At 39.9% G+C, this 60,948-nt stretch overlaps 2 protein-coding genes across 4 annotated transcripts; one reads left to right on the top strand and one right to left on the bottom strand.

Annotated features, from left to right (window-relative positions):
* Positions 1-23,844: 23,844 nt before the first annotated feature.
* On the top strand, positions 23,845-36,926 carry LMOD3 (leiomodin 3). 3 transcript variants are annotated; one of them, XM_046676652.1, is made up of 4 exons: positions 23,845-24,019; positions 24,467-24,789; positions 26,956-28,335; positions 36,534-36,926. In XM_046676652.1, the coding sequence occupies exons 2-4, from the start codon at positions 24,496-24,498 to the stop codon at positions 36,558-36,560; spliced, it is 1,701 nt and encodes a 566-aa protein (XP_046532608.1). In that variant the 5' UTR covers positions 23,845-24,019; positions 24,467-24,495; the 3' UTR covers positions 36,561-36,926. The 3 variants fall into 3 exon arrangements, with proteins under 3 accessions (XP_046532608.1, XP_046532618.1, XP_046532599.1); XM_046676643.1 differs by lacking the exon at positions 23,845-24,019 and adding an exon at positions 24,345-24,382; XM_046676662.1 differs by lacking the exon at positions 23,845-24,019 and having other exon boundaries at positions 24,299-24,789.
* Positions 36,927-41,040: 4,114 nt separating this feature from the next.
* Positions 41,041-60,726, bottom strand: ARL6IP5 (ADP ribosylation factor like GTPase 6 interacting protein 5). Its single transcript, XM_046661079.1, has 3 exons — positions 60,438-60,726; positions 45,040-45,257; positions 41,041-42,689 (listed from the first exon to the last, which is right to left on the bottom strand). Exons 1-3 carry the CDS (start codon positions 60,611-60,613, stop codon positions 42,517-42,519), a joined length of 567 nt encoding a protein of 188 aa, XP_046517035.1. The 5' UTR covers positions 60,614-60,726; the 3' UTR covers positions 41,041-42,516.
* Between the last annotated feature and the right edge of the window lie 222 nt (positions 60,727-60,948).

Consider the following 60,948-nt stretch of genomic DNA (forward strand, 5'->3'; position numbering starts at 1 on the left):
TCGTTTGAATTTTTTAAAATAATAATTGTAACGATATCACAGAATTGTAAGGATTCAATAAAACTATGCGCTCAAGGAGCTTAGCACAGTGCCTGCGACACAGTAAGCCCTTATAAATATTTGTTGTCATTATTGTTTCTAATGTGACACTGAAAGGACATGGAATTTAAAAGAGTTGATAGTATTTAACATTATTATTAAATTTAAATATTAATAAAATTAAAATATTAAATATTAATAATAATTAACATTCATTGAATGCTAGGGCTGGGATTAGGGTGAAATGAGTGAGGTACTTGCTCAGGTGCAAAATTTAAGGGGGCACCAGAAAATCCAGTTGATGAGATAAAATATATGTTAATGTAGTCTTTTAAAAAATTCAAAACCTCCCAAAAAATCCATGATGAAGAAAATATCAAAATTTCAAATAAAGACAGGTTCAGCATTAGTGATTTTTACTTTTGTCTCTGACTCCAATGCGGCTTGGCCCTGCATGGCACTGTGCTGACAGTCCTAACAACCAGGTGAGGCAAGTACCTTATATACACCCATTTTACAGAGAGAAAGGAACCAAGGGAACTGCTCAAATACACTGCCCAGGGCCACATAATTGAGCATCGGGGCCAGGGGCCAGCCCTGTGGCTGAGTAGTTAAGTTCTCGCACTCTGCTTTGGTGGCCTGGGGTTCGTCAGTTTGGATCCTGGGTATGGACATACTCACTGCCCATCAAGCCATGCTGTGATGGCATCCCAAATAGAAGAACTGGAATGACTTGCAACTAGGATATACATCTATGTACTGGGGCTTTGGGGAGAAAAAAAAAAAAGAGGAAGATTGGCAACAGGTGTTAGCTCAGGGCCAATCTTCCTCAAAAAAAAAAAAGTATAGGGGCAGAAATCTACCCCAGACTGGAATGATTCTAAAGTTCATGTCTTGCCATTTCTATCATGTTCATACCTCCCATTTACAAAGTGAGGCAGGTTAATGTGTTTCTACCCTAGAGTGTAATTTCACTTGTGCTGCCAGATTTAGCAAATATTAGTAAATGATACCCAGGGGCCAGCTCTGTGGGGTAGTGGTTAAGTTCACCCTTTCCATTTTGATGGCCTGGGGTTCGCAGGTTCTGATCCCAGACACAGACCTATCACTGCTTGTCAAGCCACGCTGTGGTGGCATCCTATATAAAATAGAGCAAGATTGGCAACAGATGTTAGCTCAGGGCCAATCTTCCTCACACACACACACAAAAAGTAAATGGTGCCCAGTTAAATTTGAAGTTGAGAGTCAGGCAGTGTGGGTTCAAAGCCCAGCTCTGACCCCTGCTAGCCATGTGACCTTGGAAAAGTCACTTGGCTTCTCTAAGCCTCCATTTTCTCCCCTCACTTCAAAGGGTCCATGTACAGATTAAAGGACATAACATGTATAAAACGCATAGCACAGCGACAGGCTCAGAGGAAATACTCAATACATGCTAGTGGTGGTGGTGGTGACTTTGCTACTTCATGACCTGACTCCCTTAGGTGTAGCTGATGGATCCAGGGGTGCATGCCTGACCCAAGCTAAGGCAGTCACATCCCCTCTTAGGAATCTGGAATTGGGAAGTGAAAGCCTCAGAGACTGGATGGTGTCAAAATAGCAGCTTTGGATCTTTCTACTCAAAAACCTGTCAGAGGACCAGCAGCATCAACATCACCTGGGAGCTTGTTAAATGATACACAATCTCAGGCTGCATCCCAGACCTACTGAGTAAGGATGCATTTTTAATAGGGTGCACATTACAGCTCGAGACACACTTAGAGGAAAGTCTACTATCTTCTTGGAAGGTACCTGTTGTGACCCTTCCATCTTCATACCTGCATATACAAATGCAGATTTTAAAAAAATACCTTCAACTAATGTCATCTCTTGTTTTAAGCTGGAGCCAGCTCTAGTGAGTTTCTGCTACTTGCAATCCCAAAATCTCAATAGCACTGCAGACCATATTCAAGAAATCTTGCAGGATACTATAACTTGTCCATGAAATCCTATAACGGAGACGAATCTAGAATCAGAGGAGGGGTGAGGTTCTAAAGTCAACCCAACCCATAAAGTGAAAATTGTGTCTGGTCAAAATGATGCCAGAAAATTTATTAGAGATGTGCCACATTAAAAAGTGGTACACCCTCTTGGGGCCGGCCCCATGACCTAGTGGTTAAGTTTGGCTCACTCCACTTCAGTGGCCTGGGTTGGTGGGTTTGGATCCCAAGAGCAGACTTACACCACTCATCAGCCATGCTGTGGCAGTGACCCACGTATAAAGTGGAGGAAGATTGGCACGGATGTTACCTTAGGGCTAATCTTCCCCGGGGAAAAACAAAGTGATACACCATCTTTCAGTCAGTCCAACCTGGCTGACTCTACAATGCAGTGATCCTCCTTCATTTGAGCCCCAGATGAAGTAGTAGCTTCTCTCTCATGACCACGTTGTACGAAAAGTACTTATTTTTAAACCCTAGATGTATGTTCTTGCACAAGAAGATCACGCTATGGAAACTGAGAAAACAAATGTATATCTCCCAGCTCGCATCCACTCTGGGGTACACGCTCATTGAGTGAAATGGTAATCAGAATCACTTGCACAATTTAAAGTTATTTTTCCTTTCTTTTTCTCTCTGTCTCTCTCTAACTCTCTTTCTGTCTCTGTCTCTCTGGCTCTCTCTGGCATGTAGGGTTGACTTTTCACATATTAAAATGGGAGCATGTTATGACTCTAGGTATGTTGGTTATCAAATCTCTTGTATACATAGTATACTCTCCAATTCTAGCATTTTTGGCAGCCACTAGAAAGTGTTAAGGGCCCCACGAGATGTAAAAGGCCAGCAATAACGACCACACGACCACTACTGCAGCACAATGATGCTCATCTCTGAAAGCAACCGCTGTTAGCACCCTCTTCACTTGCCTTCCAACCGGTCGTTCACGGCTCCTCTTCTTCCTCCCAGCAATTGTATCCCCCATCTGGCCATGTCATTGCAACACGGATCACCGTCTGCAGGTTTCACTGTAAACCATGTGTGCCTTCAGTCCCAGCAAATATTAGTTCTACATATTGATCAAAATTAGGTGACACACTTGTGAAATGTTTAGGTTTCTAGCCACTAAAAGTATTAAAGGCTCTACACAATGATAAATCCATGCCTCACTACTATGCAGCTTCTAACACTATCTTTACAAGATATCACGGTCTCCAGTCAACTCCTCTGCTTAAAAATGGTTCTCATGCTACACAGCATGTGTAAACCTTGAAAACGCTATGCTAGGTGAAATAAACCAGACACAAAACAACAAATACTGTATGATTCCACTTGCTTGAAATGACTAGAATAGGCAAATTCATCAAGACAGAAAGTAGACTAGAGGTTACATGGAGCTGGGGAGAGGTGGAGAATGGGCAGTTATTGCTTAACATTCACAGAGTTTCTGTTTGGGGTGATGAAAAAGTTTTGGAAATAAATAGTGCTGATGATTGTACTACATTGTGAATGTAATTAATGCCACTTAATGGCAAATTTTATGCAATATGTATTTTACCACGATAAAAAAAAAATATGGGGAAAAATGGTTCTCAACGGTCCACGTCACCAGGTCTGAATACTTCAGGTCGACGTAAGCTAGCTCACCTTACTGCTTAATTGATCTCCAAAGACCACCACCCATCCATTCAAAACTCCCCCCATTCTCTCCAATGCCTCCCTGCAAGGGTGTGCAAATGCACTATGTATTCAGTCTTATTTCCTTGGTTTTTCATGTGCTCTTCATTTATTTACTAAATAATATATTTGGAAATAATTATTTATAAATTATTAGCTATCTTATTAAATTATTACCAATAATGTGCTAGGCAATGGGAATATCACAGTCTCAGGCATGGGCTCCGACCCTAGAAGTTTGCAGTCTAATCAGGGAGTCAGCCAAGTTCATAAGTAATTGTAATATAATGCAAAGTGATATGATCAGGGAACTGGATGTGGGCAGTGAACCCAGCTGTGGGCAGGGTGGCATCAAGGAAGTCTTCCTGAAGTAAGTGACCTCTGACTTGGGTGTTTGTGTGTGTGTTCAAGATTGCTGTTATCTTGTTAAATTTTTTTTTAAAAAGGGATGTATTTTGTAATCATCATCATCATCAAGCATCAGGCAATATTGGGTGGTGGGCGGCCAAGAGCAGCGTCAACAGTGAGCAGTTTGTCGTATTATCGTTGCCGGGCACCAGCCAATTAATGGGTTCCTGTCCAGGACCCGTAGCCACAGAATCATCCTTACTATAATGAGTCCTTTATCTTGCTGTAATCCAAGCACACCAGACTAAAATAATCATGATTTTCTTAAAATCTGAAGGAAAGGATACCTTGAGACTAGGGAGCAGCATGCACAAGTTGCTGTCTAGGTTTTTTCCCTCTTCTTTAGGAACTATAAGGAGGAGTTCTGGAAATTAAATAATACGTTAAACTTGGGGGACAGAAAAAGGTCAATGTGTATGGTCCATCTGAGCCATCCCTAAGATTACATGTAAATAAAACTAAAAAAATTGTGACTCCTATTATTTGGAGGTCATGTGGTATAGTGGAAAGAACAAAGGCTTTTGGGTCATTTTCTCATATTCTTATTAGTAGAATAATGATAATGAGACCCAACAGTGGTTAAGCTCCTGTCATATAGTTAGGGTCTGCATGTGTTGGCCCATTTAATCCTCACAACGTACACATGAGGTAGCTACTCATTACTCCCATTTTATAGATAAACGAACTAATGCCTTACTAGCTTACATGCCCAAGGTCATTTTTCTTATCCCTCAAGTGAAAATGAGGAAGCTGATTTGTTGTTGTGGATAGGAAATATACATGTCCAGTACTTAACAGAGAAAGTGACCTACACACGCTGGTTCCTCTCCCTGGGATTAATACCATTGGACCACTTTAGAAATGAGCCCTCTCTGCAACCATCCTCTTTGGTTACTTGAGTAACCAATACCCTTTGGCTAGAGGCCCATTTGGAAAAGCCTGACGGAATTCATATCTTTAATAGATTTAAAATTTTGGTTCTAGCTAACACAAGCACCTCAAAAATCAAATGGTGACGTATAGATTTGATGCATAAACAATACTAGACTAGCAATGAAGGTCCAATCTATCCTTCCAAAGCTGTTGGCTTGACATATACTGTAGGACTGGCATGGTCTCAACAGAGCAAGAAGGTTTGGGCTGGAGATCTACCAAGAATCTCAAGGGATATAGGCGTCTTTAGCCCAGTGTCTATGTCGGGGCAGTATCAAAAGTCACCATGCCATAAGGCTAGCAAGGTAATCAGATAAACCCTGGAGGAGAAAGAAAATAGTTCCAAACTCAGAGTGCCTAGATTCTGATCAACAATATATTTTTAACAAGTAGAACAATGGCCCTATCCAGCTCTCTGCCCTCAGTCATCCATTAGTGACACTAATAAAGCAACTGTTATCCCTTCTTTGAAGACAATCTGTGAAAAGGGATATATATGTCAATTTAAATAGATGGATCTATGATTCAACACTTATCAATAGTCATTCTTTGACATTGGCTGTTCTAGGATGAAAAGCAAAGCCAGTCTGGGAAGATCAAATTTGCGTGCACCCTAATCCTCTAGATTCATTCCCAACATAGAAGATAGCAGTAGTGCAGGTGATCCAAAAGAACCTAAACAGAATCTCTATTTGGTCTTATAAATCTGATTTTAAGTAGCATATTTACTGCTACTTATGCTTGGCTTTAGCTAAGAATTAAATGATGTCAAATTTCATGGTTACATACTGCAATTTGTTTTAAACAAATAGGTCTATAACGGTGTTAATAACCGTTATAAATTCTAAAATCCTTGGTCTCTCTGGTTGTACAACATCTTCTCCTGGCATATTCTTCACTTTTACTCTTGTGTTGTAGGGAAAGTTAAATCTAATAAGGAAAATAGCATGTGCTCAGTTCTCTAAGACAGATGTTAGGAGATATCTTTGTCTTTGTCCAAGTCCCTCTTTGTACGGGGGCTACCTACTGATGGGAGCTCTTCCTCACTTCTCTACTCATCCTTTCCTCTAGGGTAGGATTTCCCAAACTCAGCACTATTGACCTTTTGGGACAGATACTTCTTTGTTGTGGGAGGCTGTCTTGTGCACTGTAAGACGTTTAGCAGAATCCTTGGCCTCTAGCCTCTAGATGCCAGTAGCGCCCCCTCCCCACTTGTGACAACTGAAAATATCTCTAGACATTACCACGTGTCCCTTGAGGGGACAACCGTCCCCCAGTAGAGAACCATTGCTCTAAGAGGAGGGGTTGCTAATCTGATTGGTGACGACCTGACCTCCATGATGATCTGACCTCCACTGGGCCACATGTCACTGGTGGGGACATCACTGTATTAAAAAGCTCTTAACTTGACCTCTCTTTTGCTTTCTGAAGCTTCTTAAGTTATGGAGGCTGATAACGTAATGGCTAAGAGACACTGGGTTCAGCCTAAATGGAATCTAATCCAGCTTTGACACTGATTAACTATTTAAACTTATTCTTCCCTTTCTCTAAACCTTAGCGTCTGAATCTGTAAAATGGGAATAATAATAGTACTCGTCTATGGCAGCTATACCTCAACCTGTAGCCAGTATTTTTACCACCCTTCTCTATACTAAAACTCTTTTTTTTTTTTACATTTTATTTTTTTCCTTTTTTCTCCCCAAAGCCCCCCAGTACATAGTTGTATATTCTTCGTTGTGGGTCCTTCTAGTTGTGGCATGTGGGACGCTGCCTCAGTGTGGTTTGATGAGCAGTGCCGTGTCAGTGCCCAGGATTTGAACCAACGAAACACTGGGCCGCCTGCAGCAGAGCTCGTGAACTTAACCACTCGGCCACGGGGCCAGCCCCATCTACTAAAACTCTTAATTTTATTGGGGTGGCAGTGTGTCCAAGTTAGGATTGTCAGATTTAGCAAGTAAAAAATAAGATGTTCAATTAAATTTTAATTTTAGATAAATGGCAGACAACTTTTTTAGTAAAAGTAAATCTCATTTACTAAAAATGTTGTACGCATGCCTGGGCTGCGTATTCTGTGTGATCCTCCAGATCGAGCTCTATGTGTGCCCTGTGCTTTCCCCAGAGGAGGCTAACTTTCATGAAATATAATAAAAGGCTAGAGGCCTCTAGCTTCCAAAGGGGTTCAATCAAGAGGATGCATTAGCAGGAAATTGGAGAGAAGGAGGGAAAGAGAGAGGCTGGAGAATTTATTCCCCCAGGTCCTTCTCTCCAAGCTATGGGGCAGTGGCTGTGTTCCTCCATCAAAAGCCACACCCCGTGCTAGATGGTCCTCTCCTTCAGCTCCTTCTCCATCCACTGATGGAGTTCCACTGACTTCCATCCCCCTGTCCCTCTGGTCTAGAAGTGTAAGAACCTCTCCATGCCCACCCACCATATCTCCTGGACAGTTTCCTTTATTCCTACCCCCAATTCTGGCTTGAGAGTGCCACTGGTTTCCCAGGGGCCTTGGATTGGTACACTGTCACCCATACAATTTCTAACTGATAAACTTTCTCAGAGGGGTATTGGGATTATCAAATGAGATGATGATGTCAAGTTTAGCACAGTGCCTGCCACATAGTAAGGACTCAGGAAATTTATTATTATTTGTGAGGAAATGTGGTAAAATCAGTGAGCTAATTTGGGGCCCCTCTTAGAGCTTCATCCTTTGCTTCTCTTTCGGAGGCATAAAGTTGGATTGTTTATTTGAGGGGTTTTTCCCCCTTAATGTAGGCATTTATTGTTATCAATTTCCCTCTTAGAACTGTTTTTGCTGCATCTCGTAAGTTTTGATATGTTGTATTTTCATTTTCATTTGTCTGAAGATACTTTCTGATTTCCCTTTTGATTTCTTCTTTGACCCATTGGTTGTTCAGGAGAGTGTTTTTTAATTTTCATGTATTGTGAATTTTTCAGTTTTTCTCTTGCTATTGATTTCTAATTTCATATCATTGTGGTCAGAAAAGATGTTTGATATGATTTTGGTCTTCTTAAATTTGTTAAGACTTGTTTTGTGGTCCAACATGTGATCTATCCTGGAGAACTTTCCATGTGTGCTTGAGAAAAGCATGTATTCTGGTGCTGTGGGATGGAATATTCTATATATGTCTGTTAGATCCCATTGGTCTATTGTGTTATTCAGGGTCTGCTGTTTTCTTAATAATTTTCTGTCTGGAAGATCTACCCAATATTGAAAGTGGGGTATTGAAGTCCTCTGCTACTATTGTATTGCTATTTCTCTCTTCAGTTCTTTTAATATTTGCTTTAAATATTCAGGTACTCTAATGTTGGGTGCATTTATATTTACAATTGTTATATTCTCTCGATGCATTAACCCCTTTATCACTATTTAGTGACCTTCTTTGTCTCTCGTGACCAATTTTGACTGCTGGCAGACTGTATCTGTGAGGGGGCTGGATCTGAGTATAGGGGTCTTTCACGACCTCCAGTGGCACAGATAGGAATGCTCCTGCTGGGTCCCTGTGCCAGCAGGCCTGCTCACAGACTGTGGCTGGGACAGGCTGAAGCCCTGTTTCAGAGCCCTTTGAGAATCTACAGTCAATCTGAGTTTGGCGGGGTTAACTCCAGGGGCTCCCAGACTGCAGCCAAGAAGGGCTGGAGCTCGTTCATGGTCCACTTCAGAGTCCACGACTGGTATTGATGTCTGTATGCCTATTACTCGATGTATGGGTCAGCTTTACTCCTCCTGGATCCCTTGGCATAAGGTGCTGGTGACAGAACAAAAGCCAAATGGGGTTTTAGCTAAGTTCTCAGGGTATAGAGCTGTTTCTGGGTCTGTAGCCAAGACCATGATCTGCAAGGCAACCATCTGGGTGTGAGCCCGCCTTCTCAAAACAGCTCTCCTCGCTCTTGGTCTGCACAGGAGTTTCATAGTCTCCTACCTGGATCCCAAACCTCCTACAAAGGTACTTTTGTCTGTGGATGGATGCCAAATTATTGTTATCGAAGGCAGATATAAGTGAGGAACAACCTGTTAGTCCATCTTGCTCAATATCTGGTTTTAATTAGGGGTTGAATATAGGTTTCATGTCAGACACCTACTTGATGGATAGTGGTTGCCTGGTGTGGGGCTCTGTGAATGATTCTTAGGTTGCTCCTGGGCACAGAGAGAGCGCCATGATCAATTAGTGGTGTCTGCTGTGGACATGACAAGGGGAAGTAGGGATACAAGTGCCACACATTTGTCATCCCTGTAATATAAGCCTCAGTCAGTGGTAGTAGTTGTAATTTTCTGCTGGGTCATGCCCTGACATGGCCTTGGCAAGTTATTCAGACGCCTTGGGAGCAATTGGGTAGTTTTTCTGTTTACCTATCTTGCCTGATGTACATGAACTAATTTTGCACTAATTAAAGTAGTATTTCAATTTGAATACCTGATTAATGAACATATTATACACACATATTTGAGCTCTCAAGAGATGTTTAAGCTTTTAAAATATATTCTGATGCCCAGAAAGACAGAAAATCTATTAGGATGAATGCAAGAAATAAATATACTTTAGATTGAAACATGCTAGGGATTCCCTTAATTTTTATTTTTTCATGAAACTTTGGAATTTTATTTCTCTTCATTCCTGAAATATACATTTTGAAAAAAGGGGAAGATCATGTTAATAAAAATTATACATGCCATGACATATAAGAAGCCTCCAAAATTATTTTAGTAGAAACTACAGCAGAATAATTTCTCCCCCAAAATTGGCGCCTACACTAACCATTAACATTTATATACTGTGCCCCTACAGCTTTGCCTCTTTCGCAGAGCTTCGTTCTTTTATTCCTCTAGTTGCTGGGTGGTTGCTATTGTAAAGGCACCATCTGACCCTCTATAATCCCCAGATTGCATTTCAGTGGATGGCAGTTGGACAGAGGCAGATAAATATTTTTTTCAATTTTAGAAACCTCGATCATGCCTACAAGTATTTTTTAAAGTGATGCTAGTTTGTGTTACATGGAAACATTTGCTGAGTAAAGTCAGGAGATGTCTGGCAACCAAAGACAGAGAGCAATCATTAAATCAATCACTTTGTGATGTTTATCAGGGGGAAAAATTGAAGCCAATAGTGTGAAATTTGTTTTGAAGTATTTAGCACATGACATTTTCATTAATTTAAAAATAGAACCCAGGAAATACGTGAAGTACGTAAGGAATGATGTGGGTCACAGGATTAGGGAAACAACCGCATTTCGACTAAAAAAAATTATGGTGGTGGAGTGACCACACATCAGCCTCCAGTTCTAATTCTCCTAATAGTTTAGTGGTGGTTTCTCCTTTCTGGATGGTTAAATTTCTGAACTCCTGGAAGAAAACATGTGTTTTCAAATAGGAAATTCCAAAGTTGGTAAGAACCATATTGCTAAAAATGGCCCAATGAAATGGTTTACTGAGAAATGTAATATGGATCAGTGAACCCAAAAAGTTCTCAAATAGTCATGCACATTGGCTGTGGCTTCAAAACTACAGAAACGATGACTCTGATTCACTTCTGCTCATCTGTGGCTGTTCTCATCTCTAATTGCACAATTTAATCTAGAATAACAAGAGTTCATAAGGTGAACTGACTGTGACTTTCAATTGCAACTTGAAGACCAGCCGTAGTGTGGTTGGCTATTTTGGACTACGATTAGTTATTTTTGGTTCAAGTTGTTTTAAAAGTTGTCATACAACCTCCAACAGCCTCGCTATGTAAGCTGACACTCTAATTGCTCTCCAGGCTCACACAATTGCAAGATGATGACATCTGTGTCCTGATGGGGTGGGAGGCGAAATCCCCTTGTGTAAGCTCTGTTGCACAGTGCAGACTCTGATGTGAGGGCCTAGTTCCAAATGTTAGGGTAGAGAAGGGGCCACATGAGTTGTGGCTTTCTTTGTGTTCCTATTGACCTCATACACTTATCAAATTATTTCTGATGAGTGCCATACATATCTTCCTTTGCTCCCCAGCCACCTAAGTGGCTCATTCATTCACTCAACCAAAATGCTTGATAAGCTTTTATGTGCACTGAACTGTGTGAAGACGTAAAGAACAGATATGGCCCTTGTACTTATAAAGCTTTTTGATGCTTGAGACATTGGCAAATGTTTCACTATAAAGAATGCAAGGACTAACCAAGGAAACTTTAGATCATTTTACTAACAGTTATCTTTTATCTTTTATACAATTGAATGTCATCTCTCCTCTCTTTTACACAGAAGAAAAGAAAAAAATATGTTAATTGAAAACATTACCATTTGGAGAACTAACTACTGGCTTATCCTGTTCAACAGCATGCCCAGCCCTTATTTGTAATCACTGTAGTCAGGCTGCAGTTGCAGATATTAGCATTCATGACAGGCTTACAGTTCATCTCAAATGAGAAAGTGAACATACATACAAAAATCATCAAACAGATGAGAAAACTAACATCACGAGAGGAAGACAACAAAATCCTGAAATGGAAGATATAATGCACAAGGAAACAGAATTAACGAGAGAGCCTTGAAGCCATGAACTAGTACCAGGTGCTGCCTGTTCTGATAGACGTAACACAGGTGGTTGAGGGTCAAAAGAGGAAACTTCTAACAGGAGAAGAGAGAAGGGTTCTTGGAGGAGGTGATATTTAAGCTGTTTTTTGAAACAGATTGAGGTCAGCAAGGAAGATAGGATACAGATAATTTTCCAAGTCAAATGTATAAACAAGGAGGGTGAGACAGACGACTTGACAGGAAATACAAAGAGATCAGGATCCCTAATGCTGCAATAGTCTACATTAGTGATCATAACTTGCATTTGCATAGTTCTTCACAAATGTCTGAGTGCTTTCACAGACATTCTCAGTCTGTTCCAACAACCACCTGCCAGGTATCCACATTGATAACATTTCACGCATGGGGAAACTTCACTTAGAGGGGTCAGTGATTTGCTCACGGGAAAGAGCTTGTAAGAGACAGGCTCTAGCCTTCTGATATCCAACTAAGTGGTTTTCCGACTACTTCACAGCTTTACTTTATAGCTGGCGCAATACCAAGTGCTGTGCATTATGCCGGCTAAGGGAGCAGCAAACAGAAAGAGAATGAGACGGAGAAAGCAACTCCTGGGACACTCTAAAGACAACATGATTTTATCACTGAAACTGGAGTTTTCACCTGAGTTCCAGAAAGCCAATTAGAATTAAAAATGCAACAAAAGGGACTCAAAATTTTAAAAATTAACATAGCAAATTTTGCCAATTTGAACTTGATTTTGGAGGCAGCTTAGATATGGGAGAAAATTTTAGGAATTATCTTAATTTCTTTGCACTGCTATTTTACTTGTGTGTTGCACTAATGCTTTCTTTATTAACTAGTATTAACGTGTTCCATAATATGCTATGCTATGATATTTTTTTCTAAAAAGCATCAATGATGTGGTTATAAACTTAGCACACATGTAGGGGATATCTATTGTAGTTTTGCCAATCCAGCAACCATTCCTTCTTCTCCTGAGAAGAGCACTCCAGTAATTTTGGGGGCACCATCCTTTTCCTCATTGGTTGGGAGTATTTGTGGCGTGGCCAGTCAAGGTGCCCCACCCTCCCCAGGGCATCCAAGCTAAAATAATCAGATGCCCATTCTCTGGAATTTGAATCTTCAACTGAGAAATCTGAAGACTGAAATGGTAGGGATTAGTTTGTCTCTATAAGGCATGTGGAAAACACCCCCCCCCCCCCTTAGTTCCTGCTAACTAGATTCCTGGAGTCCTGTCTCTCCTACCACCAAAATACATTCCGAACAATCCACTTTTCACCATTGCCATTATGACCTCTCTAGCTCACACGGCAGCAGATTCCTAAAGGCTCCCTGCTTCCACTTTTGCACCTGTGAAATCTGTTCTCATGCAGTCAGAGGAATCTTTAAGATGAAAATCATTTTATTCCCTTGCAATTCTCTTGCAGTTGCTTCCAATTGCATTTAGAATAAAATAGGGACCTCTTACCATGTCATAGCCCCTGCCTACCTCCACAGATCTGCTCCTTATCACCCTCACCCTCACTCATTAACCCCCAACCACACTGGAAAGAGAAAGGGGAGGGCGAGGGAGGGAGAAAGAGGAAGAGTCATCTTGGGAGACTATAAATTAATTCAACAATCAATTGACCCTCCATAACTGAAAATTTATTACCATTCATTCATTGATTTAACATGTCACTTTGAGCCCCTGCTTATCTCTTCTAGGCACTGGGGATAAAACAAATGAGACAAACACAGTCTGATCTTACATCATTTGTGTTCTAATGGAGAATAGTCGAATTGAGAATATTTAACAGAATGCACCACAGGCTAAAGGCAGCTCTCAAAGAGGCATTGCAAAGATGCCTTGAATGACAGACCCTTTGGATAAGTACACATCCTACCGAAAAGACTATGGAAGAGAAAAGGCTCATTTGGACATGTGAACTCCAATGTACTCATTTTTAAAAATCATGTTTTACAACCATTTGTAGTCACATTTCCTACACAAGCATAGGTAATGGTGTTTTTATATTTGTAGGAAGAAATCACTCATGGAGAAATACTACTACCTTGAAATTACAAAACATTCCTAGTCAGAAATGGTAACATTTGGAAGACAAATTTAATTTCTCTTAGACAACAATAGACCCATCTTTAGAGAAAGAGAAACTGAGGAAAACATTTTCAGATCACACCATGAGCTTATGGGCAAATATGCATAATTTCATGATCTAACTGTTGGATCCTTGCCAACAAAAACAGCCACAGGTTTCTGCAAAGTGAGATTTGCAGAATCTCACGCAATCAAAAAGGTAGGAAAGAATCTTGAAAGAAAAAGTTACAACATTAAAAAAAAAAAGCCACATGTAACCACATGTTAAGAGTGGTTATCTGTTAACTGCTGATTTCATTTTTTCTTTCTACTTATCTATATTTTCTATTTTTTCTATAACGATTAAGTACAGCTTATCTAATTAAAATCAAGTTAATTTAAAGAGAGAGAAAGAATTAACTTATTCTCGATGACCATATTTTCCAGCCCTTTCTTTGGAAAGGGACCAAAGAGGAGGCTTGTTTGTACCTTAGTAAGATTTGATAAAATTCTTGAGACACTGAACATGGTTTCAGGTTGTGCTTCTCCGCTTTCTTGAAGCTCTGGCCTTTTCTCCAGTGTCCTGAAGGCTTCTTGAGTAACAGAATTGTGATATCCGAATTTCTCCTTGCATTTCAATCAGCTGAAGTGCCCTTTGCCTGGATCCTCAGGCATTTGGTGCCACTTGTGTTGTGGTTCTTTATTCCACTTGTGAACGGCCTACTTTTTTTTTCAGTTTCAGCTTTTGTTTAAAATTTTATTTATATATTGAGTTAAAACGTGCATTGAGCGAAATGCCCAAATCTCAGGTGAACAAATAGATGAGTTGTGACAAACATATTCATGTACGTAAGCAACACCCTAATCAAGATATGGCTGTCCCCCCAGAAAGTTCCTTAGTGCCAACTTTCCAGTCAATCCCCATCCTCCCCAAGCAACTGCTCCTTTGGTTTCTATCTCCATGGTTTCACTTTGCCTGCTCTTGATCTTCATACAAATGGAATCTTACTGCATGTATTCTTTTGTGTCTGGCTTCTTTCACTCAACCTAATGTTCTTGAAACTCAGTTACATTGCGTGTATATCAGTAGTTCATTTTTATTGTTGAGTGGTCTCCTCTTGCATGCATGTACAATATTTGTTTATTTATTCTTCCGTTAGTGGACTCGATACCATCAACTCTTTAAAAAGTGACTTTTGGGGCCGGCCCTGTGGCCAAGTGGTTAACTTCGCGCACTCCGCTGCGGTGGCCCAGGGATTTGCCAGTTTGGATCCTGGGCGCGGACATGGCACCACTCGTCAGGCTGCGTTGAGGTGGCATTCCATATGCCACAACTAGATGGATCTGCAACTAAGATATACAACTATGTATGGGGCGGGGGAAGATACAGCAGGAAAAAAAAAAAGATTGACAACAGTTGTTAGCTCAGGTGCTAATCTTTAAAAAAAAAAGAAAGTGGCTTTTATGTTGTGAAATAATTCAGAAAAAATGAATAGAATCTTTTTTTAAGATTGACACCTGAACTCATAACTGTTGCCAATCTTTTTTTTTTTTATTCTCCCCAAAAGCCCCCCAGGACATAGTTGCAGATGCTAGTTGTGAGTGTCTCTGGTTGTGCTATGTGATGGCCTGATGAACAGTGCCACGTCCTCGCCCAGGATCCAAACCCATGAAACCCCGGGCCACCGAAGCAGAGCACCCAAACTTAACCACTTGGCCACGGAGCTGGCCCCTGTATAGAATCTTATATAATAAATGCTAGTGGACACATCATTCAGCTTTATCATCTAATTATTTGCTTCAAATATTTTTTTAATTCAACATTTTTTCAAGCATTTTTAAAATGCAGTCATGCATCGTTTAAGGATGGGGACACATTCTGAGAAATGTGTTAGGTGATTTTGTTTTTGCGCGAACGTCATAGAGTGTACTTATACAAACCTAATGGTATAGCCTACTACATACCTAGGCCACATGGTACTAATATTTCGGGACCACTGTGGTATATATGGTCTATCATTGACTGAAACGTCCTTACGCAGCACATGACTGTAGTGGTAAAAAAGTACCTAGCATAAAATTTATCATGTAAACCGTTTTTAAGTTTACAATTCAGTAGTGTTAAGTATGTTAACGCTGTTGGGAAATGGATCTCCAGAACTTTTGCATCTTGCAAAACTGAAACTCTATAACCATTTAAAATAAAGTCCCACCTCCCCTCCCCCCAATCCCTGACAACCACCATTTTATTTTCTAACTATAAATTTGACTACTCTAGGTATCTCATATAAGTGGAGGAATACAGTGTTTCTCTTTTGTGGCTGGCTTATTTCATTTAGTATAATGTCCTCATGGTTCATCCATGTTTAGCATGTGACAGAATTTCCTGCTTTTTTAAGGCTGAATAATATTCCATTGGATGTATATACCACACTTTGCTTATCCATTTGTCCACTGATGGACATTTGGGTTGCTTCCACCTCTTGGCTGTCATGAATAATGCTGAGATGAACATGGATGTGCAAATATCTTCTTGAGACTCTGCTTTCAATTCTTTTGGATATATATCCAGAAGTGGGGTTGATGAATCACATGGAAGTTCTATTTTTACCATTTTGCCATCTTGTTTTCCATAGTGGCTGCACCATTTTACGTTACCACCAACAGTGTTTCAGATATTTTTCAAAGGCATCAAATATTGTAGTTAGAGTTGAAGTCCTAGTCTCTCTTTTCTTTTCACTCGCCTCTTTCTCTGCCCAGAGAGAGCCACTCTCCTGGGTTTTGTGCTTGTGTTGCCCATGCATGTTTTCATACTACTCTTTTGACTTTTTGACTCTTTTATTTTGGATATCTTCTGTTGTTCTGATTTTTATTATTCTGTAAAGTTTTTTCTCTCTGGTGTTTTTTTTTTGAAGTTCTGCAATTTTACTGCAAGTTGTCTAAGTGTGGCCAGGTATAGATGTTTTAAGATTGCAGATGGTTTAAAATGTCTTACAATTTATTTTGCTCAGTATTCAGGAAACACTTTCGCTCTGAGGACCTAGGTCTTTCTTCAATTCTGGAAAATTAGCAATAACTTCTCTTCAAATATTGCTTCTTCGCCATTCTCTCCACTCTCTTTATTCTGGATTTCCTATTACATGAATGTGGGAGCCTAAAAATCATTCCCCATACCTCAATTGCTTTTTCAACCTTTTGGCTCCTCACCGCATTCTGAACATTTCAGCTCTATGTTCCAATTAAAAGATGTACTCTTTGTCCAGCTAGAGTTTATCCCACTCGTTACATGATTTATTTCAATAACTATATTGCTTATTTCCAAGATTTCTCACTTATTTTCTCACATTTACCTATTACATAATAATCTATCTAAAATATAATCTATTTTAAAACTAAAAGTTATACTTTATTTTTCTGAACATTTTAGGTATGATTATTTTAAAGTCTATAAATTCATTTCATCTGAAGGGAAGAAATGTTCAAAATACTGATTTTACTGGTTATGGTTTTTCACTGTCCCCCACATAATTTGACTCCCTGACCCATTTTCTTATTGTCTTCTCCTTGAAAAAAAATTGTCTCTATTCCTAAGTTTTCATTTAAAGACAATAAAACAGAGGGTCATGCTAGCCTTTCCATGATAATGCCAGTATACAATGGCCTACATTTTAATGATGCAAAATGATCCTTACAAGGATATTATCTATATATTAACATGCACTTAAAATATGGTTTAAAGTTTTTCTCATATCACAATCTTATATGCATTTGCAAAATATTCAAATGACTTGGAAATGTTTAAAGCAGAAAATAAAGATCATTGTTTTATATTGATATAGATTCCGTCAGACTCTTTTCTGAGCTTATATATGAAATAAATATATATGGATTACATTTATGTTTCTAAATTTTTTAACAAAGTAGGCCATTTAATAATAGGCATTTTTCACTTAATAAATTATAGATGTCATTCTGTAATAATAAATATAACTACATCCATTTTTAAAACAAGTTTTGTGGTATCAGGCGGTAGGAGTAGAATATGGTTTATTTGATCAGCCCACGTTGTTGGGAATTTGTTGTTTCCAGGTCACGGTAATAAACAATGCTATGAAGACACTTTTTTAAATATCTAAGGTTGTAAGGATCTTTCAGAATAAAATATGCTACCTAAATATATTTCATTACTTTTGCTTTCTGTTATTGCGAAGTTGACCAGATTAATCATTTTTAAATATCCAGTTCAGTGGCATTAAGTACAGTCACATTGTTATGCAATCACTCTTGCTTTTAACTGAATGTGAATTCACGGCTTGATTGAAGAAATCTCTTTATGATGAAATGTATTGCAGACAACCCTCAAGAAATCTTAGGTTTGCTCTTGGTTTTTAAATATTTTAATATCTCTGCCTTTGAAAATGTGGACTTGTGTCAAAGTAATTGGTAAAAGTCATATCTGTGAGGCATCCAAGAAGAAAGACTTGACGTTTGCCTGCTGTAATCACAAATCTCATAGAAAACTAGGAGTGGGTTGTTTTAAAAGATATTGAAGATTTAAGGGTTAAAGTGTTTTGTTCTGCAGATCTGATCACACCTGCATTTATTTTTCACCTGTTTTAGCAGAATCCTCTTAAGCCCAAATTAGTAAGAAAATTAAAGCAGTTATTCTGAAATTGACTTAAAAATGATCTAGGGTTATTTTCTATGTTTTAAAAAGAAACCAGCATTTACTTGTTTTTCTGGAAATAGAAAGAAGGCTGGATCAAAAAATAAAATGAAATAAAATAAAAGTCATTGGTAATCCCTCCACGTGGAGTTGTAACATTTTAGAGTATTTCCTTCCAGTCTTTTTTCCTATGTAAACACAAAAGATATATTGCTTGCTTTATTTTATTTTACTTCCTTAGATCAGCATTTCACAAAATATGTTCTTAGGAACATTAGTCTTATAATACGTCCTGTGGTAAAAAGCTTTTTGTGGTCAATTCAGAAAAGAATGACTATTTTCTGGATTCAGAAATTCACAATTCTTGTTGGCATGTTCAAAGTTTTTTGGTTAAGAAAATCTCTAGCTTTCTTTAACCCAGCATTCTCCAGGTAAATTTTGATCCAAGAATCCTTCTGGGAATGTCTTAACCTTCTCAATAGGTGTTGGATGATAACAGCACTGCTCTTGATGATTATATTACTCGCAATCTGCCAGTTTTCACTACTTTTTATTTGCACCAACAAGCAGAGCAATTGCATTCTGTGCTGTGCGATTCCAACCTTGTAGGTATGTGAGATGCCATTTCTGCTGGACTGATGGGAAGAAGTAGAGGACACTGATTAAGAGGCCTGACTTTAGAGGCACTCAGTCGTTAGCTCAAATGCCTGTGCCTCAGTTTTAATATCTGAAAAAGGAGGTTGACAAAAGTATTCATCTTTCCAGATTGTCACGTGAAGAAATTGACAAATCATAAATAAAGCACTTATCACAGGCTTAGCAGTGTTAAGTGCTCCAAAAATGTTAGCAGTGTGGCTGCAAAATTAATAGCAGTAGTAGCAGCAGGCTGTCATATTAATAGTAATAAAAGTACCAACAGTAGTAGCAGTTATCGCATCAATAGTAGCAGTAATAGTAACATTATTACTACTAATAATAGTAGCAACAGTACTAGTAGTGGTGGTGGTAATAGCAGTAATGGTAGTACCAGCAATATTTAGTGTAAGAGCAGTATTAGTAGTGTGTAATAACATCCTCACACCCTTCAGTAGTTGTAGAATTAATTTAATTTTGAAATTAAACCAAAATCAAATCTATTTAAGAATTTTAAGATGGCTAATAAAACACTTAAGACAAAATAGTAAATTCCCTCTTGTAATTCAAACTACTCTGCAGTCTGGTAAAAGCAAGACAGACTGGTTATTTTGGCTCTGGAGAAGCGCTTGCCTCATAAATTTAAGAGCCCGTCTTGAGGCAATGCGGTCATGGGTTAGGGAAATTTGAGGAGAGAGGTAGGCATTTATTTCACACTCAAAAAATCTTCAGGCAGTTTGTACCCAGTGAGCAGAGTCTTGGTGATCCAAACGGAATTGCATAAGAAAATAGCGTGTGAAAATAGAAGTTGTGTCCATTACACTTAGTGCTTGGGGCTGAAGAAAGAGATGGCTTATCCAGAGTCTTCCCCCTCCTGAATGAATGTGGGATGGAAAAATAGATGGATTCAAGAAAGAAGTGCTTCCTCTTACCATCAGGACTTTTCTTAAATGCATCAAGCTTTACACGTTTCTTTTACATGTATTCTATATGCTATTTCGGAAAGAATAAAACTGAACATTGAATAAATTTTGAGAATAAAATTGCAAAATAAAATTCGTTTTTCAGTCTTGAACAATATTTGTTAGGTATCAGGTACTTTCCAAGCAGAAAAGCGTCACACAATTAATTTGTGAAAGTATAATAATAAGTAATGTTAAATAAGTGTTTACTAATGATTATGTCATTTAGATTTTTCAAAAATCCTATGAAGTAGATACATTTATTATCCCACTATTACAGATGAAGTAACTGAGGCATGGAGGCTGACTTGCCCAGTGTAGGGGAGGAAAAAATTCTTTTTCTTACTAGCCTCCTAGGTTCTCCAGCTGGGGCCCTGTAGATTGGACTGGCAAAAGACAGATTAACAAGAGAAAAGCATACAAATTTACTTAATGTAAGTTTTGCATGATACATGGGCCTTCATAAGGAAATGAAGACCCCATGAAACATTAAACTTGAGCGTCTTTGTACTAGGTTTGATGAAGACTGGAAAGTCATGGAAAAATGTGACAGGACAAAAGGGAATGTGCAAAAGGTAGTAAATGGGAGGAAACTTAGCAAGTCTTGTTCATTCAGATTCTTCTCGGCATCACGCTGTCTGGAGATAAAGATGCTCCTTCCTTCTGGGATGGGAAAGGCACCTCTCACGGGAGGGTTTTATGACCTCCTTCAGGGGAGAGGGCTAGGGCAGAGCGTCCATCCTGCATCTGCCATTTCTCATATTCCTTCAGCTTAAAATATGCAAAATGCCAAGGTGCCACATTTTTGGGTAGCATGTTCTGAACCACATCAAATGCAAAGTTTCTTAAGCTGTCTCAGCCTGATCTATACAAGGACTGGCTTGCAATAGTTCTGTGATTACACATCAGAATTATCTGGAGAGCTTTCAAGAAATACAGATTCCTGGACCCAAAGCTCCTGGACCCGTTCAGTAGCTTCTGGGTGGGGCCCAGTGCGTCCATGTACTTAATAACCTCTACCAGAGATTCGGATCTGTGATGCCCTGTGTGGCTATAAAATTCGATCGACTATGCTACAGCTAGCTACTTTCTTTGAGTATCAGAGCTGGATTCTGATGTGAGAAACTGCTGAGGTGGCAGCAGCAGCAGCACATCATTAAGAGAAAATGCAGCTAAATCATCTGTGTGTCAAATGAAGCTAATTACACCAGCAAAACCCTCCCAGTCAGCATGTAGATAAAATGCACAGTGGAAGCAGCTGGGAGAAATGTACCCTCTTCCTAAACTCATTCAGCAACATGGAAGTTAGCCGAAGGAGCGCCTCTTACAGAAATTCTTAAATCTGCTCATCATCAGAAACATTCGGTCACATTAAAACAAGAGGCAGTCATCAGAAGAGAATTTGAATTTGAAAGCTTACAAGCAACGATTCAGATGATTTTCTCAGGAGAGCTTCATATTTACATGAAAATGGTGGCTTTCTATTTTCTTTATGTGCAATTCCATCTACAAGTCTTTTACTTGCTTTCTGTAAAAGCAACAAGATTTTTTTTTAAGTCCTTTTGTTTATTGCCATTAATATAGTGTTTCTATCATGGAAGTGGTTTATAAAATGTATTGTGTTTTACAATGGCCTTTGTTTTTCTTTAAATGTTTCTGTGGTTATCCATGAAATATGAGAACAGTAATATTTAACTTTTATTGAAGGCTTACTCTCTGTCATGGACCATCCTACCTAATTTATCTTTCTGTCTATAACCTCATTTAGTTCTCTCAATAATTGCATATAGTAAATATGATTCTCAGAGCCCTTTTATGTGATGAGGAAACCGAGCTAAGTTGCCCAATGTCACATGGTTATAAGGAGTAGGGCTGCGAATTGAATCCAGCAGACTGAGTTCAGACCCTCCTCTTTTAGATTTAGATGGGTATTTCCCAAACTATGAATTGTGGAAAGTTATTTGTACAGGATATTATTAAGTGATTTTTGAAAGAAAAAAAAGCATGATTTTTGAAAGAAAAAAAAAGCATGAATTAACTAGATAAGGCTGGGGAATATTGGGTTAAAAACCGGGTTTTTTTCGTGCATAGTTTCTCAGAGTCTCTAAAAGCTCGTGAGTTTTACAAATCTCTAAAGGACAGAAGCAGAATATAACATTTCCCAAACCTCCTTGAACACAAACTCTTTTTGGTTGAGGCTCATTCTTCTGCAAACTAAGTTGACGAAATGACAAATATCAGTCATCTGCAAAGTGGTTTAGCTCCCTGCCCACAGACGCCAACCGCTTACTCCCTTATACAGGGAGGAACGGAGGACCCGACAGGTGAGAGCCAGTGGTAGGTTGCTGCTGCGTACCTGTGTTCTTTACTTTACAAATGACCAATCAAGTAAATTGGTAATGTCTTTCTGGGGAATAATTTAGCCGTGTATATGAAAAGCCTCTTAACCTTGGGGTATTTGAGATAAACCACTAGGGTAGGAAGAAAATATTAGAATGCCAATTTAAAACTTCTCACATTTAATTTTTTCACATGTGTATATATAATGTATATATGTATATATAATGTTTATATGCATACATCCGTATAACAAAACATATGCCAAAAAGTTAACATTTATTTATAAATATTATAAATATAACATATTTAAGAACATATTATTTGATAATATACAAAATATAATGAATATATTTATAAATTATAAATATAATATTTGAACAGTAACATGTTTATAATTTGTAAATAATATATATATATGTATTGAGGATGGGTTGCAGCAATATTGAGGGAATCAGCCATATGCATGAAAAGCCTTTAATTCCTTTATATTCTTTGACCCAGCAGTTTCACTTCTTGGAATGTATTCAATTTATCCTCAGGAAATAACCTTGCATGTATGTAAACATTTAGCTACAGTGATGTTTCTTAAAGAGCTGCTTGTGCTTGTGAGAATTGAAAACAGTCCAAATATCCAACAACTGGGGATTGCTCACATAAATTAGGTACATCTATATAAAGAATCTTAATAGGGAGCTATTAAAATGTATGTAGTAGTAGCATATACAATAACCTAAAAAAAAAATCCTAACATTGTAAGTCAGAGAAAACAGATGACAAAAGATTGAGTTCATATACCTAGAAGAAAGGACTGGAATGATAAACCAAAATGTTAGTAGCAGTAGCTCTTAGTGGTGAAATAAGGGGAAAATTTTATTTTCTTTATGCTTACTTGCATTATCTTAACTTTCATATGGTAAACGTGTGTTTTTTAATATGCATTACATTCACAAAGTTCGAAATTTGGCAATTAGAAAAGGGTACACAGTAACAGTCTTTTTCCCAGCCCTCTCATAAAACCCCTTCTTCTCTCCAAAAGTGTCTGAGATTATCTGTTTCTTGTGCATCTTTCCAAGGATCTGTTATGTCAATAAAATTTGGATATATACATATATTATTTTTACACTTTATCACACAAATAATGACACATAATACACTGTTTTGCACTCTGTTATATTGAATAATCTTGTACACCTGTCATTTCACCCATGTGGGATTATATCTGTAGGATTAAAAAAATGGATAAAAACTTCTTAAAAAATCCTAAAAAGAGTAGGATAAAAAATTCTAAAAGTGGAATTGCTGTGTCACAGGAAATGTATGTTTGTCATTTGGATAACTATTGCCATTTGGATAAATATTGCCATATGCTCTCTGAAGTTATGAAAAAAATCTCCTGCTTCCGGTACCTTAATGGTTTGGGGTTTTCTTACATTTCAATTTAGATCCATTTAAATTTATCCTGAATTAATGGATACTTAATAAGAAAAACATTATCTAAAATATTAAACTCCTTACTCATAGTGGAAATTCAAGTGCTGGTTGTCTCCATCTGTTAGATCACAGGATCTAGATGCAAATAAGGACATCTTGCAAGGGGTTCAGTTTACACAGCAGATGAGTAACACAGCCAGCCCTCTGCTCTTCCGTGAGCTGGTTTATCAGCTTACAGAGTCACACTGTGATGAAAAAGCAAGCCCTGAGAGCTTGAATGAATTTTTCACTTCACTAGAACTCAGGTCCCTGGTTGGATTTTCTTTCCGAAGTATTGTAAGTTGTTTTAATCATTTAAATAAAAAGAAGTGGTGTCCCCTGTAGCATCGAGGTATGCATGTATGGGCTGCGTGGATTTGTGTATGATGATGTGAGAACCTATAGGAAGAGAACTCATTTTATTCCTGCAGAGGTTCCGTAGCCCTGTTACTCACTGGCAAACCTAAGCAGCTGTACTGAAATGTCAGACGGATTTGCACAGCTGACTCAAGTTGCCGAAAAGAGAGCAGCATAGTCGTTCCATAAATTGACCCCATCCAACGAAGCCCTGCTTAATATAGATACGGCGTGAGCTTAGCTGCAGTCACTCCCAGCTGCTCAGCAAGCACCACTGGGGTTCTTGGGGAAAAATCTCTCAAGGTGGTGTTGACCTGGGACGCTTGTTAACTTGGGGATCTTCTTGAGTTTTTTTTTAATTACCTTTGATTATTTCTCCTTTTCTAGTAAGATAGAAAAATACACAAAAAAAAATCATGTCAGAACACGGCAGGAATTCAGATCAAGAAGAACTTTTTGATGAAGAGATGGATGAGGACAAAATCTTGGCCAACTTGTCTCCCGAAGAACTAAAAGAATTGCAATCGGAAATGGAAGTCATGGCCCCTGACCCCAGGCTTCCCGTGGGAATGATTCAGAAAGATCAAACCGATAAGCCACCGACAGGAAACTTCGACCATAAATCTCTTGTTGATTATATGTATTGGCAAAAGGCATCCAGACGCATGCTGGAAGATGAACGCGTTCCCGTCACCTTTGTGCCGTCTGAGGTAACCAGGGATTTCTGTACAACAGAGGAATGGCTGCCTGGGCCTGGGATGGCAGGTGTCCATGTTGTAACTGTCGTTTCTCAAGACTCCATGTTTTAAGTTGTTTTGTTGCCGGGTAAAGATTAAATCATAATATTTAACCCTACTTCAGATTGGAACTTTCTGAAACACATGGTATAATTGCGGGAGAAAAGTTGATAATTTCTTGCAAATGCCTCTGTTAAAAAAATCGCTATTGGGTTTGCTGTGTAGGAAAGCCTGTATTCTATAAACATGATACTTAATGAATTAGCTCCCAACCCAGAAACAGTTATCCTTAACTCTTTTTCTTGGCTCACAGGCCCCTTTAAGAAGCTGATGAAGCTCTGTAGCCACTCCTTCTGGCACATGCATACATATGCAGTGTTTCACATACAATTTCAAGGGTCTCACAGTCCCCCTGAAGTCCAGCCACACATCCGGCAATTAAATCAGGTCAAATAACCAAAAATATTCAATATTCCCACCGTGCATTTGGTATCAGTGATCAATTTAGAAATTGACAGCTATTAAGTTTTTTAAAAGAGAATTCTTTCTTAAATATGTTTTTTACATGAAAATTAGAATTGTGGTTGAATCTACAAACTTATTGTACATCAGCATAATTTTTTTAATGTTCCACTTAAAAATGACTTAGCAAAAAGAAGACAGAGATCCCTCCAGGTAAAGTCTCTTTTAGTTGTGCCTGCTGATATAGATATATCTTGTCACATTACTGTCACACTGGCTGTAGTGAAGGAAAGTTATAAAGTGGTCTCATGGTCAGGAGAGTTTAAACTCATTCCAACCTCAAGAAAATGAGTTGCCGGATTAATCAGGTTAGAGGTTAAGGTACAATGTGCAGACATTATACAAGTGGAGTAAAAGCCAATTCTATATAAACGCCAATTTCAGGCGGAAAAAAATTGGGTACTTTTAACACTTTGTCTCCCCTTGGTGTAATTTAAACCGCTTAATGGTTGGCTCCCCCTGCTGGGACAGATGAGAAATCAGTGGTGAAGGCTTTAGGTGGTTAAGACATTACCTGTCAATTCCAACCTATACTATGCTATGAGCAATAAAATCAAGTTCTTGCTTGGATCAACCCGTGTCTCAAACTGCTCCACCAGCTTTCTAAGTGATGCCTATGAAGTACAGATATTGCATAGGAAAGTATAATTGATGAGCAAGAATCTAATAAACATTATTAATCAAAGACTACCATTTTCCTTCTCAGACTGAGGAATTGTTTCTAAATCTCTTCATAATCCTGTCCCCTTTTGTAGCTGGTTCTGCCTCCTAGACACTTTCTTTTAAAAAAAACCAGCCTAGTGAGCCTGTTCTTGGAGTAGGTGCATCCAAAATATCAAACTGCTCTCATTTTCCCCGCAATATAATATGTTTTCAGGGAAACTTCATATACACATTATACTAGACTAGCATACATATTAGGAATGTAAATTTTGGTTAGGGCAATAAGCAAATTATTGTGTAACCCAGGGCTATTGAATACAAAGATGCCCATTCAGCTACATACAAAACAAAGACTTCAGTGTATTGATAGATAACTCCGTAAGGTTTTCAAAACAAATAATTTTTAACAGCTTCTGGAATTGAACACCATTTTTAAAAACAATACAGAACCTAAAAAAAAAATTTAACTAGGTTTCATTTTAATATATGGGATGAGATAAACACAGCCCAAAAATACATATGTCTATAAAAATTTATCTTTGGTTTGGTTGTATTTGCTTACAAATATGTGTAAACTAATATGTGTACAAACTAATATGTGTACTTTCTTAAAAAACAAAAACACTCTAGAATTATATAACATAAAAAGTGATAATACTCCAAATATTTCCCCTCCTCATTTATCTTAATGGTTACCTCTCTTCTTCAGAGTTAACTACTAATTTGATAAACATTATAACACTTTTTTTGATACACTTATAAACTTTTATATATTATATTTTAAATATTCATGTATTTTATATATTGTATATTACACAAATGGAATACTACGCATACAGTTTATTTGCCTACTTTTTTCACTTAATAATAAATCTTTTTATCACCAGTAGATATTGCTCTACTTCATATTTCTTCACTGTTATGCATTCTAACCCTCACAAACTTCTCTTTTAGGAAAATGCTCAAAAGCAGCATGAAGAAATAGACAAAGGTAATAAAAGTATGTCCCAGTATTTAAAAGAGAAGCTCAATAATGAAATCATTGCAAATAAAAGAGAATCAAAGAGCAGCAACAATGTCCAAGAAACAGATAATGATGATAATGAAGATGATGATAATGATGAAGAAGATGAAGATGATGAAGATGATGAAGGAGAAGATGAAAGTGAAGAGAGCGATGAGAAAACAAAAAGAGACGACGGAGGCGAAGGAAAGGAACAAATCAGAAATGGTGAGAACAACTGCCAGCAGGTGACGAAGAAAGCATCTGAAGGACAGAAAGACAGACCGGAGGCCCAAGAAAAAAGTGAGAAAAAAATATCAAAATTAGATCCTAAGAAGTTAGCTCTAGATACCAGTTTTTTGAAGGTAAGTGCAAGGCCTTCAGGAAACCAAACGGACCTGGATGCGAGCTTGAGGCGAGTTAGACAAAATGACCCTGACATGAAAGAACTCAACCTGAACAACATTGAAAATATCCCCAAGGAAATGTTACTGGACTTTGTCAATGCCATGAAGAAAAACAAACACATCAAAACCTTCAGTTTAGCAAATGTGGGTGCAGACGAGAATGTAGCGTTTGCCTTGGCTAACATGTTGCGTGAAAACAGGAGTATCACCACTCTCAACATTGAGTCCAATTTCATCACCGGTAAAGGAATTGTGGCCATCATGAGGTGTCTCCAGTTTAATGAGACACTAACCGAACTTCGGTTTCATAATCAAAGGCACATGCTGGGCCACCATGCTGAAATGGAAATATCCAGGCTTTTGAAGGCAAACAACACTCTCCTGAAGATGGGCTACCATTTTGAGCTTCCGGGTCCCAGAATGGTGGTAACCAATCTGCTCACCAGGAATCAGGATAAACAAAGGCAAAAAAGACAGGAAGAACAAAAACAGCAGCAACTCAAAGAGCAGAGAAGGTTAATAGCCATGTTGGAGAACGGATTGGGGTTGCCACCTGGGATGTGGGAGATGTTGGGGGGACCAGTGCCTGATTCCAGAATGCAGGAGTTCCTCCAACCTCCTCCTCGACCTCCCAACCCCCAAGCAGTCCCCTTCAGTCGACGAAATGAAATGACGAAAAAGCCATCGCAGCCGCCTCAGCACAGGACGGAACCTGACTCCTTCCGCGTGGTGAAGCTGAAGAGGATCCAGCGCAAATCTCGGATGCCGGAAGCCAGAGAACCACCCGAGAAAACCAACCTCAAAGATGTGATCAAAACGCTCAAGCCAGTGCCCAGAAATAGGCCACCGCCATTGGTGGAAATGACCCCCAGAGATCAGCTCTTGAATGACATTCGTCACAGCAACATCGCCTATCTTAAACCTGTAAGTAGAAGGAAAGAGAAATGGTGAACAGTACCACAATAAGTGCATCCCAACTCTGTTCCCTATTCGTTTTAACACAAGGAGATTCTCATTAATTGTGACTAACGAGAGGAAGCCCATCAGCATTACCAGTAGATCTAAATTACTGGTTATCCCCCAAAACATACATCTATGTAACTTTTGTAACAATAATATTGAAAGCTAACATTTACTGAGCACTTATTATAGGCCAGATTCATTAAATGAATTAACTCATATAGTCATCTTAACAACCCATAAGGTAGGTATTGTTATTCTCCCTGCTTCACTGAGGCTTCGAGAAGTTAAATAACATGTCTAGGAGATATAGCTAGGAAGCAATAGAGTTAACATTGAAACGCTGTTATAGGGGGCCGGCCCCGTGGCCGAGTGGTCAAGTTTACGCGCTCCGCTACGGCGGCCCAGGGTTTCGCTGGTTCGAATCGTGAGCGTGGACACGGCACCACTCATCAGGCCATGTTGAGGCAGCATCCCATGTGTCACAACTAAAAGGACCCACAACTAAAATATACAACTGTGCTGGGGGGATTTTGGGAGAAAAAGCAGAAAGAAAAAAGATTGCCAACAGTTTTTAGCTCAGGTGCCAATCTTTAAGAAAAAAAAGAAGATTGGCAACAGTTGTTAGCTCAAGGTGCCAATCTTTAAAAAAAAAAACAAAAAAACTCTGTTACAGTTCTGAGTCCAGGGTCAAGCTTCTATTCACCAGCTATCCTCACACCATCCCAGCCATGCAGAGCTGACACACAGATCTTGAGGAAGCCGCTGTAGGAATAAGTAAGAATAAAGAGTAAACGGGCAAGTCATTTGTAGACAACTGAGTGCTTCCAAAATGCTTACAGACAGTTGGTTCTCTTTTAGTAGATGAAGAGCGACCACCTACAATTGCATTTCTGTGCTTCACTTTTTAGGCCAGCAGACAGATGGTAAACTTCAGGTTAGTGTCTCCATGAGTTAATGGACTTTTAAAATATTTTACTATTGTTTTGGTTTTAATATTTACTACGATTCACTGTTACTACTGCTGATAAATGAAAATGTTTTATTCCTTGCAGGTTAAGTTGCAGAAATAAATTTTTTTTTTGTCGTTACTATGATAGCATTTACGGAGGCTGAAAGGTGTGTGTCCAAAGGTAGTTGATAACTAACTTTACTGTTTTAAAATCTAGCATACAATGTAGCCAAGAGATTACATTGACAAAATAGTTAATATATTATTTCATCATAGAGATTCACAATTTTTTCAAGCTGTTTTAAACAAGTTTCCATATAAACTTGTTCCTTTTCTGCTTTAAAGAGCTATATACAGTCATGCGCCACAGAACAATGCTTTGGCCAACAACAGACTGCATATATGACGGTGGTCCTGTAAGATCAGTACCATATAGCCAAGGTGTGTAGCAGGCTATACCATCTAGGTTAGTGTAGCTATGCTCTATGATGTTCACACAATGACAAAATTGCCTAAGGACTTATTTCTCAGGACATGTCCCTGTCATTAAGTGCCACATGACCGTATTGTAAAATAAGATAGTTGTTACTTATTCACATATACACATATGTATGTCCCTTATTCCCATCTCCTAGTGATGCAGAATTGACAACTTTCCATTCTTCTAAATCAAAGATGACTTTCATCTATGACTTAGAGAGACTCTGATTCTTCCTGGGGCAGGAGCCAGGGTGAGAACACTAGAGGTCATATGAGTTCAGGCAGAAGTTCTTTGCCTGCGCCTGGGCCCCACATCAAGACTTTCTGCACCCAATCTCCAGGCAGCCAGACTTCTCTAGGGGGTGGAGCAGGGTGTTGTTTTGAGAGAAACTAGCTCTATCTGGAACTACTCATTGGTGAAGTATATCCAAGCTGCCTTGGCAGCTATACAGTCAGAAAATAACATTAGTCTGAAAAGAATGAAGTCTTTTAAAAATCTACATTAAAGATAACAGGTGGATTCAGAGTAGAGGAGATAATGAAGTTCAAATGATGGTCTGACCCAACTCCGTGCCTTCGGAACAAATGTTCCACTGAGCAAATTGGCTTTCCCTGGAGTCTGTTTCATTCCATCGATTCACTTTCGTTAATGCAGCAAATGTTTACATAGTTCTCCTATGTGTCAGGCACCATCAGAAAGGCCAGGGATAGAGCAGCGAATAAGACAGGTACAGTCTAACCTCATGAAGCTTCCAGTGTTTTATCGTTTTTATGGTCAAGACACTCTGCATTTTAGTCAACTGAGAACACTTCAGCTTTGAGTCGAGATCCTAGAGCAAAAGACATTAACATAAATTCATGATGATAATTACAAAATCACTAAACCCTATTAAGTACTACATTTTTCCATTTTCAATCAATTCTCAAATGCTATAAATTTTAAGTTGTATTTTGTTTGTTTTTAATGTCCACTAAGAAAGAAATACATGGTACAAAGTAAACGCTGATACAGTTTTTGAATGATGATCTTGCATCTCAGCCTCTGCTTTGAAAAATGTGTTTTATCTATGCCAAGGGATTGGCAATTTCTCCTGCATTCGGTTGCCTGGCTTGGCCTGCAGTAGACATCTCTTTGCATGGATCTCAGATACAAAATGTCACACAAGTTCATGTACATGGTCCTGTAGAACCCTCTGTGAGAAAAATGTGAAAATGCATTGTTCCACTGACAAAAATTCATTTCACTAAGCAAATTTACTAATTTGCTCCCCTCTGTTCCATTTTTGTGCCTTGCTGCACACACAATAAATTTCTGCTTTAATGCCAAACCATAGTGTAATCTTTTAAAAGACATTTATTATCTTTTTATTTTGAAACCATTTTATACTTGCAAAAGTTCAAAAATAGTTCAAAGAATTCTTACATACCTATCACATTTTGCACATTTGATTTATCGTTCTTTAAAAGATCTTTTAAATGTCCATACATCTTCATGTGTGTAGGACCAACAGGACATAGAGCTCAAGGGAAGTGCTAACAGTGTGAAAATCTATGATGCGTTCGTGCCTATACCTGCAGCCAGCCATTGTCAAACATCATTGATTGTAAGATGCTTTCTGATTTCAGGGCTGTGGAATCATCCCAAAATGTGCGTTTTAGACTCAGTGAAATACAGTAAATGCCATCAGTGGTAATATCACAAAATCCCAGCAGAAAGGGACACTTTTGTCCAGTCAAGTAAGACACAACAACACTCATTTTAGAGAAATGAAACTAAAGGTTTTTGAGGTTTTACCCTCTCTTGCATTGGAAAACAGATACCCTCCAAACCCTGGATTTCCCAGTATGTGGTTGAAATTAAAATATAATTTTGAAGTCTTGTGATGTTTTTAACTCATGCGCCTAATTAGAAAATTGAATGTCCAAAAACATACTTAGAAATTATTTATTCTTAGAAATATTTAAAAGACAAAAAGACTTTTTCTCTCATAGTCTTTGAAATATTATTTTTGCATTTTCTAGAGCATATCTTAAGTAGTCAGTTTCTATTTTAAAATTGTGTTTTTTCATTTTAAAGCTTATTCTCTCCCCATCCCATGCTTCTGGCCTGGGATCCCTGAAATGAAGTTGCTAGCAAAGAATAAAGGGAAATCTGTGTCCTTGCTTGACCCAAATGCTACTTCCTCCAAGAAGCTGCCCATTTAATTCAGTTTAAGAGAGGTGTTTTCTGTGGGCCAGGTATTGGAGATGAGTAGACTATAAGCCAGATCTGCAGGGCTGTTTCGTTTGGCCTGAGAATTATTGAACAAATTTTATTTTATGCTTTTTAAAGGTTTTTATTTTTCCTTTTTCTCCCAAAGCCCCTCGGTACATAGTTATGTATTTTTAGTTGTGGATCCTTCTAGTTGTGGCATGTGGGATGCCACCTCAGCATAGCTTGACAAGCAGTACCATGTCTGCGCTCAGGATTCGAACTGGTGAAACTCAGGGCCGCTGAAGCAGAGTGCGCGAACTTAACCATTCAGCCATGGGGCCAGCCCCAAACAAATTTTAAACTATCACATAATAACATCTCGATATCTGGCACCACTTGAACCATCAAATCCAGCCACACTGGGCTTGCATTTGCATGGCACAAATCAGCTGGGTCTGTGTATTGACTTCTCCCTTGGGATAGGAATGGGCTCCAGTTTTTCTCAGTCTCCACCATGCCCTACTGCCTAATACCCCTTGCAGGACGTTTGGCCTATACCAAAAGGTCCTTGACATTTGGTCCTTTCCAAAATGTCCATGATCACATTTGGTCCATGTCAAATGGTTTTAGAACCAAATGTCTGCTAGTCCCTAACACCTGGCCTGTTTCACTCATTTACATTACTTATTTGGCTCCTGTAGAATTTTTTCAGTTTGTTTTGCTGCTCTTGTTGTTTTTAGCTATGTTTTTAAAGTCTTTGTCATGTCTAACAAACTGACATTCTTAGATAATCACTAATTTATTTCCCTGTGAGTTAATAACTCTGAGTCAATATGATGCCAGCCCAAAACAAAGACATTAGGTTTGTCCAGGCTTATCCCGCCCTGGAAAATGTATGATTTCCTTTCATCTTTAAAAATTGCCTACCATCCCAGATGAGTATTTGTACTTTTCAATGAAATAAAATCACACCTGCAGCAACTGTTTAATTCTCTGAGGCCACCTGCGTTCATATCATATGCAAGGTTCCGTGCCAATCAAACACAATAACTACTTTGACATTCACTCAGTATCACTTTGGGCTCCCCAGTGCATATCTGGACTGCTTCCAGCCAGTTGCCTAAAGACATGGCTAAATTTCTCCTTCGGAAAGACTTCAGTGTAACCGTATCACAAGGAGCCTTAGCTAGCCGAGGGACTCCACAACACATTAGCAGTTGTTATGATTACAGAATGTAAGTTTATAGCTTCCTGAATCTTCATCTTCTTCTTTAGCCATTTCTTCTTTGCCTCATTTATAGGATCTTTTAAACTAGGTTCTGTAGATTATATCCTTTTGCAATTTTCTCCTCTTTCCCATCTTATCATCTCCCTTTGTTTCAGTTATCACATAATCGAGGACAACCCCCAAATCTCCCTTCCCCTTTAGATCACTCAGGGTTTTCTTCACACCTTCATTCATTCTGTCCTCAAACCAAGCTCTTTCTCTTTAGGCCTACTTGCTGTTTCTGGTTCCCAATTTTCCATGCTACCTCCATTCTCCTACACAGTCAGGTCTAAAGCCCCAGAGTTGTCATCAACTCCCTCTTCTTTCCTGCCCCTTTTTCTTTGCCTCTAAAAAAGGCACAGGAGAATCTACAAGAGCCAAAGCCAAACCTAGATCATAGCTTTGGAAATGTTATGCTCCTTAGAAAGAAAGTCTCCATGGGAGAAAGCAATGTAACATTCAAACTTGTCACAAAAGTGCGTTTGTTGACCAGGAATTAGATAGGCCAGGAACTGCCTCTCCCTAATACCTAGTGGGAAAAGAGTTTTTGATGTACAATTTTGCTAAAGTCTATGATAGTAATTCTCAAGTTTTGGCAAGCATCAAAATCACCTAGAAGGCTAAATACAGATTATTGGGCCCACTTCTACAGTTTCTCATCCAATAGGTCTTGGAAAGGGCCTGAGAATTTGCATTTCTGACAAGTACCTTGGTGATGCTGATGCTGCTTGCTTGGAGACCACACTTTGACAACCATGACTCCATGACATCCATGGCAAACCACATCTCCTGAAACTTTCCCTGAAGGGCCTTCTTTTCCTGCCTCCATACCACTCTCTGCTCAAATTACGTTTTATTCTATCTCTATCTGTTGAAATCTCTCCACCAGGCTTGGTTCAAATATGACTTCTTACACACAAGAAAAGAAAACAAACAAAACATCAGTAGCGAATACTCTTCATGTTTCCGCTACCTTTATCTGTACCTCTCTTACAGCATCTTCCACGTTCTGCTTCAGGTTGAGAACCTCTGTAAACACAACGTAAGTCTCCTCATAGACTCTTCCTCCAGGCAGTTCTTCCTCATCTCTGTCCTGGACACCTACTGACGTGGTGACCCAGAGCAGGAACTCAGTTCAGGTGTGCCAAATTAAATAACCCCTGCTGCAATGCATCTTCCCACCCTGCCCAACCCCCTCCCAGTCTCTAGGAGTGTATGTATGTGTGTGCATTGTGTAACACTGTATGCACACATTTGTGTAAGCATAGCTCACACCCTTTTTTAAAAGAACTAATTTTGGGGGCCAACTCTTGGCATAGTGGTTTACTTTGGCACACTCTGCTTTGGGAGGGCTGGTTCACGGGTTTGGATCCTGGGTGCAGACCTGTACCACTCGTCAGCCATGCTGAGGCAGCGACCCATATAGAAAGTGGAGGAAGATTGGCACAGAGTTAGCTCAGGGCAAATCTTCCTCACCAAAAAGCAAACAAAACAAAACAACTAATTTTGACCAAGAAGAGAAGGGAGAACAGGGCTCCCTAATCAATACAAGTTGATTCTCACCTGTTTGTAAGTTTTGTATTTTTATAACATCAGATCTACCTGTCTTTTCCTTTATGACTACTGTCTTCTGTGTTCTGCTTAGAAATGACTTCTTTTGAAGATTATTAAAATATTTGCCTATTTTTTCTTGCTGCTTTTATAGTTTTTGGTTTTCAAAAAATCTTACATTTTACAGATGAATTAAAGAGTTACATTTTAGAAGTCAGTAGGAACTGAGACAGCTGCTTCATTTCTTTTCCTGGTAGCTAACGAATGATCATTTAGTGACTCATTCCTCTTTTCCCCAGTGATCTGAGCTGCCAGCTTGGTCATACTTTAAACATGTCAAAATGTCTCTGGATTTACTATGTTGGATCAGTGCCACATTTTGCTTTTTAAAATATTTTTACATTATTTTGGAATTCTTCCATGCATATAAACATATATGGGGAATAACATTATATAAAGTGTTTTCTTCCATTCAACAATATAAAGAACACACTTTTTAAATGATTTATTGTGGCTTTGCAGTTGTTTTAAATACTTGGCATTATATTTGTTGCTCATCGGTGTTCTTCACTTTTGGTGTTCTCCCTGGATGAGCCTACCAAGGTGCCGTCCCCACTCCCCACCAAAGTCTGGCACTGGGAACAGAGAGAGTCAGAAGCACTTGGAGCATCCATTGGTTTGAAGGTTGTACAGGCAGCAGCATATCAAAGGTCCTCTCTGGTGGGCAGGATGTTGGGAAACCTTTCTAGCTAAAGGTCATGGGCAGAGAACTGGCTGTAAGAGGGGCCATAGCAGATGGCCAAAATGGTTCATCACATTGACAGGTGGACATAGGCAATAGAAGGAGAAACATTCTCAGTCAAACTCTGAGTGTCCTCCGGAAGGTACGTGCGTGATGGATGAGTCACCCTCCTAAGATACACCACCACTTGGAACGCTTTGAGAACTTGCCTTATCTTTAAGTTGTTCCTAGGAAACAAAGCTAAAAGTTGATTTGCAGTCAGACTTACGCTACTGTGTTGTAATTGTTTTGCCCTTGGGGGTTCTCCAAATAATATTTTATTTTTAAATTTTAGTGAGCATCAGATTAGAAACATGCTTCAAAGAGGAAATCCGGCTTTTAAAAGAACGTATATTTTATGTTCTTTTGGTAGTATTTTTTGGTGGTTAAGGCATGAGTACTGAAATCGGGCAGATCCGGGTTCAAATCCTCCTCTGCCACTTCCTCCCTGTGTGGACTTAAGCAAATTACTTATCTTGTCTGAGCCTGTTCCCTCTTTATAAGGCTGTTGTAGGATGAAATGAGAAAATGTTTTAAAACTGTGTTAACATTGATTATTAACTTATATTGCTTAATCCTTATAATACCATTGTGAATTAGATACTCTTATTGTCATTTTATAGCTGAGAAAATTAATGCCCAACACCACACAACTAGGATTTGAATCCAGGCTGACTGCAGCCCCTCCTCCTTGGTTCTGTGATAGGCTTCACCAGGTGCTCAAAGCCCTGGGCTCGGTCCCTCGCGTCAGTAAATGCCCAGGGAATGGTGGCTGTGGTTGTTATTGTTGTTTTATCATGAATTGGGGGGCTCTCTGGCCAGAATTTTTAATCCATTCTGCATCCTTTGAGGCATGTAACTTTCGTCTTTTTGGCTGTAAAGCTCTTGAATTTCCAGGATTAATTTTTCCCCTTTTCTTCAAATGCTTAAATCACAGGTGCAGCTGCCAAAAGAACTGGCATAAGAAGCAACAGAAGAATCTAGAAGAAGAAGGAATTGAAATAATGACTCTTGGATTAGACCTTGGAGATATTTCAGCAGCATGCTTCTGGATCCAGGTGGTAGAACTGGGAACAATGCTAACATCCCATAGGAGTATTTTGTAAAAGGCAAAATGTTTGGCCCATGAAAAAAAAAGGGGCTGAAAAGGAAGAGGGAAGGAGATAAAATACTAATATTCAGGGGCAACATTTTCTACTTCCCATCAGTCTGAGTGACTTTGGTGAAATTTAGTCATGCTTCCAGGAGCAGAAGTTAAAAAAATGTTTTTTGGTAAACTTTACTATCGCTTTCTTCTGGTAAATAACAATAAATACTACGGAAGTGTTAACTATTATATTCCCATTTTTTCTCCTTCCATCTCTTCTGCTGTAATTCATCACACGGTATCTTAAAGGGAACAAATCGCGTCTCACTCTATGGAAATGTGCAAGGTGAATTGAGCTGCAGGCCCTTCTGATGCTTTGAAGTGGAAGAATTGTTAATTAGCTCTTCTCTGGAGAATCAGCTGAGATTTCCAGTCTTGAACCCTGCCTGCCTTTCTTTCTTTGCCATTCCCCTGGTGTGGTGAGTGTACTTCTGAAAGGGGTATCTGTGAGCAGCAGAACACTTAAGCCACAGGACATGGAGAAAACAAAGTGTTTCCAGAAAAAGTAATGGGAAAAACAAACCCTGCATATATAAAAAAACTTCCATGTTTCCATACATATAGGGACAATGGGAGACAGCATGCTAGTTTTGTAAAAAAGAAATTTTTTTATAAATAATATAGTTTTTGAAAAGCTTTTGGTTTTAGCTAACTATATTTTCTGTTTGGCTTTTTTTTTTTTTAATTTAGTCTGTGAATCTAATTTGTTCATATTGCTATCCTCAAAAATCTTCTTTGTTTTTTTTTTTGAGGAAGATAAGCCCTGAGCTAACTACTGCCAATCCTCCTCTTTTTGCTGAGGAGGACTGGCCCTGAGCTAACACCCATGCCCATCTTCCTCCACTTTATAGGTGGGATGCCCACCACAGCACAGCTTTTGCCAACCGGTGCCATGTCCGCACCCAGGATCCGAACCGGCAAACCCCAGGCTGCCGAGAAGCAGAATGTGTGCACTTAACCGCTGTGCCACTGGGCCGGCCCCTCAAAAATCTTCTAAAGGAAATTTGCTATAAGATTAAACTTCAATTCCTTCTCCTATCATTCAAGGCTGTCTAGTGCCTGTTCCCAATTTAGTAATCCGGTCTTATTTGCGACAAATTCTTTGTCCTCCTCTTGATAAACCATCCTCATGCTTTTGCTTTCATTGACCCTTCTACAGAATACTGTAGAACCTCCTCATCCAAGGTTTCACTTTCCGTGGCTTCAGTCACCCATGGTCAACCATGGTCTGAAAATATTAAATAGAAAATTCCAGAAATAAGCAATTCCTAAGTTGAATTCTGCACTGAATAGTGTGATGAAAACTCTTGCTGTCCCGCTCTGTCCCTCTCGGGAGGTAAATCGTCCCTTTGTCCAGGGTATCCACACTATATATGCTATCTGCCTGTTAGTCATTTAGTTTCTGTCTCAGTTAGCAGACTGTTGCAGTATCACAGTGCTTGTGTTCAAGTAACCCTTATTTTACTTACTAAGGGCCCCAAAGTGAAAGAGTAGTAATGCTGGCAGTTCGGAAATACCAAAGAAGCTGTAAAGTGCTTCCTTTAAGTGAAAAGTGAAAGTTCTGGACTTAATAAGGAAAGAAAAAAATTATATGCTGAAGTTGCTAAGATCTACGGTAACTTTATTACAGTACATTGTTATAATTGTTCTCTTCTTAGTTGTTAATCTCTTACTGTGCCTAATTTATAAATTAGGCTTTATGATAGCTATCTATGTATAGGAAAAAACAGCACAGTCTGGCGTCACTTAATGACGAGGATACGTTCTGAGAAATGTGTCCTTAGGCAATTTTGTCAACCTGCGAATGTCATAGAGTGTACTTACACAAACCTAGATAGTATAGGCTAGGTTGTACATGCAGTCTGTCATTGACAGAAACGTCGTTAGGCGGCACATGAGTGTATATATAGGGTTCAGTACTATCCCTGGTTTCAGGAAGCCATTGGAGGTCTTGGAACACGTCCCCCATGGGTGAGCGGGGACTGTTATAACACCCAAGAGACTTCCTTCCTTCTCTCCCTTATGAAAGTCCTACCCCATCTTCAAAACCCAGGTCAGGCCCCAATCCTCCAAAAATCTTCCAGACAACTCCAACCCCAGTGTTCTTTCCTCCTGCCAAGTTCCTGGAGCCCTTAATCATCCGTTCTGGTAACTAGGTGCGTAGAATCTGGAATTTTGTATAGAAGTGGCATGAATCCTAGAAAACAGGAAATCACACTTTGGTGCCTTTTCTTTCTTCTTTACCTGAGTGAATAATTGCCACCTGCCTTCTTTCTCCTTTTATATAATCATAGGTGGGACACAACAAGCAAAACAGGCCAGGAGAGAATGGACCTAATGAGGACAAACTTAAAATTATTTGGAAGAACAAGCCATGGGAAAGAAATATGATGTTTCCATTTTTAAAAGATAATTTAGTGTGTACTAAAGTATCCAAATTTAAATAATCATAATTTTCAATCAAGTAACTAATTTTAGAATAGCCATTGGCTGAGAGTTTTGTTTTCTCCTGCTTTACTATTCTATAAAACATCCCTGCATACAAAGCAGGATAGTTAAGAAAGGGTTGCAGTAAATAAAACTTAACTGTCTAGCATATTCTACATCTAAGAAGCTAAATTTTGATACGACAAAGCACTCTGAATATATTTAAAAGTTTAATGTATATTAGTAGTTGAAGTTCTGGAAAGCCCTCACACATTTGCTTGTTCAGCCACAGTACTTATAAAGTCAGTAATTTCAGGAAGTATGAGGCCAGCCCTGTGGCCAAGTGCTTAAGTTCACACACTCTGCTTCAGCAGCCCAGGGTTCGCTGGTTCAGATCCTGGGCGCAGACCTACACACTGCTCATGAAGCCATGCTGTGGTGGCATCCCACATAGAAGAACTAGAATGACTTATGACTAGGATGTACAACTATGTACTGGGGCTTTGGGGCCAAAAAAAAAAGAGGAAGATAGGCAACAGATGTTGGCTCAGGGCCAATCTTCCTCTCTAAAAGAAGTATACCTTAAATAAGTGCTAATAGTCCTGAGGAAGGATTTTTTTTTTCAAGATTTTATTTTTTTCCTTTTTCTCCTCAAAGCCCCCCAGTACATAGTTGTATATTCTTTGTTGTGGGTCCTTCCAGTTGTGGCATGTGGGATGCCGCCTCAGTATGGCTTGATGAGCAGTGCTGTGTCCACGCCCAGGATTTGAACCGACAAAACACTGGGCTGCCTGCAGTGGAGCATGCAAACTTAAGCACTTGGCCACAGGGCCAGGCCCCCTCAGAAAGGATTTTAATCATAGATGGGCAAACAGAAAAGATGATCTAAATCCATAGCTTACTGCTTCAATACACAGCTTTTGTGAAGAGACAGGTGAAGTAGTTCACGTTAGGCTTTTTCTATCCACCCACTCCCACCCTAAAAATCTCTTAGTTGAAGATTTTAACTTGCTGGGTTTTTTTCTTTTTGGTGAGGCAGATTGTTGCTGAGCTAACATCTGTGGCAATCCTCCTCTATTTTGTATGTGGGACGCCACCACAGCATGGCTTGATGAGTGGTGTGTACGTTCATGCCCAGAATCTGAGCTGGCAAACCCTGGGCCACAGAAGCAGAGTGTGCAAACTTAACCACTACACCACCAGGCCGGCCCCAAAACTTGTTTTTATTTTTATTTATTTTTTTTGAGGAAGATCAGCCCTGAGCTAACTACTGCCAGTCTTCCTTTTTTTTGCTGAGGCAGACTGGCCCTGAGCTAACATCCGTGCCCATCTTCGTCTACTTTATATGTGGGGCACCTACCACAGCATGGCTTTTGCCGAGGTCCGCACCCAGGATCCAAACCAGCGAACCCTGGGCCGCCGAAGCAGAACATGCACACTTACCCGCTGCCCCACCAGGCCAGCCCCTTCAAAATTTGTTTTTAAAATGTAATAATTTATAGCATTTACATGCTACAGTTTTCTATTATCCTTCCAGAATTGACCACTAACCATGGGTAATTATAATGAGTATATTTTTTACTCGCATTGTCACTTTCTCCAAATTTATTGCATTTAGTCTTCAGAATTCACCATGTAGAAAATGTAAGGGGCTAAAATGTATATAAACCCATGTCAGGGTTAAAAAGGATCCCATTGGAATTCAATTTTATTCTGGCTGGAGATGAATAAAGTATTAAAGTTTTATTAAACAGTATTTGAAACACAAGCTGGGTGTTTACCGTATAATACATCCTCATCATTTCCAGGGTTGTCACAGAGTTTCTCAGACAATTAACCCAGATGTGCATTAAATAAAGTCTCACAAAAAAACCTTTGATAAATTTTATTCTTCATATTTGGGTAAGGGTACAAATTCTAGACCATGTCTGTGAAGTCAAAGTGACATCACTGTGCTAGAGAGAAAGACTTCAGGTTGGCTGAGAAATTCAAATGCAAGAAAAATCAGGAGCAGCATATGCTGTTGCTTCTTATTCTCCGACCCACAGAGAGTCTCTTCAGTAAGTAGTGCTCCCATTGTCTTCATAATTCAAGGTTAGGGAAACCTACATGTTTTCTATTCATCTATGAAATCACTCAATTGGCAAGCAAAACATGTTGTATAATCTATTTCCAAACACATGGGAAATAAAAGGAAGAAAGTAACAGAATATATAAACTCATGCTATCTTAATTCTAATGTCTATCTATAAAAACATGGGGTTGTAACAATAGCTCTCCAAAATTTTTATGAACTGCAGAAGCCGGGGATCACTCCCATTTTCATTCCTATTTTAAAAGTCTTTTTGCTTGGTCATCTAAAGATGCTTTTCAGATTTCAAAAGATCAGCCATCATTGTTCTCTTTGTGCCCCTAAGGAATTAATAAAATGCACATTCATTTACCTCTTTCTAAATGTTCCGGTTAAAAACTAAACAAAGAAAGAAATATGGGAAACATTATCTTGGACACCTTTTTCTCATTACAACAACAAAAAATGTGCAATATAAACAGAACTCAAGTTTTCTTTTATTTTGTTTTTTTGTTTTTTAACAAGACTGCCAAGAATAATACAGGTCACATAGCTGTAACCTCCTTAAAGGAGACATTTAGTTTGCAACAAATACTTGCTAGTGAAAACACATCACTAGCATTTCAAAAATTTACAAAATTTTAACAAAATATTCTCCTAAACAGCTATCTTTATATTTGTAAACAAAATATAAACAACTGGTTTATCCACTTTCCACTGCACGTCAAACAGGTGGCAAAGTGATAGAGATCATCTTTGATTTGAAAAGAATAATAATGAAAACGAAACTACTTTATACCCCACATATTATAATCCTAGAGAATAGTTTTGGAGGAGGATGCTGGGGCTTAAAACAGGCTAATGCATGACATCATCTACTTTAACAGTCTTTTCACATACTCACATGGCTTTGATACTTTATAATTACATTTTTTCCTGTAAGATAACAGTATTGTTGCTGTACAGGCCATAATTCATTTTTTTTTCTTTTATTCCCCAAAAGAAATAAGTGTGATCCATTTTCTATCAGTTTTCATAAACACACTTGAGACTTCAGACATAATAGGAGGATGGCTTCTTTTGGTTTCAGAAGCCTTCTCTCTTACAACATCAGAGATGTTAACAGTTTAGCCTATATGTGCATGCTGCCATAGATAGGTGGATGGTACATGCACCTCCTATTTCAAAAATACAAATGGCAAGTAGGTCTGGACAAGGGCAAACTGCAACTTCAACTCGATTTCTACTGCAACCCTATCACCAGCTCAGCTCTATTTATTCCTTCACTTTACTGATATAGTCAGTGAGTTTGTTGATGTTTTCTTCCTGCTGTTCTAGAGCATCCAGGACAATGCCCATTGGCGTCTTCTTCAAACCTATTCCCTCCATTTTATTCTCCAGTTTGTTCTTGAGGTTCCGAAGTCTCAGCGACGCATGGATAAACATCACTACAGAGAAGTGAAACACGGTTAGCACCAGAGCATCAGTTATCTTTCCCCACAGCCACATCACACTCCCTCTCCTCACACCTTCAGTATACTGCCTCAGCTAGCAATAGTCCGATCTGGCTCTCTAAGGGATCCAAGCCCTCAAATAGATCCTTGGACTTTATAGAAAGATTTTCGACAAGTCATACATAAAGTTTTCTCCATGTGTGAAGGAAAACGTATTCAGCAGGAAGGGCCATAGTCTCGCAGCCACACTCTTTTCCTCCCACACTGATATCGTTACCTTTCACCTACTTAAATGCCCTGAAAATCAACATGGTTCCAACCTACATCAAAGTCGACTTATACAAAGTTTCCCAGGAAAGAACTCATGCTCAATTCAGGGATTTCCTGTATTTTGTTCCCTGTGGGAAGCATGAGGGTGAAGTCCAATTAGGAGGTCCCTAAGAGGCAGTTTTCCAAAGCGTTGGAGATAGGTTTATAAATAAAAACTAAAGGTTTTACCGACATACCCTAGCGTTCCCCAGATTTGCTTCATCATTAAGAATTACCTGCTTGTTTATTAAGAAACAGATTCCCAAGCCCCTCTGCTGGACCTCCTGAACCAAAGCTTAAGGGATAGGCCTGGGGATCTGTATTTTATGCAGGCGTTCCAGATGACGGACACCAGCAATTTTCAAACTTCTGTGTACGTACAAATCACCCGCAGAACCTGTTAAACAGGAAAATTTTGGGTCTCCACCACCCCAAATTCAGACTGTTAAGACTGAAGTAGGGCTCTAGACCATAAAATTTCAATAATCACTCTGGAAGATTCTAATATAGGTGATCTTGGACCTTCATTTTGAGAAACACTGATGTGCGTTCCATCTGGAAGCTCCCAACCCAGACTGGCCATTAGAAACATTTGAGGAACTTTCTGAAAATACAACTTCTTTGGGCACCACTGTCGACCCACAGAATCAAGATCTCCAAGGGATGTGGCTGGGAAATTTGTATTTTTAATAAGCATCCCGGATGATTCTCATAATCATCAAAGTTGGGATTGATCTTGTCTCATTTTCTTATTTTATAGATGAGTGAGCTACAGCCCATTTGGATAACTGGTCCAAATCACATTGCTGGCTTCCAGTAGGTCTAGAATTAGAAATCAGGAACCCTGACTCTCTACCTAGAACACGTTTCATTACGCTGGCCTGTCTCAGGCTCTGATGTGGAAAGGTACTCAGGTTAACAAGCTGTGTGGGGCTGCCCTGTGGCGGAGTGGTTAAGTTCCTGCGCTCCGCTACAGTGGCCCAGGGTTTTTCTGGTTTGGATCCTGAGCACGGACATGGTACCACTCATCAGGCCATGCTGAGGCGGCATCCCACGTACAACAACTAGAAGGACCCACAACTAAAATATACAACTATATACTGGGGGGATTTGTGGAGAAAAAGCAGAAAGGAAAAAAAAAAGATTGACAACAGTTGTTAGCTCAGGTGCCAATCTTTAAAAGAAAAAAAAAAACAAGCTGTGTGTTTAAGCAGAATTATTGAAATTCCAAGCCTCTATCACATAAGGAAAATCAGAAGAATATTTCAAAAAGTCTGAATTTGCTGATTCAAACATTTTGTCCAATAAGGTGTGGGACTCATCCATAAATATTCTGGGCTTAATCTAACAAAACCCAAATCAAGCAATTGATTCTATTTAATGGAATAAATGCACATGTGAAATGCTGTTAAAGTTAAAGGGATGTTCCTGTGGTATAATACACTAGAATTTTAATCAGATTTCTGATGATGAGACTGGAATTTTATCTGTCCTTTATTTCAGGCTTCAAGTGTTTGAGATCTCAGTAAGCAACGCATTTAAAATTTAGAAAGCATCTAGTTCCCTTCACCAGAACTGGAATACTTGTTATGTCATCTTCTGGGCCAATTATTTCTATAGACTGTTGACACTAATTAAGATTTTCTGAGTAAGTAGAGAGTAAATAGTTTACTGCCAAATGAAATATGTTCATTCCTGTGTCAGGACAGTATGAGTGACACAAAGATTGAAACAGACTCTAATATCAGACAAATCTGGAGTCCAGTGCAGGGCTATGAAACTTTCTTGTTGTATGACTTGGGATTTGTATTTCTTTTGTTAACTGTTGTGTCCTCAAAGAGTGTCTGGCATAGAGTGCGTGCCCAATACATATTTGTGGAATTAATGGACTATTAGGCCTTTCTGCTGTTTCAGAAAATTCTGATAATTTTGCAGACATGTCAACACACATAAGAAACAGGTTATATAATTCCCATTGAACAATCGTGCCTACATTTTTTCTGATATGAGAAAAGGAAGACTCAGGTTCACTTACGCAACAAAGGAAAAGTGATGCCAAACACAAAGACCATGACTCCACCGAACATAGATATGAGGAAATAGCTGGCCAGCATGACCACCATGACAAATGTCGTGGGGTACCGCTTCTTCATCCGGCGGAGGATGTCTTTATTGTGGGCTGCCCACACAAACCCTGTGAACACCAGCACCACCACAATTCCTCCAAGGATCATGTTGAAGGGGCTCAGGAACCTGGAATATGAAAAAAAAGAGGGAGGCTAGGTCAACAAGAGCAGGAGCAGGAAGAGGAAGATGAGGAAGGGGAGGAGGAGGAAAAACAAGTGTTGCATACTTACTAAGCATTTTATCTAAGTTGTCTCATTTAATCCTTAAACCTGATGAGGTAGATAACTATTAATTCATTTCTCAAATGAAGAAACTGAGGCACAGAGGTGAGAAAATGGTGGAGTTAAAATTCACACCCAGGCAGTTTGACTCCCACCAAACTTGTCAGTCCATCTCATTAGAGGCTCATGATTTTAAAAGACTTTTAAAATTTAAAAGAGACCCCCTTGTTTGGGGGGGCGCTGCATTTAGCTTTCATACATCCTGGGCTCTAGCACACATTAGGTGGTATTTTCTGAGCTCTAAGGACTTATTTCAACCTTCATCGAAATTGCCATGACAAATGAATGTAGAGTAGAGGTCACACAGTGGCCTCCACGGGCCAGATCATTGAGTCTACAGTCACATTTTCGTTTGGCCTGTACAATGTTTTTAAAAACTTGTATTTGAATTTCAATGTGTTAAAAAAATCCATAAAACTTAGGATTTCTTGCTTCTCCTGGAAACAAGAAAATCTAACACTAGACCCACTTTCCCACATGTCAACAACTGGCCGAAGCGCCTCCTCATTCACATACAACAAATGCTCTCCTTTCAGCCCCAGTCCCCAACACTATCTACTGCATCTCTGACACACAGGCCCCCAGTCAGTTGCCATTAATTGTTGTTTTTCTGATAGTTGGCCTGCATTGCTCTCTTACATAACCTGCCTGGCCCATGGAGGCATTTGAGTTTATGACTCCTGGCATAGACAGCCCATGATAATTCCTTAGAAGGGCCCAGAGTATCATTAGGGGATGGGTTATCAACTGAGATTCCCAAGCACAGAGCCACCAGATTCATTGTTACAAGCCAAAGGTTACACTTCTATTGATAATAGAGGACACACATTATGAAGAGGAAATTTAGACAAGTATTTTATAAGTGACAATGACTGGGCCTGGTAGCCCCCCACCCCTACCTGCTGTGTATACTAAACCCTTAACAAGACATTTGCAGTCAGCAAGTACAATGAGTTACTTTTTACCTTCACAAGAGCCTAATGAGCATTTCACTTAGGAAGGACAAAGACGGTCAGCATGTTTTCATCATGCTCTGAAGATCAACATGACTGACATGGAAGTAAGGGACAGGGGAAGACAGAATAATGAAGGTGATGCCAAGAGTTTATTTCTCTGAAATAGAACACATGATGGACTCATACTCATACTGGGATTCATATTTAGGATAACCAAGATTCTTTTTTAAAAATCTCTAAATTTTAGCTCTGATTCTGCCTCTGGAAACACAAAAGCTATTCAAAATAGTTTCAAATAGGAGTGAAAGTACTACATACCTTAATGGGTGAAATCAGGGATATAAACTGCTTTGAAAAAGTTAAAAATGTCTGTAAAAATGCATGTAATTAAACAGTGGTAAGAGTAGTAGCACATCATTTAAAATTAAACCCTACAACAATAAGCTGCCATTTCATTTAAAACTCTTGCAAATGTTTATAGTCTTTGGGGCAATGAATCCCCTCCTCAGAATAAAGTCCAAGGAAATAAAAAGGCAAAGACTGAGTTGTAAAAATATTCACAAGTGGTACTTATGATTAAAAATTTTTAAAAATAACATATATGGCCCACTATTTACTAGATGGAGGTATTCACAGATATTTTTACAAAGTTGAAGTACATATTTAATAATATGGGAAGACACTAATAATATATTGAGTAGGTAAGAGCAATTATAACACATTCTCTCTGTTATGTGGATTTGTCATATGTATTATATAACTCAGAAGTAGAAATTTTATAATTCGTATATTGTTTTGTAATCAGAAATAAAATGAACATATAAAAAAAGAAAATATAAAAACAACTGTTCCCCAGCCCTACAACCCAGACTTGCCACAGGCCAACTACAACAGTCCACCTTTACTTCCATCATCTCTCCAATAACATTAATGCAATTTCAATTCACTAGTTGAACTGAAGCAGTGCACATTCCTTTTCCCACCCAAACCTTAGTTCCCTGCCCGTTCCCCAGATCCTCCTGCAGCCAACGGGCACACCCCATCCCTCAAGCTTTCCCAATACCCAGCACACGTGCTATTCAGTCTGTCCTCCTCCTCTCTCGGTTACTTATATCTGGATCTACTTAGTCTCTCTGTACTTTTTTTCTTTTCTTTTTAAAAATTTTATCTGGGTTATACCCTGTCTTCTGATTTAACCTCAAAATTGATCTGGGCAAGATAAAAATTTCCACATAGGCCTGGGGAATGGATGAATTGGACAGGGCAAAACCAAATCCTCTTTAGAAGGTGGAGGTGGGGAGACTGAGTGGAGAGGCCCAGAAACTCCCACAGATTAGTAAATCTCATTCCTAGCACCAAAAAGAATCTGAAAGAAATTATACCAAAAGACTATAGTAGTTATACTGGGTAGTAGGATCATGGGTAGTTTATTCCCATTTGCTTATTTCTATTTTCACATTTTTTTCAACAGCCATGTATTAGTTGAATAAAAAAATTGATATTTAAATATTAACAAATGAAATCAGGGCGAGGTGCCTGTAATAAATCCTTTTACATAGCCTTGACATTGACCTAGAACTCACCCAAACATTTCTGAGCTATAAAGAAAAGCAAAGATCAACATTAACTCAAAGAACTAGAGTGGAGGGTTCAAGTTTAAGGAAACTTCATTGCATAGCTGCAAATGAGAGATGGCTGGCTGGCAGCAGTGTCAAAGGGCTCCTACTCAGTTCTTTCTAGAATATCTATTAAAATAATAAACCACGAAGTGAGGTATAATAAAATGCACGCCAAGCTTTTCCTATTTTCCTCTGGATAAGTAAAGTAGACATCTAGGTTGAATATCTAAAAAAAGCCCAGGACAAGGAACAATGAAAAATCCAGGCCTGACCCAAGCAATTCCAAATTTGCTTTTCACCTGTTCCTGTTGCTCATGTTCAAGGGAAAAGAACAGAGCAAAGAGTCCTATAGAACTGGTTTTAGCTTACAACACGCCCAGCCACTGTCTATAATTAGAAAGTCACCAAGTTTCCAAGCTGGAAAAAATGAACAGTTACTCCGAGTAGATATGATTTTCTTCCTTATTCTGCTTAAGGGCAATTCCATTCTAAGAAATGGTAAAATGCACACCACTTTAATGCCCTGGCATCTACGTGCACTTGGAGTAAAATAAAACACTCACACCACCCTCCCCAGATGAATTTCTTTTCCAGTGAGTCCAGTTCTTATCCGAGATGAGTAAAGCTTTTATTCAACAGCTGGGCTCTTAGTCATGCCAGTCACAATAAAGCCCAAGAACCTTTAGGACAAAACTTTCATAAATATGCCACTGCAGCTTTCAAATGGACAATTGCCGTTGGCCTTAGATGGGTGGAGTTTCATTTACTGATAGTCCTTGAATGAGAGAGGGAGGAAAGGAGGCAGGAAGACAGAGGGAAGGGAGAAGGGGAGAGAGGAACGAGGGAAAGAGGGAGAGAGAGAGAGAAGAGATGGAGAGGGAGAGAGAGAGAGTGAGAAAATGTGATTTTCTGCCCTTGGTGGAAATAGGACCTAATCTTACAAATCAAAAACATTAAGTATGTTTTTCTATTGTGAGATAAAAATACATACATACATACATATATATTCCATTCAAATAAATAAATAAATGTAATAGTTAAAAATTCTAGTGGAATCATTGGCGGTTGTAAAAAGCTTTAGAATCTCATCACAGAATCCTGTAGCAGAGTCTTCAAAGATTTATCAGTTCAGTCTCATTACACAGACGAATAAACTGAGGCCCAGAGAAATGAAGAAATGTATTCAGAGGGATCCAGAGGGAGAAAAAAGGGTGCCATTGATGTAATTGTGACAGCAATTCACAGTATAACCCATTCTGTGTTGTTAACCAGCTTCAGGAACTTCTTTCCTACAACCATTCTAAGTAACCTCGTTCTTCCAGGTGGGGTAAGCAACTAAGGGTCATCCTGGGAAATTCTTCAGCATTCTCATTTCTTTCTGAAGGAAGGTGGCCATTAGTGGATGTGGACACAAGTCTGAAACTTGCCAACGTGATTCAGCTAGTTATATCTATAGTTTCAGCACAAGCTGCTGAAGGGAAAAAAAAAAAAACCTTGGCCAATCACAGAAATTTAGAGCTGGGGGAGATTTTGAAAACTCACTTCATTCTACATATAAACAAGCTAAGGAATAGAGAAGTTAATAAGTTTGTCCCAAGGCCACCAATTGCAGAGTTTGGTGACAAAAGTTCACCAAAAGAGAGATCCTCAGATCAACTCAAGAGCACATTTGTGACTCCTGTCATGCTGCAGTGCCAACAAGAACCAAATAGGCAGCGAAATATTTCCTGAGCAGTAGAAGCGGCTTTGCACTGAGTTCCAATTTTCTAAACCAAAAAGCTATTTTTGCACTTTGGTTCCTGAGCAAGCCTGACTCACCAAGAAAGGGGGGAACAATTTACTCACAGTGGACTTCTCTAACTTGGTAATGTTTTTCTGTTGTCCCTAAGCAGCCAGAGAGATTACTGCAGATCCGAATCCACCCATCCATTTTCTTGCCTCTGCATACTGTTGGGTAGTTTGCACCTGGGACAAGGCCTGGTGGAGGGGGTAAGTGGGGCCTGAAATCCAGGCCACACTTCACTTGCCAAGCCTGTGATTTGGCTTAAGCTGCATCTGCGAAGGGTAAGGAGTGCTTTTAATAATTAGTAGGAAGGAGCCTTAAGGGCTAGCAACAGCCCTGCGGGCCAGCTCTCTCATACCTCCTCCTCCAGATTTTCCCCTCCATCTGCTGGGGCTTCTATCTCTAGAACTCATCTTGCCTCTGGCCATCATGGGTATGTGCACAAGCCATTCTTTCTGCCTGACCCACTCTTACCTCCTTCAAATCTCAGTTTAATCAGCTTTTCCTCCATCTCTCTGACCAGGTCATAGCACTATATGCCTCTTCTTGATAGAACTTATCACAGTGGCAGTTTTACATTTATTTGAATGAGAATTGGCTGAATGTCTCTGTCCCCCACTAGAGATTAAGCTGTATCAGGACAGGGACAGTGACTTTTTTTCCCCTAACACGGAGCACAGTGCCTGACACAGAGCAGGTATTCAATAAATATTTGTTAAAAGAAAGAACAAAGCTAGCACATTTTCACATTATTTAAATAAGCCCAGCAACTTTCTATGGCCACAAATTAAGTGACATGAGACCGATCTTGCACAGATCACTATTCTCATTGTACACAAATATTACTGGAGAAATAGTCCCTGTCTTTGTGCCTTCACAAAGTTATGATCAAAGGAACAAATGAGAAACCAAAAGTAGGAAAAATATCTAAACTCTAATGCGAGCGTAATGGATGATTATTGTGATATGATCCTTGCGGTGAAAGGCACTTGAGCTTGCTGGAAGGAGGAATGTTGTATGTTTTGTTGCTATTGCATGCTGGGAGCCAGGAGGGAGAGTGGGTGGGACAGAGAGAGATTCATGCTCCTGCAGATCTGTCTACGTAGGCCCCTCTTGCTCTTTGATTCCTCAGACAGCCCCAAGAATCTTCTGTGCTTATTTTGGTTTCCCAACACAACTTCTGTCCTGGCAAGAACTGTTTATCACTGTAAAGTATAAATGTAAATGGACAAGTCGGTTTTGAGTAAATGTGATCAGTGTCTCCTGGGCCTAAAGATCACAAACAATTAAGGTGGGATGGGAGCGTGTCTCTTTTGTCACAGAAAGGTCATGGTACCCTAACCTTGAGATTTGCCTAACCAAATGAATGAGGAGGGCCCACAATATTTATTGCATACTCGCTGTGTACTGAATATTGATTGCACCTTGAGTACTTGGCACCATCGAACTAAATACTCACATCCGAATGATCCACTGACTCAGCAGCCATTGGTATGTTAAAAGTATTCATAGGAAGACATACCTTATGAACCTCCATGTTTTCTTTTGCATTTATAAACTAATTGCTTGTTTTATTTTTAATAAACAACAAGTTGGATCTGGATTAGAAGCCACATATTTCACACTTCCCACAGGGATGGAGCTTCAAATAACAGTCAGCGTATAAGGCTCTGATTAGACTGCAACAAATCCTTCCTAAACTTTTTATTCTGGAAAATTCCTAACATATACAATGGCAGAGAGAATGGTATAATGAACCCTCCTGGGGGCCAGTCCGTGGGCTAGTGGTTAAGTTCGGTGTGCTTCACTTCAGTGGCCTGGGTTCAGTTCCCAGGAGCAGACCTACACCACTCATCAGTGGCTGTGCTGTGGTGGTGACCCACACACAAAATAGAGGAAAACTGGCACAGATCTTCGCTCAGGGCAATCTTCCTCAAGCAAAAAGAGGAAGATTGGCAACAGATGTTAGCTTGGGGCAAGTCTTCCTCAGCAAAAACAAACCAACAAACAAAACAAAACCCTCCTGTATACTCTTCATTGCCTCCAACAATTAGGAACCCATGGTTACCCTCACAAAAAATCATGTTTTGGAAGTAAAGTGGAAAGATGGTTGTTTACAAACTGTTCTTTCTGAATGCTTTTAGTAAAGCAAATAAAATTGTTATCACATGGCAAGTTCTTACAAACCTGTGGAGAGAAAACAGGTTGGACAAATGCTAATGAGCCTGGTAACACATAAACTCCTTTCCTATCAGCAGTTTCTTGTCTGTTTACCTTCTGCTAACACTCAATTTCCACATTCCCTTTTGTTCCTCAGAGACCAGAAGGAACCAGCACTGATGGGACATGACGCAGATTGGTAGAAGTAGGAACCAAGCCCCAGTTTTCCACTTCAGAAGTGCTTTCTGCCTTCCAGGTATCTCCATTAGCGAATGCTGGGGGCAGGGGAAGGCCAGGCAATCCTATCAATTTATGGTAAATGACTGCAGAATGGAGAGGCAGCCTGCAAGTTTTGTTTCAGATCAGAGGCATGGAAGTGTTCCCTGAAACGAGAGGCCAAGCTCATTAAAAGAGACAGAGGAGGATGTTATGGGTAAGTATTCTGAAGCTGAGTGATACAGGGTAGAATTCATTTGTCCAAAAGGAAAATAAGAAATTTCCAAGTTAGGTCAAGTTCATCTTCAATTAGATTTCCTATGCAGAATACCCTGCCCCTAATAAGTTGCTTGAGAGCTTCTGCCCTCTAAGAAAGTGGCCAGGAACCCAAATATGCTCATTTATTTGCACACTTAACCCAGAATCATTGTAAATCCTTACATATGGAAACGGGACAGAAACTAGCAACCCCAGGCTGACAGTGGCAGGGAACATTTTTTTAAAAAGTGTGTGAGGAGGAGCAGTCAAGAAGAACAGGTTACATAAATAGCGTCGGAAGATGATTTAACAGAAGACAATCCTTATTAGATGAAGAATTTTGAGATTAAAATTTTGAGTGTTGATAGACCTCTTAAAGTTTTGTACTCAGAAGAAATGCACAACCCACCAGGGAAAGACATATGCCAGCAGGCCAAGCGCTCTGCCTCAAGTGCAAGTCAAGGGGTTGTGGGAGGGCAGGAAGAGATTAATTCTGGGAGGCTTTGGGAAGGCCAGGTGGAGTTGTCTGCCTGCCTGTATCCTCAGGACCGACACAGGTCTGACAGGTAGCAGGAGCTCTGTGAATATTTGTTCAACTGAGTGGAAGGCACCTGAGCTGCAGGTGAGGATGCGTGAAATTTAATAACCCTTTCCCCTGTCCACAAACTCAGTGCCTCTTCCATTTTTAACACCTGAGAGTTTTGGAATTTGGAATCATAAGGTACAGGGGAGACCCGGTAAGTCAGGTTGAAAACGACATGTGTTTATATAGGTGTATGTTTCTGTACACTTGCCATACTTGTATAAAAATTAATTACTATGTATTCAGTGTTGTCTTGCTGGCCCTCTAGACCCTAAACTCCATGAAGGCAGCTGTCTCATTCTCTACAGCATCTCCTAGCACAGTGCCTGAGAAGGTGGGAAGTGCTTCCTACTCTTTGTGGAGTGAATGAATGAAGAACACAAACAAAATTAATGTTGCAGAATTAGTGTTGAAACCGATGAATCTCAAAAATATTTCCACTAGGTTTTAGCATAAATAGACTACAATTAATTCCATCTGCAAATGTTGTAATACCTTCCCAACCAGAGCATCCCAGGGATTTCTCAGTTTTTTTTCCTCTCTACTACCTGGAAACTTGTTTTTTCATCTGGCAGCATTAAAAGGTACAAACAATCTGACCACTTCTTAATATTGGATGCTGGTAGCCACAGGTCTAGAATACACTACAGGACCTCACTCATTTTGAAAAGATTACAGTAATGCTCTTTTCAAACAAAATTACCAGCCTTCCAGAAATGCCTTACCATCTCAAGTAACTCAAAGCACAAAGTGCCAACTCTAGTTTCCACCTTCTGGTAACACCTCCCCAGGCCACATGGTGCTGTGGTACATTAGCTAAGAAAATATGAGCTCATTCATTCAGCAGCTACAGTTTGCCGTCTTAAAGGAGAGGCACAAATGTACACAGTTGAGAATAAATGTGCCTTTCTGCCTGGAGACACAGCAGGGGCATTTATATCTTCAAGAATTCTCTGTGTGGTTGGTGCTTCTGAAGCCAAGCCAGAAAATAGGAGTTCTGATGGCATGGAGGAATTTGTGAGAATAAGTCAAGCATAATCACATAAATGCTGTGAGAGTCAGGTATTCTGTTGAATGGGGTTAATTAGGAACTTCAGAACATTTGCGATGGCTTAATGGAAAAAGTAGTTCACTTCCTATCAATAAAACAAGCGACCATCAGCAGCTTCAGTTCTAAACAGCCACATGACCTCAAGCCTTTCTGTTTGTGAAAGTTGGGGGGTTTGAGGGGATCAGTACTTCTCAACTTCAACTTGGGGATACATATCAGAATCACTTGGGGAGTTAAGAAAAAAATATAGGTGCCTGGACCCAGCCAAGAACTATATATTTAGAATCTCTGAAGGTAAAACCTAGGCATATAGGTGTATTTATTTAAATTTTCTTAGTGTTTCTTTTGAACCAGACCAGATCAGTGCTTCTCACATTTTAATGTGCCTGTGAATCATCAGGAGTGCTGTTAGGATGCAGATTCTCACCCAGCAGGTCTCGGATGGGGCCTGAGATTCTGAATTTCTAACGAACTCCCAGGGCGAAAGATGCTACTGTTCCACGGCCCACACTTTGGATAGATTTCTCCGGCTCAAAGCTTTTGGATTCTGTTAAGCATGCAGAAATTCCCGTCCACAACTAGAACGTATCACATGCTTAGAACTTAAATTCCAAGCGCAATTAGGTGACTCTGCTTTTTACTTTGAAGATAGAGGCAGAGACTTCCACTGCTGTATGCGATGTAAAAAGAGTATCCAGTGCCGGATGTCCCGTGTCAAAGATGGGGAAGGGAAGTCATGTCCTCTTTAATCTTAGACATATTTCCTTTCTTGATTTAAAGGACACAAAGCCATTTTCAGCAAAACACACATTCCCCAACTTGTTATTCATGCTCTTCATTTCAAGTCATTCCGTCTCTTCTGAAGTGCTGCCTGAATCTTAAAAGGAAACTCGAGTCTTCAAGGGAAGCAAAGTTTAATAAGAAACACAAGTTGCAATTATGACAAAACCACTAAAGTGTATCCATCATCTAATACTTATGCCTAAAAGAACACACAAGTTGTCAGAATTTTAAATATGCCTGTAACCTAGGATTTAATGTAATAATAGCAGCTAATGTTTGAGTGTTATCATTTGCCAGGCCTTAATGTGTTTTATACTAATTAAGTCATTTAATTCCTACTCTGTAGCAGTGGAACTCCACAGCAAGTGAACTTTTGAGCAGAAAGCTAATAAAAAACAAATGCCAGAATTCTGTCAAAAAATAAAAAGACTGAGTCTGTGGGTTCAGTAGCGTCTTCTAGGCAGAATCATAAAAGAAGGATACCATAACAAATTTAATAAATTAAGGATAATGATCAAAGCTGTGTAAAGCTTCGAATCCACTCCATTCTCTTTTTTTTGAGGAGGAGGATTAGTCCTGAGCTAACATCTGCTGCCAATTCTCCTCTTTTTGCTGAGGAAGACTGGCCCTGAGCTAACATCTATGCCCATCTTCCTCTATTTTATGTGAGACACCTGCCACAGCATGGCTTGACAAGCAGTGCATAGGTCCACACCCAGGATCCAAACTGGCAAACCCTGGGCTGCTAAAGCAGAACGTGTGAACTTAACTGCTGCACCACTGGGCCAGCCCCTCTACTCCATTCTTATGTTAAAAAGTTAGGAGCCAGGAGCTAAAGTCAAATTGCTTTGCTATGTAATTGCAAGAACTCTGTTTCAGTATCTTGTTATAAAGCAATTTGCATTTACTGAAGATGACATGAGGAGTCATCATGATTTTCTTGGTAGTAGAGCAGTAGTTCTCAATCAGGGGTGATTTTGACCCCCAGGGGACATTTGGGAATGTCTAGAGACATTTTGCTTGTCACAACTGAAGGGGAGGGTACTACTGGCATTCAGTGAGTGGAGAGCAGAGATGGTGCTAAACATCCTGCATACACAGGACAGCCCCCCTACAACAAAGAATTATACAATCCAAAATAATAGCGCTAACCTTATATAAGAAACCTTGCAGGAGAGAATTTCAACAAAATTCTACAAGGACAATATGAATCAGCGAAGAGTCTGAATTATAAACTTTTTAATTTAATTTAATTTTTTCTTCTTCTTCCTCTTCCCAAAGCCCTCCCAGTACATAGTTGTATATTCTAGTTGTGAGTGCCTCCAGTTGTGCTTTGTGGGACGCCACCTCAGCATGGCTTGATGAGCCGTGCCATGTCTGCACCCCGGATCCAAACTGGTGAAACCCCGGGCCGGCGAAGCGGAGCGCGTGAACTTAACCACTCGGCCACAGGGCAGGCCCCTAAACTTTTTTAAATTGAATTTTCACACTATAGTAATTCTAACCAATATGTAGCAAGTGCCATCAGCAATGACCCAGTAGGAATCAATTTAGCAGCATGTTGTTGTTATGTGCTGGCATAACACTATGTGCTTCAAAATAATTTGTTCCTTTAAGTAGGTTTGTTGCCCCTGTCATCATGTTGAGGTTCATTTATTTACTCCTTGCACTCACGAACTAGGCTCCTGCTATACAGTAGGGCTGAGGGATACGGAGAATAAAAATAATGATAACCACAACAAGAAGAAGAAAAAATAATCACAAACAAAACCCACAGTCTCTGGCCTCAAGGAGTCCACAGTGCAGAGTGGAGACGAGTGAACAGACAATTTAAAAGCCCATGGAGTAAGTTTAAGAAAGTTACGGCACAGGTGTATCAACACAAGGGAGTAAGGGGCAAAGGAAGAAGTTTCCTCAAAGAGGTGGTACCAAAGCTGAGTCTTGTAGGAGAAGTAGGAGTAGATGAGTAAGTTGGGGACTGCAATTTGGGTGGACGGATAAAGATGCTGTACATGTTTCTCAGTAATCTCTATGATATACCAACAATGATAAAAATAATAAGTAAGATTTGTGGAGCAAAACCTAGGAGCTGGACACTGTTCTAAGAGACTTGTCTCTATTAACTCAGATAATTCTCACAGAGGCCCTATAAGGCAGGTACTACAATTAGTCTCATTTTTGAGGGGCCAGCCCAGTGGCACAGCGGTTAAGTTCACACGTTCCGCTTCTCAGCGGCCCGGGGTTTGCCGGTTCGGATCCCAGGTGCGGACATGGCACCGCTTGGCACGCTATGCTGTGGCAGGCATCTCACATATAAAGTAGAGGAAGACGGGCACGGATGTTAGCTCAGGGCCAGGCTTACCCAGCAAAAAAGAGGAGGACTGACAGTAGTTAGCTCAGGGCTAGTCTTCCTCAAAAAAAAAAAAAAAAAAAATTAGTCTCATTTTACAGATGAGGAAGCTGAGGCGTGGGGTGGTTCAAGTGACTTGCCCAAGGTCACATAGCTAATGACTGTAGCTGGGATTCAAAATTTACTTAATCTGGCTTTGATGGTGGTAAACTCTTAACCACTGCTTGAACAGTCAGGAGATAGGGCAACTGTCTTCAGCAAGGGCTATTAAGAGAATTACTCAGAGTTAATCTAAGAGGCATAGTAGACCTACTGGGTGGAAATCATGCGCCTGGTAAATGATGCTTTTTAAAAAGAATGAAAAAAGTGAATTACCAGGCCCTGCCCAATCAGGCCCTCATACACAGATTTATCTCTATCCTAATCCCTCTTAATCTCCATCGGGGTACAGGCAGCCCAGCCCGTTCTGGTCTTTTTGGAGCTGGATTATATCGGTTTGGTCTTTCCTCTCCCTTGCTGCAATCTTGAAGAGTAGGCTTTCTGTCCTTCCCCAAGCCCGTTTTCAACACCAGAGCATTGAGTTGAGGCTAGAGCCCTCCAACAATGCCCTGGAGGCCCCTCCCCACCAGCAGGGGACTGAACCATTGAAGAACTCCCTTGGAACACCCAGTTAACATCCTTTCCCAGTTAACACCTAGGCCACATTTTCACACACACTTCACCAAGATAGCAGGAGAAACTATCAGATGCCTTTAGAGAATCCAGATAAACAGAGACCAGCACTGCTCTGACTCAGCCATCTACCGACATCACCAAAAGAGAATTCTCTGTAGAATGAGAAATTTTCCAGAATCAACTAAGCTCCCTGGCCCTGAAGATATTTAGTTTCTTCCACCTTTAAGAGACTATAATTCTAAACCCCATGACTCATAGAAAGATGCATAGAAGTCAAGAGCACAAGCCTGGGTCTGTGACTTTGAGCAAGTCATTTAACCTCTCTGAGCCTCAGGTTTAATAATAACAACAGTAATAAAAATAATAATGTCTCATCTCATTGGGTTGTATGAGGTAATGCAGGTAAATTACTTAGCAAGTACCTGGCACCCAAAGCACTCAATAAATGTTTCCTTTTATTATTATTATTAGATTATAAAGAAAGAAAAGAGCAATTTGTGGAAAAACTACAGACTGTGTGTGTTTGTAGATGCACAGAAAAGAGTTGAAGGTCATAAACCAAATTTTTACCAGGGCACAAAGGAAATCTCACATTTTACTACACAATTTTCAAAACAACTTACTACTGGCCTGTATCTTCTGTAAGTTTTTAAATATAAGAATAAGAAAAAATAAACATGGCTATTTTTCACTTTTACCTTCAAAAATTTCACTGCCACACCAACATCTCTTCTTTGAAAATGGGAATGGGAAAAGCCAACATCCCCAAACCACCTGAGTTAGTGGGCTAAGACACCATAATGAAAGAGCTATATTTAGTCAAGGGGCTGGCCCCTGACCTTCACAGTGAAAAATGGATTCTATCAAGGCGGGCAAGCCTGCCCGAGCTGGTGTGTGGTCTGGGGGGGTGCACCTCTTTGAAAAGCAAGGGCGTTTTCTGTACATTTGATTGGTATGTGTCAAAACTTGCCTCACATCTAAGATTTCGTAGTTCTCTCAAAAGAAAATAAAACTCCAATAACTAGATCACCAGAGGAGATGCCTTGCTGGCTTCTTTACAGAGAGGGAAGAAAAAGAAAGCAAAACAACAGATGCAATCCTGTTTACTACTTATTTTGTTTTAAAGAAATTTTTTAGCATTCTGGGAAATGAGCCTCAAGCATGAAGGTATTGGGAAGCAGCCGCCTCAGGCCCCAGGCCTGTCCTACCCCAACTAATTTTAACTTGGCTGCCGCTCTAATTCAGAGTCAGCTCGGAGCCCATGCCCTCCGCACACCAAGCCATTCTCAGGGTTTGTAATTCCTTAAGCAACACATAATGAGGATCTGTAGGATTGTCTACTGAATTACTCAAACGAGCGTCCACTTCTGCATGGGGGTGACTACTCTGAACCACACTGAGAAATTGTGAACTCTCCTCTGTGCTGTGTATTTGGTCGCATAGCTCCTCAACAACGGCCAAGTGTCCTTGGGCCACAGTTCACGTCTGATTGATCTCGGTGTGCTCTGAGCTTGGCACAGAGAAGCGACTCAATAAATAAGCCAAAGAATGGCAAACCGACTTAAGAAACCACCCTCTGCCCTTTCCCACACCCTCCAAGTTTGGATTTCTCCCCCTTCTCCCAGGCCAGCTTGCTCTTTCCCTCTGTATTTGTTCTGAAATAGAAATGTCAGACACTTCTTAATGGCAAGTGAGTTCCTTTATAAAATCGGAGGGTGGCTTTTTCTTTACAGATGCAAAGGTTCAGCAAGGTCTAGAATATCACCACCCCATCTTGCAAACGTGAGAGAAGCATTTCCTAAAGGGTGAACTGCAAGAAAAGGTGGTTGCCAGCAGAGCAGGTGCATGTGTGGAAAATCGTATATAACACAGGACACTTCTTATTTTAGGATGAGGTATCGAAAAGGCCTTTAACACACTGAGACCACAGGCTAGGCAGTGAAGCGATCACGCCTGGCAACTCCTGGAAGAAAGAGCTAGAGGACCCCCGTCGCTAGAGTCAAGACAACCTTCACCTCACACTGGGAGATGCGCCACCTGGGAACACCCACCCTCTTGCTCCCAAGCTCAGCTTTTCCGTACAGTGCGGCAGGTACTAGGTGGAAAAACCGACAAAGCGCGTCGCCTCTTAGATGCCCTTTTTACACTAACACCCCCAAAGGGCAGAGTCCGGATCCACACCCAGCCGCCCCAAGCCTCCCAGGGCGGCGCCCGCCCCAGCCAGCCCCGGGATAAGGTTACACTACTTTCCTCTTTCTTATTTTTTTTTTTAAGAACTGGAGCGCTGTAACTATCTCCCCCAGCAACAGCCTAATCCGAGCACAGAAAAAAATGTCATTTTTCTTGCCCGAGGTTGGCAAAATTTCCTCATCCCTAGGGATCCCCTCACGTCTCAGCTGGGGGAGCGGAAAGGCAAAGGGGACCCCTAGATTGCTGGCCTCGCCCTGAGAACAAGTTTCCACTGGTTAGACCGCTTGTGGTTGCCAGGGCAGGCGCCAGGCGTGGAGAGCGTTTCCGCATCCCGAAATCTTGCACACAGAGCTCCCTCCGTGTTGCCCCCGATCAGTGCCCCAGAGAGCGACCCCACTTACCCCACGACGGAAATCATCATGGCAGCCACCACCAGGTAGTTGGTCTGATAATAGAGCAGGTTGCTCACCACGCGGTTGTTCCATTTGGAAATGTCCCTGAAGTCCGGCCGGGCGAAGCGGTCAGAGCCCGGGAAGAAGTCGTCCCAGGCGCGGAGAGGGGCGATACTCACGTCCATGTCTCGTCTCTCAGCTTCTTGTTCTTTGCCTCTGGAATCTGGCGGCGGCGGCGGCGGCAACCGATCAGCTGAGCTAGGTTAGAGATGACAGCAGCTCGGGCTCTGTCCGCTCTGCGGTTGGCGGGCAGCGGAGCAAAGGAAATTGGGAGCGGGCGGGCGTTTTTCTCTTCTTTACTTCTTGATTGGCTCTAAGTGGTTGGTTACAGGAAAACTGGGGCCCCGCGACAGAGCAAGGGGCAGAGTGCAAAACGGAGATGAAATGACAAAAAGAAACCAGCGGAAATACCCTGTCTGAAGCGAGGTGGCAATGTCTTCCCTGGCAGTCCGAATACAAA

The sequence above is a fragment of the Equus quagga genome, chromosome 1 (genome assembly GCF_021613505.1).
Source record: "Equus quagga isolate Etosha38 chromosome 1, UCLA_HA_Equagga_1.0, whole genome shotgun sequence".
In the NCBI taxonomy this organism is placed as follows: Eukaryota; Metazoa; Chordata; class Mammalia; order Perissodactyla; family Equidae; genus Equus; species Equus quagga.

Bases quoted from the DNA above. Each gene is read 5' to 3' on its own strand.
- ARL6IP5 (XM_046661079.1), bottom strand. From the start codon at position 60,613: ATGGACGTGAGTATCGCCCCTCTCCGCGCCTGGGACGACTTCTTCCCG. The intron at 45,258-60,437 runs GTAAGTGGGGTC...TTCATATTCCAG, and splicing joins ATGATGATTTCCGTCGTGGG to GTTCCTGAGCCCCTTCAACA. The intron at 42,690-45,039 runs GTAAGTGAACCT...ACTTCTCTGTAG, and splicing joins CATCACTTTTCCTTTGTTGC to TGATGTTTATCCATGCGTCG.
- LMOD3 (XM_046676652.1), top strand. From the start codon at position 24,496: ATGTCAGAACACGGCAGGAATTCAGATCAAGAAGAACTTTTTGATGAA. The intron at 24,790-26,955 runs GTAACCAGGGAT...CTTCTCTTTTAG, and splicing joins TCACCTTTGTGCCGTCTGAG to GAAAATGCTCAAAAGCAGCA. The intron at 28,336-36,533 runs GTAAGTAGAAGG...CTTAAATCACAG, and splicing joins ACATCGCCTATCTTAAACCT to GTGCAGCTGCCAAAAGAACT.